The 72,089-nt window shown below is 42.8% G+C and overlaps 2 protein-coding genes across 6 annotated transcripts in view; both read left to right on the forward strand.

The window, feature by feature from the left end:
- Positions 1-41,015: 41,015 nt before the first annotated feature.
- Positions 41,016-47,925, forward strand: rnf152 (ring finger protein 152). Of its 3 annotated transcripts, none has more exons than XR_014553453.1 (3): positions 41,016-41,130; positions 45,800-47,569; positions 47,625-47,672. XR_014553453.1 is itself a non-coding variant. In XM_083653473.1 (3 exons), the coding sequence occupies exon 2, from the start codon at positions 46,484-46,486 to the stop codon at positions 47,507-47,509; it is 1,026 nt and encodes a 341-aa protein (XP_083509599.1). In that variant the 5' UTR covers positions 41,016-41,130; positions 45,800-46,483; the 3' UTR covers positions 47,510-47,517; positions 47,570-47,925. The 3 variants fall into 3 exon arrangements, 2 of the variants coding, with proteins under 2 accessions (XP_083509599.1, XP_083509598.1); XM_083653473.1 differs by having other exon boundaries at positions 45,800-47,517; positions 47,570-47,925; XM_083653472.1 differs by having other exon boundaries at positions 45,800-47,925.
- An 18,580-nt stretch (positions 47,926-66,505) lies between these two features.
- LOC310791772 (arf-GAP with Rho-GAP domain, ANK repeat and PH domain-containing protein 1) overlaps positions 66,506-72,089 on the forward strand; it is a 53,127-nt gene continuing 47,543 nt past the window's right edge. For all 3 annotated transcript variants that reach the window (XM_083653428.1, XM_083653430.1, XM_083653429.1), the window contains exons 1-3: positions 66,506-66,528; positions 69,795-69,865; positions 70,013-70,071. In XM_083653428.1, coding sequence (XP_083509554.1) covers positions 69,795-69,865; positions 70,013-70,071 — 130 coding nt within the window. In that variant the 5' untranslated portion in view covers positions 66,506-66,528. The remainder of the gene's footprint in view (positions 66,529-69,794; positions 69,866-70,012; positions 70,072-72,089) is intronic.

Here is a 72,089-nt window from a genome sequence, read left to right on the forward strand (position 1 = left end):
CGGGCTGAAGGATTTGCTCTGTGCAGCTTGACGCAGCTTCCAGGCGTCATCCATGAAAAATAGAACTGCCATGTATCTTTAGCGGAGTGAGGCGCCGAGACGCTTCTGGGACGCTTCTGATACGTGCCGTTGCGTGCCTGGTGGGATCACACGCATTGATTAAAATGCCCACGAGCAGCTGCAACGACCGCATCGGAGCCGGAACGCGTGGCGGTCTCACATACTGTGACGTTCCAGGTGGGATCCAGCCGTTAACCCAGGGTGCTCACATGAAACAAACTAAGCCCCCATTCACACCATACGCCGAAGCAACACTCAACCTAAGCTCAACACGCTGAACCCACAAGTTTCATTTATATTACGTGTCCTTGTTAACAGGTGAGATGCCCCCCCCCCCCCCACACACACACACACACTTTTTGTTTTTGCTCCCAACTGAAATATTTTATGGTCACATTCAGTAGGTCACGGGTTGGCTTGGTTCCAGCCTTAAAACTCATTATATAAGGATTTTTTGAATGAGGAACTCTCTTCCAGGGCTGGAAACGTCAGGGAAAGTGACATGACTGTTGAGCTCTATGGGGATCCTAATAAACTAAACTAAAGCCTTTCCCTCATTACCACCACTGAGGGGCCCTCCAGGCACGTGCAGAAGGGGGGCGGAGGGTGCTCAAGCACAAGTGTGATATTTCTGAAAATCAGCCCAACCCTACTCCTCAGGGTTAATGTGTATAATGTAAAAACTGTTAAGGCGGGACCACAGTTTAAAAATCAGTGTTAAACCATCCACCAAGCATCACGCCACTTGCTTGCTTACCTGGGACAGTTGATGGACAAATAAAGTATGCAGGAGAGTGATGGTTTCTGGCATTCTGTTACAGACATGAACAATCCTACTCACACTCTGGGATCAGGGCACCCCCATCACCATCAAGTTAACCACACCAGACCATTTTTCTATGTCCAGTCACCCAGCCAACCTTACATGTACCAATGGAATATGAACATGAATCCTTATGGCCACCCTGCATCTGGTAAGAGCAAGTCAGAATATTCATTTTACAAAATCTGATTAATTGAAATTCCCAAGTTCAAACTGGCTAATATCTCAATTTGATGATTGCCAATTTCATTGAGTTCCAAACTGTGTTGTTCCTTCAAAGCATGCACATTGCACAGTGTTCTGATATAAAGTGCTTTCACATTTGGGTAGAAAACCTACAAGTGAGTCTTGCGTCTTTTGCTCTGATGTGAAGTGTGACCAAGATGAGCTTGTAGTTGTATTCTTATATTGACCATTGCAGATTTTGCCACTGAGTTCTTGTACCTCTTGTGTCTCCACCCCAGCTTTGTCATATATGCGTCAGTATGTGGCTCCATACCCATATATGTCTGGGTATCCAGGATATGTGATGCCCCAAGCCCCGATTTACCCTGTGGACTACAGACATATGTTCAACCCTCATATGTCCTTACCGTCTGCATATGATGTCCACTTAAGGCCCCAATACGTATGTATGAAACATGTATAGACACCATAATTACCCTAAGACAACTTTGCTGTGCTCCTTAGAGCTATTACTGTGTCCATGTTTCTGTCAAATGAGAAACTAGTGTAGAAAATACTTTTGCATTGCTCTGGCTGATGGTATGTGATGTAAGAGAAGCTCTTAAGAACAGCTTTTCATACATGCTGTCTGGTCTGTCTCCACCAATAGTGTGACATGACAAGGGAGACGGCAAGCTCAGAGGTCCAAACGGAGCACAGCCATGCTCTCACTAAGCAAATGGGCAGTCTGGACGGGTTTCAAACCAATGAGAGTGCAGAGAAAGAAGAGGAGAAGCCAATCACAACGGAGTCTTCCTCCCACATGGGAAATATGAATGAGACGGGTGATGTGCCGAGGGTAGAGGTGGAAAGTAAATAAGTACAATTACTCTCATTACTGTAATTTAGTAGCTTTTCTGTGTACTTGTACTTTTTGAGTAATTTTTTAAATCAGTCATTTTACTTTTACAAATACATTTGTTTGAATTAATGTACTTTGTTACATTTTAAATCGCTTCTGTTACAGAGTAAAATAAATCAAAACTTTCCCAAGTTTTCTATGAACTGCGCACCAGAAACTGCATACCAGAACTGTCCAATCTATTGGCCCTTTTTAACTGCCAGTGTTGCCAAGGAAAGTAGTGGCTGTTCAAAACAGTTGCTAGTAGTTGCCAGATGAGACATATGCTTATTTGCATATCAATATATAACCTATAGACCCGCTGTGTGTAAGTAGATATTTAAAAAAAAAAAAAAAAAAACTAGAACATAAATGTAGGATAAACAGCATTCCTTAAATGGTAAATTATTCTATACGTTGGTGCATGGGGGATGAGTTGAGTTCTCTCCCCCTCCCTCCCCTGATATGTAAAGTGCTTTGAGTGTCTTGAAAGGCGCTATATAAATCCAATCAATCTTTATTATTATTTACTTCTCAAACTGAGTAATACAAATAATTACCCAAATATTGATTCAAAATTAACTGAAAAACCAAAACTGAAACTGAAAGATGAGGATGAACTTGAAGAAATGAAAGTACCTAGTTTGAGCTTTGTTTTTGTACTTTTATATTGCATGGGAGAGATGGTATATTGAGTATATGAATATAACGACGTGGACAAAAGTAAGTGTCCGGAATCATCCATTTGCAGGTACTAGAAGAAAACCGCTTACAACTTAAGGTAGAAACGATATTCAGCTTTTCAAAAGACACATGTAGGATTGTTAAATGATGAGAAACTTCAAAACGGCACAGGATGAAATACTACGTATATTGGTATATTGTGATTTTTTGGGGGTGATGGCTGTCCGGAATTGGATGCCCTGACGCTACATTTTTAGATTTTTAAACAAGTCATTTTAGTTCTACTCGACTAAACTTTCATCCAAGTAACAGTACTTCTACTTGAGTAGATATTTTGTTATACAGACAGTTGATATTCTGGAGAAAGATAACTAATTGAGCTTTGTGGTGTCTTCCAGTGTTGAAGTCTCTTGCCCAGAGACAGCGTCCTGTAAGCAGACGGGCAGAGGCCACGCCCAGCCACTCCACCACTCAAGATGTCAGCAATGCAGAGTCCATCCTCAGTGATTTGGTGGAGGCTTCCTGGCCCTTGAAACCAAGGGCTGACCTGTGTGACGAAGCCCAGTGTGACACCAAGTCCCTGGGCTTGGGAATTGACATTTTACCCCTCGACAGCTCCTCAGTCAATGGGGAAGATGAGGATGTGGACTGCTGCCTTGAGGCCACTTGTCTGGTGAGCAAAACATTCTGAGAAATCGGTGGCTCTACACCCAAAGCCTTAGAGGTCATATTTAATTTTTAAACATGGCAATTTCAGACATAAAATACGGGCTTGGCGAGTCTTCACAGCCTCGTGATATTGGCTTTTGTGGAAGCGTCTGCCGAGAATTGAAAAGGAGACTCTCCCAATATAGTCTGCAACCCAACTTCCTTCTGCACACTTTCACCCACTGACTTGGTGTGTCCAGAAATGTGTGCATGGACAGAGCAGCATCTGCTACTACCCTGAAACTGTCCAGGCGTAGCCTTATAAGAGGCAGCCTTATGAGCCATTCTTCTTTGATGTTTCCACCCCAATACAGCACCACAAAGAACACTGCACTGCCTCTACTCCATAGTGAGCACTGTACTGTAGTAGTAGTTGCATACATTGAATGACTTGAGCCCTCTCCAGACAATCTGTTTTCTCCAGCCTTTCTTGTTGGATGTTTCTTGTTGGGCCTCTGTTGTGGGCCCAATCCAGTGTGGTGGCTCCTTTAATTCAATTAGGATTGCAACAAATCAACCTGTCCAAAAATACCTTCATCAGTCCGAATTATTTGACTTCAAGGTGACTACAGACATGTTGCAACACGAGTCCCTGTGTTTCATCGACCCCTCTACCTCCAACACTCTACCCCTTCAGAACTACTTGTCCCTGGCCAGCAGTAGTTCAACCAGCTACTACCCCCATTCAACAATCCAGGTCAGGGCAAAGTGGCATTTCACGTTGAATAAATTGGCTTTCAGATTCTTTGCTGCTCCATCAATGGTACTCCAGGATGTCATGATATAAAGTGTCTCAGAAGACCTCTTGGTTCTAATCTAGTTCCTGTCCACAGGTAGGCACAGAGCGCCAGAGCATCCTGAGTCCATCAATAGATGAACGATCTTCCAGGGATGAGCTGTTCTCCACAGATGTTGACAAACTCGACAATGACCTTCTTGTTAGAGGTGGCAGCCTTTTGTCCAGCGAGCCAGTTTATATAGACGGAGGGAATATGGCAGCAGGAGGACGGACAGGAGATTCCGGGAAGGAGAACGGCATTCTATTGGCAGCTAAACTTTCCAAGATGTCTCTGCAAACTTGCATGTGCTGTGGTATAAGCCTGGCGGAAAACAGTGGGAGCGTGGCCTTCGGAGGAGGAGAAGGCGAGAGCATGGAGGGTGAATATCCAGAAAGAGCAGATGAGGTGGAAGTGGAGTACAGGGAACAGGAGGCAGCAGCTGAGGAGGTGACTGAAGGAGTGGACGAGCCTTGGAGTGCTTCCATGCCAGGACGTACCAGATCCTTGCCACATGCCTATCTCCCTCCCTTCCACCTATACCCCAGAAGCAGGTTCTGATTTTTATTTTTTACATTGTGTTTAGTTTTGAAAGCCAAAAATCTCAAAACCCATTCAAGTAATCATTGATTCAACTGCCCTTATCAACCCCTAGCGTGGTCAAACTGATCACGTGAACTCAGTGTTTCATTCTACGGATCAGTCTGGACTCCTGCTCGCCCCCGTGATTTCCAGAAATTACAAAGTCCACGGTCCAATCAGGTCAAACGGTATTGGCGGCTCCTGACGTAACGAGCGGTAACATTAACGTTAGTAGAGTAAATGGCCATAAGTGCCATTATTGCAGAAGTAGACTCAACAATTAAACAAGAACAAGAGTATGAGAGTTTCTCTGCAGAAAATGCATTTTGGCCTTTCTTTTGATTTGACAACACTGATTGGCTGAAGGAGTTGTCAGTCAAAGCAAGTAGTCCCACCCACCGAAATGGCTGTGGGGGGCTGGAAGTCCAGACCGATACAGAATGAAACCGAATGTGAGATCACATTATCAGGATGGTTTTAACCAGGCTAATCAACCCCCCACAGATATCACTATGGGATGGTAAAACTCTGACATATTCCCATTTAAGTAGACTGGGAGTGTGAGACTAGGGATTACTTCAGAGTATCAGAGTAGGGATTACTTCAATAGGCTTTTCAGTTGTATCAACCCTTGATTTTGTGCTGTGTAATTGTACATGAAACGGTGCAGTAGGCTACAGTTTAAAAAAAGACTTCCCTGATGTTTTCAAATGAAATATTAATTTCTTTGCCTGTATTTCTCCTCTTTTACTCTCAGTTGAAGCCCTAGCCTCTATATCTACTGTAAACAGCCATTATGTGGTGCCATTTTGCATCCTTCCTTTGTCAGCATGTAGAAGTTTCATTTGAGTACAAAGTTAAATGACAAACGTCCTCTGAACAGGTCCAGAAAGATGTGCGAGTGTGATGTGGAGGAGATGGCAGTACATGAGCAGCAGGGACAAGGCTATAGCCAAGACTACTGTCCCCCTGCCTCCACAACAAGCAAAGCTAACCAATATAAAGGGAGAGGACGAAGGATTCCCCCAGCCAGGACATACAGTGGTAAGAGATTTGTCCTAAAGTAGTAAAACGGTTCAGCTCCTATTTTCTCCACTCCTGTATATTGGTCCAACTTGCCACAGACACGGGGCAGACCCCTGCATTTTCAAACTGGTCACTTAGAAAAGAAACATCCCTTTTAATATTATTGTTATTGTATGTACCAATGCAGCAGGAATTGGTTATGATTTCACTGTTTATGGCTTTACTCTAGATCAACCCTGGATCAAACGAGCTGCAGTAACCGCTTCAGACAACTGGGGAAGCTGTGGAGCTAACTATACGCCCAGGTCATCGAGACCGCATAATGGGACGGATGAAGGTGAGACTGCTTACCTTGAAGACAAACTTATTTCTATCACCATTTTACTTTTCCACTTTATAATTTTTAATTTGAGATTGTTTCCTATTTGCTCTTCTGCTATTGCTGTGATCGCTGCACTGCATACTGCACTAAGACAAATTCCTCATTTGTAATATGATTACTCACTATTGCTATTCAAATGATCTTTTTTTTAATATTTTATTTTAAATTTTGTATACAACAATATACAAACAAGACAAACGGGCTCAGACACAGAAAAGAAAAGCTTATGTGATTCAAAAGATAATGTGCATGGGATCCCACGCAAGGGGTCCATGAGATACCAGCTGGACGAACCATCCGTCACCCCCAATCTTAGTCACTCGTCGTTCTTAACCTCGTCAAAGTCAGCTAAAAAAGGCTCCCAGATAGTTGAGAACCTTCCAAGCGAGTTGGTCGTCAGGGACCGGAGTCTCTCCATCTGTATAACCGAGATCATGTCCATCAGCCACACCTTAAAAGGTCTCTATCTGAACCTGTCTGTCTCTATCTGAACCGGTCTGTGTCTATCTGAACATGTCTGTCTCTAGCTGAACCTGTGTGGCTCTCCATCTGAACCTGTTTGTCTCCATCTGAACCTGTTTGTCTCCATCTGAACCTGTGTGTCTCTATCTGAACCAGTCTTTCTCTATCTGAACTTGTCTGTCTCCATCATCTGAACCTGTCTGTCTCTCTATCTTAACCTGTCTCTCTATCTGAACCTGTCTGTCTCCATCTGAACTTGTCTCTCTATCTGAACCCGTCTGTCTCCATCTGAACCTGGCTGTCTCTTCATCTCAACCGGTCTGTCTCTTCATCTCAACCGGTCTGTCTCTTCATCTCAACCTGTCTCTCTGTCTCCCCAGTTTGGCCCCAAGGCAAAAGGCCCGTCTCTCAAACGTTTGTCCCACAGAGGCCCAGGAAGACCGAACATGATCACAAGGAGAGCGAGGTCTCTCATGGTCACAGGAGCAGAGGTAAACAAACACAAACACAAACCTCATTTACACATTTGACCTGGGGAAATGGGTACATTTGGGGTCACCACACATTTGTTTTAGTTTTGTCAGATTTTTGCAGAATATAAATGTTCACAGGCTAAACTAACCGGTCTCTTCTACCCAACAGGGTCCACCAAGAGAAGAAACACAAGATATTGACTCTTTGCAATATCGAATATATTTATTCTAAATGTATTACTATTACTTTAATATAAATTCACAATGCACTATATAATGCACACAAAGCACACTCTAATAACTTGACAGACATTGGTGATGAAAGATGTGTGAATGAAGATTATGTGCTGCATTTCCACTGTTTCATGTTGGCCATTTTAACCCATATAATAATATAATGATAATGATATAATAATATATAATATCCCAACTATATAATATCCCAACAGGCTTAAATGACTCTTTTCCTGAGTTTGAGGTGTTGGACACTAAGTTGAATCAGGTTTCTGGGTAAATGTTCTCCATACTGATTTGACTTGGCCTGTGTCTTTAGATAAGCTCTAAATATCTATAATAATATATAATATATATTATAGGTAATAATAATAATATCTATAAATATAAAGATTCTATTTTGAACTAATTGTCATGAATGATTGGTGCTAAATGAGTATATGGTGCTGAATGAGTATAGTTTATTGTTTTTGTTATCTTAAGAATGTAGCATGTTATGGGCAACCTGAAGCAGTCTTATAAAATAGTGTCGCCATCTGCTTCTCCACATTGATTCCGTAATGCTAATCATATAGACACCAAACATCTGACAACTGGCTTCTTGCTCAATAAGGTTCCAGCCTGACTCGTTCAGTTAGCTTCAGTCTCACTGCCTCCTCTCCCAGTGTCTGTAGGTGAACCAGGTCCGGGAGGTGTGGACCCAGTTCATCTGAACAGAGCTCTCCTGGTTTTAACTGGCAGTGGGACCTGACTACATGTCAAGCTACAACCGCTAATCTTTCAAAAATGAATGGATCAGCGTAAAAATGTGTTTCAGTGCAACTAAGTTAAATTATTTTTAAAATGTATAGCCAGTGACCTAACATTTTGTCCTACTACAGATTGATCTAAATTGTATAGCTCCTAAATTGTTCCCCAAACAAATGCAAAGATTCCTGCATAATACAGTATAGCTAATATATACACAATAGTAAAAAAAAAAAAAAAAAAAAAAAAAAAAAGCTATCTTCAGTAAGGTCTACCTGCCTCCTCTCCCAGTGTCTGTAGACTAGACCAGGTCTGGGAGGTGTAGGCCCAGTCTATCTGAACAGAACACTCTTAGTTTAACAGGCAGAAGACTGAGCTCTATTTCTCAGTCGTTTCAACTTGTATTGATCTTATGTTATTTTATGTTACCTTCCGAGTACTTTCATAGTGAATTTGAATGAATTGAAGCTGGATTGAAGGTCACTTTTTAGCCACACAGGCCCTTAAACGGTGGAAATGCGGGTTGACTTTGATGAAGGCTGAGGTGAGTTTGTTTTGTCAGGCTTTTGAGTGGAGACGCCTTGTGCAACTCAAGCTCAGCTCAGGTTTCCCTTTAGCCATCTGATGTGAATTATTGGCAACCCGGTAAAAGAGTCCGTGGGTTTGAGTCCATGAATGCGTCTTGATTTTAGAGTTGTGCAGACATTTTAAACCATTGTCATCTTTCAATGGACGATGGATTTGTCAATACTTGTGCAATGTTGTGTGCTATTAACGTCCTTGTATTGAACCATTACACACTTGTGAATAAATTGGGGATTACTTGGCAAGAACAGTGTGTGGGACTTATTTTTCATGTTTCATATTAAGGGTAAGCTACTGTCTGGAAAAAAATATAAAGAGAAAAAACAAGCGCGAATTCGCAATAGCTGCGACCACATATACGAAACAGCCACACGCACGCTTGACCTCCATGCCAAATTTCAGCCTCCTGGGGGGGAAATGTGGCCACTAAAGGGCGGTGAACTTTTTGTTCAACTGACAGTGACTTATTCACCTTTATGCAGCCCCGCCCACTTGACCCATTGTTCCTTCCTGTTCAATTCGCCGGCTGTTTTACCTGCTCAAACTAGTCTGACTCACCTGGTCAAACCTAGTTTGACTCACATGAGTCAGACTAGGTTTAGAGTCACAGGAAGTGTAAATACAATCGGAACTTCAGATTGTATTTACACTTACTGTTAGACTCTGAAGCCAGACGGTCTCTTCTGCATAACGTGAATAGAGCTGCTGGTCGCAGCAAAAAAACAAAGATATAAAGCAATCTAGAATGTCTAAGACTCTCGCACAGTAGCCTACTGTACTTTAAAGTAATGATTGACATTTTCACATTAAAATGTAAATTTTTCTAATGGATCATGGAATGATGATTCAATCTAGCCAGTCTGCGAAAGCTTTTACCTAGAACACTAACGTCGGGTGATTTTCACCCGGACAATTTAATTCACGTGATTTTCATTGTCTTGCTGCTGTCTGAGGTGGACGGGTCCTTAGGTACCTTCAGGATGCTCACTGACGTCATTGAATGTAGGTTTGTTTCCCTGCTCCCATTCATGGTTTTTTCTACCGGCTACGTGTTGGGGTGATTTGGGGTGGTTAGGGTTAATGGTATTGTGGTGACTTTTTTTTTTCACCACACAAGTCCCATGAATGGGTGGACCGAAGGAGAAGTTGGGAGCTCCTGTTTTTTTTTTGGGGGGGGGGGGGGATTTTTTTATAACTATTACCTCATTTTTCCTGAATTTGACATATTTTTTATAGTGTCCCCCATAATTAACTTTTTTTGTGTTTTTTGTGATATTTCACATTTAAAAACAAGAGTACCTCAATTTGCCATGTATTGTTGTACTTTAAGATATTTTGATGAGAAGTATGTTTTATGGGGTATATTGCATCGGGTGAAATACACCCCACGTTAGTGATGGTGTGACTTTAAATCACGTTAGTGTTCTAGGGTAAACCTCCACTGTGGGAGGAAGTCTCTGGCGCACAGGAAGTGATATATAGTTTACATTTCCAGTGTGTTTGGAATGAATACTGTAGATGAACTGGGGAGTTTGCATGAGCAGCGATAGACACCATGGCTGAACAGAGAAACACAAACTTCTGAGGATAAAGGTGTCCCAATACTGGTTTGATTGACAAGTGATCTCTAGGAAATGCACTACAGCAGGTTGGTGCAAAAAAGAAGAATCCCTGAATTTCCCTGACATCACAAGTGTTAGTGATAACTTCTTAATCAGCATCTTTCCAATACAAGTTTTCTCTTGGTGGGATTGGTAAATGTTTTGGATATAAACTGAATGCATTCAATGCAACCACAAGCATAACAGTTGTGCATTATGCGATAAATCATGTAAGTTGGTACACTTCTAGCCAAAGGCATCAACAAGAATTTGATATGGAGGCATCATTTTGGGGTTGGTGGGTGGGGGGAGGGATGACAATTATTTGCAGCCACAGTAACTGCAATAAATAAAGTTGTGTAGACTAGATCATCCATATCAAACTAGTCAACATTATTGCAGTTATAATTTCCATAGGCTGCCAGTCTGTGGCCGCAAACAATGCCCAGATCAGTGCCAAGAGATGGGGACTTGGACTGGAGACTTGGACGTGAGTCACAGACAGTGACTTGAGACTTGTCCACAAACTAAGACTTGAGATTGACTTGGACTTGAGATTTGGGACTTGTGAACAATCTGTATTTTTGTGTGTATGAACATTAAGGAAAGGTCTACTAATAATAATGTCAACTAATCAATGCTGATACTGTATGCTAATAGATAAAGGAGTGAGGATAATACAGTACATGAGTAGTAGTGTAGGGCTAGTACTATAGAAAAAATAAAATAAAAAGCCATTTTTAGAACTTCCTCAAAAAGGGGCACTTCCCTTTTTTGAAAAAGGGGGAAGTGGTTTCTTTTTTTGGGTAAAAAATCAATTTCTCAGTACTTCTGCAAAGTGCACTTCTCCATTTTTTTTTTGTCTTGTGTTTAAAGCCATTTTGCGCAAAAAAGCTTTATTCCACTAACCCGCAAAAGGGGTACTTCTGTTTTTAAATCACTTTTCTTTTGAAAAAGTGATTATTTTCAAAAGCCCTCCAAAGGCCACTTCCCCATTTTACCCCATACCACAGCTCACGACAAATACCACCGTTTTTTTTTTAATCTCGGGGGGAAATACATTTGAGCAATCATTATGCAAACCCAGCTGGATCATTTCCACTGTCTACAGTTTTTTTGGTCTCGGCCAAATACATTTGGCCCATTTTAGAGCTACTAAACTAGCCTACAGATTCCTCTATCTCAGGCCCCTCACCAAGACAGACACCTCTCTTTTGCTCGCTGTTGTTATGGACGCGGCTTGTGAAACATCAACGACTTCCGCAGCACGCAGCACGTCTCTTTGTGACAAGAGGCGTGCAGCACGCAGCACGTCTCTTCGTGACAAGAGGCGTGCTGCGTGCTGCACGCCTCTATGACGCAACTCCGCGACAGGAAGCACCTCCATTTATAAGCAGGAGGGGTGTCAGCTGAGTACAATCACAAGCCATCGCTGTTAGTTTTTTGAGAGAAGCAGTGGAGGCAGAGCGCAGCAGCAGCAGCATTTTTTGATCTCAACTAACAACAAGAGTGTGTGCTTGTTTTATTTTTACTACCGACCCTCGCATCAACAAACGGCGGAGACCAACAGCGCGGCATTTTTTTGATCTCAATCAAATACAAAATTGATCATGGCTTCTCATGCAGGTAACGCAAACAATATTCTTACCTGTCCCAGTGCCCCTATGCGCAGGCGCACTGTTCAACTAGAGGCGTTATTTCAATTTGACGGCATTCGCGGGTATGAATACAAAATCGAGTACTTACATGAAAAGCTATTGCTAAGGGCTAGCCATGATATTGGCAGAAAGGACATTGTGTGTTTCAGTGCGTGTTCACAAATGACACCTGAAGCGTGGAATGAGCAGGCATCAAGGTATTTTGATGATGAAGCTATTCTATGCAGAACACCTTGTCCATTTGGATCTCAAGCCCATGGCAATATATCTATAACCGATTGGCGTACATTCATGTTTTTAATGGGAACAGAGGTGTGCCCAGCAATTAAAGCAGAGCACGGGAAAAAATCTAAGAATAGACCTGTCTGGCTGTGGCGCGCGTCGGATGGTTTTGGGGGGCTCAGAATTGAGGTGCGTAGCTGGTGTTCAGGACCCTGCGACATCCTGGACGGATTTGTTTATCTCGGTGTATGTCATAATTTTAAAGGCAACGATCTATGTGAAGGCCTGCCGAAAACAGGCTTTTTTAGGCCCGGGCCTAAGGAGATCCCAGCTGAGGATTTTGTAGAAACAATTTTTTTCATGCAGCTTGGCGACTGGAACAAAATGCATAGCATAGGTCATAAAATTAACGCAGTCATTACTAGAGACGCGAGACACGCCGCTCTGAGCTCTATTAGAAAGAGACTGGCTTTTAATATGGAGTGCAACAGCGACGCCAGTGACGAGGAGGACAACAACAACAAAACAGTCAACTGAACCCAAATGGTATGATACGGCTTGTGTGTGTGTGTGTGTGTGTGTGTGTGTGTGTGTGTGTGTGTGTGTGTGTGTGTGTGTGTGTGTGTGTGTGTGTGTGTGTGCGTGCGTGCGTGCGTGTGTTACAGTATATGTGTAGGAGGAGGAACAAACCACTAATTCATCTATTGTCTCTTTATGTTTTTACAGATCATAACACCGATGACCTCATCCAGTATCGACCTCTATACGCCCACAAGCCTCCTCCTCCCACATTCATCACAACCCAAGTACAGGTGCACGCCAATGAGGATTCAAACCATCACATCAGACTGTCCAGCCAGGAGACAACCCCCACAGGTGCAAAGCACATACCACCACCTCCAAAACGCATTGACATATCTGCGGTGCGCGGGATCAGGGCCCTTCTTGTACGGTGCATCCGTGCAGCAGCATGGACGAAGGCAAGACTTTTATGCAATGGCTGCATTATTGACCACCCCAGTCAACTTCAGCATTCATGTGTGTTCGCCTACGATGATGACATATTTGGACTTTACGGCAGCGAGATATTCGATCTAGTGTTTTCTCCTCAGCTTGTTTCAGCCATAGCTAGAGTCGTCTGGTTGATTACAGGGGACACTCATTCGAACGAACGATTAATGGGAGCAGCGGAGGTCATAATTGCAGACATGTGTGACCCCCCCACGGCACTCAGATGGAAATGTGATGAATTTGATCCAATTAATACATCCCTCCCACATGATAATTTTGTAGGTGAGGGTTTCGTAGTGTGGGCTCAGTCTAACCCCTGATTTTTTTTCTTCCCACTTATAGGCTATTATAGGCTATAATAGGCTATATCTTTTTTTTTAGACTAGCCATGTGGTGGTTAGTCAGTATGTTAACGGATATATTTTACCCTAATAATGTTTGTTTTGTTAGAAATAGATTAAAGGATATTTTCCATACATTTGATGATGATACTTTTAAAAATCATATGAATTTTGTACGTTCTAATGTTTGCTGGGATGAGATGCTTATACTGTGTAATAATACAAACATGTCTACAGATGTCATATTTGATTCGTTTTTCTCTGAGGAGGGTAAAGTGTTTGACATAGGTAATTTAGTTGTGATATTTGCATTCATGCACGATGTATGTATTAGACATAACATAGATTTAATTTTGGATTATTTGTGTGATAAACATTTACATGTATGTATGGCTTATTTGAGATTGATTGATAAGAAAAGAATGTTTACATTGTCTAGGGAATAAAAAAACATTTTTAGATAAAAAAACATTTGTTTGTTGGTGTTTTAGCTTCAGCGTGATATATAGGTGTATATTCATAGTCAACATTGCGGGGCTTCCGCTAGGAACGAATCTGATATATGTGTTTCACCCCGGGTTGTTTTTGAGTACGGACTGTGCGTCTGACCATGTAGCCCCCCAGTGACATCCGGTTTAGCTGGTTGACTATAGCCACACATGATACGTTCTAATATAAGATATATAACTGTTTGACATAATGTCAGATCATGATGGAGCAGCGATTAGACAAGATCTATTTAGATCCCGCTAACCCCGCGGGTTTCTCTAGCATTGCTAAACTATGTGATGCCGTTAGAAATGACGATAAGGGGCCGGTGAATGAAAGCATCGTTAAAGATTATCTATTAAAACAAGATGCATATACCCTACACACTCCGGTTTTTAGAAATTTCAAACGCAATAGAGTATTTGTATCGGGAATCGATAAACAGTTCCAGATAGACTTAGTAGATATGTCTGAATATTCGATGGAGAATGATGGCATTAAATTTTTATTAACGTGTATAGATGTATTCAGTAAATTTGCATGGGTTCAACCTCTGAAAAATAAAACGGGTCTAGCTGTTACAGAGGCCTTCAGATGTATCCTCATGGATGGGCGTATTCCCATCAAATTACAGACAGATAAAGGAACAGAATTCTTCAACCGTAATTTCAAAAAGTTAACCCAGGAATACAACATTAAACATTTTACGACATTTAATGAGACTAAGGCCAGCGTTGTCGAGAGGCTGAATAGATCGATAAAATCCCGGATGTGGCGATATTTGACAGCTGTCAACTCGAGAAGATACATTGATAACCTAAGTGATTTAGTTTACGCCTACAATAACGCCAAGCACCGATCGATAGGGATGACACCCAGCCAAGTAAATAAAGGAAATGAACGCATAGTTTTTAATAGACTGTACAAGAAACACCCAGAGCCAACCCCCTCGTTCAAGTTTAATATCGGAGATAACGTGCGGATCTCAAAACAAAGAGGGATATTCGATAAAGCTTACAGAGGTGGATATACCGAAGAATATTTCATAATATATGAGCGAGTCGCTAGACATCCGGTGGTCTATCGCATCAAGGATCTAGCTGACGAAGCGTTAAAAGGGTGTTTTTATGAATCAGAACTGCAGAGGGTTATTATTGATGAAACCAAACCGTTTAAAATAGAGAGAATAATTAAACGGAGGAAATCAAAAGGCGTAAGACAGGTCTATGTCAGCTGGCGTGGTTATCCACAATCTTTTAATTCCTGGATTAATGAACGTGATTTGATTAACATATAATATTTATAGTGGGTGGATGACAGCTAGGAGGCTACTCTCCCCGTGACAGGCAACGCGTTACGTCATCTACAACATGGCCACCCCGGAAGCGGCTGGCTTCTACGTTACGCTGCCCAGCAACGCCTCTATCGATATATATCCGAATAATAAAATTTGGAGTTATCGGACAAAGCTGGCGAAACCATTAGTGTTTAGAGAAGCCTTTGAAGTAGGTCTGGTAGAAATCCAATACCCAAAGTCTTGGCCTACCTTTCCATTAGAGGACGCAGACATAATGGTTTTTGATGTTAGGGGCAAAAAGAAGATTTTCAGAACCGTTTCTATGCAAATAGGAACTTATGGGTCAATCCCTAGTATTTTATCACGCTTCAACCACACATGCATGACTGTGTTCAATAACCCAAACCCACCTATAGTATTAACCTATAATGAGGTCACTAATTTTGTACAAATCGGAGGCGTCCCAGGATCAAAAATAATATGTACAGGAAGGCTGGCGACTATCCTAGGAATGAGCCCAAATGTAGAACACCTCTGCATTCCTAAACCAGCGACCGCTGATTATCAAGCTGATATTGACGCGGGTGTTTATAATATATTCGTGTACTCAGATGTATGCCAGCATCAACTCGTGGGTGATGAATATGTACAGCTGCTCAGAACGATTAATATATCAGACACGGACCGACGCGTGACCACTCTATCATTGGATCCCGTACATTACACACCTATCTCAAAGGACGTTATCGATGACATTGAACTGGTTCTGAAAAACGATCAAAACAAGCATATTCCATTTGCATACGGAAAAGTCCTTATCAAATTACATTTCAGACCAGTTGGTTATAAACGCTGACGCATAATGATGACGCCGTATGAGAGCGCCGGAAATGACGCGTTGGATTACTATTATGATTACTATGTTAAACAGGCGGGCGGGGATTTAGCGGGGTTTTCCGGGAGCGCTACACAGTATGGCGCGGGACTAGGTGGCCTGTTTAGAAGTCTTTTCAGGATGGCTGTCCCATTATTTAAACGCGGATTTTCTATTGCTAAACCGTATATTAAAACTGCTGCATCAGGCATCGCTGGAGACATAGTTCAGAATATCGTCAGAAAAGCAACAGGAAGACCTGACCCCCAAACCGGAAATGGTTTTATGGCATACCCCCATCGTAGACCACCATCTAGTGGTCGGAGGGGGTATCGCCCCGTTAAGAAAAGGAGTAGAATACATAAGCGAAGACGTTGCACAGCTCCTCGCAGACCAAAGACAGCAACCAAACCACGTAGACGTGCTAAAACTCACACCAGAGACATCTTCTAAATAATGTCACTCCTTCACAACCAATCGGTAGAGTGTATGAAGAGTGAGCTTGATATTTTTCGTCTACCACCAACTCAGACATGTATAGAACGTGCTGCGTGGATTGAAATTCCACCTGTTTCTCAAATCACCACTGGGGCACCAATCGAATTCGTAATTACTGGATCAAACGATCAATATATCGATTTTAATGACAGCTATTTATATATCCGACTGAAACTCACCAAGCCTGGCGGCGTAGCCCTGGCTGATGATGATATAGCTACCCTGATCAATTATCCAGGTGGTAGCCTATTCTCACAGCTAGACATTCAGCTTGGTGATAGGCTTATTACTCAAGCTAGTAACACATATCCATACAGAGCATTGCTCGAATGTCTTATTAATTATGGGCAAGAGACATTGGATACACAATTCAGCACAGCCCTTTTCATCAAAGATTCGGCTGCTGCTATGGATGGGACATCTCTTAACTCGGGTAATGCTGGTCTGGTGCGTAGGAATACCTACACTGCAGAAAGTAAAACTTTGGAGCTTATCTGTCCTATACACGCCGATTTATTTATGCAGGAAAAACTGATGATAAATGGCATTGATGTGGGGCTGAAATTTATCCGCTCTAAAGATGAATTCTGTCTCATGTCACCCACTCCTGATAAACACATCGGGGTGAATATACTAAGCGCAAGTCTCTATGTGAAGAAAGTTAGCATTTCCCCAGCTGTCAGGCTTGCCCACATGAGGGCGCTAACGCACGCCAATGCACGCTACGCCATGGATCGTGTTTCACTGAAGACAGTGACAGTCGGTAGAGGCCTCAGGATGACAAATCATGAAAACTTATACAATGGTCAGATACCCAAATTAATAATAATTGCTTTTGTTGATAATGAGGGGCATAGTGGGAATTATGCAAGAAACCCCTATAATTTCCTTAATCTCAACACTGAATTTATTGCATTATATTGTGATGGTCATTCATATCCTGCGAGGCCATTTACGCCTAATTTCACCACTGGCGAGTATGTCAGAGAATATCACGAGCTGTTCCAAGCCACCGGTCGTCATTTGAAAGACCGCCCTCTCGCTATTACACGCCAAGAATATGGGAGTGGCTATACCTTGTTTTGCTTTAACCTGGAAGCAGATGGTGCGAACACAGGAAACGTCAGCTTGATTAGAACAGGCAATGTGAAACTTGAGGTCCGGTTTAGACAGCCTCTGACTCGCACAATCAACATAATCTGCTACAGTGTCTTTGACAGCATCTTGGAAATTTCAGGGAAAAGACAGGTTTTATTGGACTATTACTAGACCTGGACACTATGAACACAATGGAGATTGATCGGATTCTCAGGAAGAAACTTGCAAAAGGCGTGCAACTGTTGGGTGTACTAGCAGCCGACGCACTTCCGCGACATGTACGCTCACTTCCGGCTATGGTTATTGTTAACACCGACTATAGTGACAAGCCAGGACAACACTGGCTCGGAATATATATAACTGTAACCCGAGAAGCTATGTTTTTTGACAGTTATGGTAATCGTCCTGATTTCACCGGGTTCCCAAAAGAAATAGCATGTTTTATAAACCGGAATAGCCGTCATGTCACATATTCAACTGTGCAGGTGCAGAACAGCGCCTCTGTCAGCTGTGGGCAACATTGCATATTCTTTTTAATCAACATCCAAAAAGGTCTATCGTATCAAAGTGTTATGAAAAAATATACTAGTGATACTCTGTGTAACGATAATATGGTATGTACCTTTGTAAGCAGAATACAGCCTGGATCATGTAAAAGCTATCATTTAAAATGTATACAATGTGCAACACCACAGACCTGTATGTGACATTTTCAATCAAATAAATCATATGAGACTGGAAACAATGCTGGTTGTGACTTTTTATTTTTTTTCAATATGTACATAGGATATTTTGAGCATTATGAAAAAAACAACAACAATATGACCATACATCATGATATGATAAAAATAGGATGAGAAACAATACATGATATGATAAAAATAGGATGAGAAGCAATAGCATGTAACAAAAATGCTGAGGTTGTAAAAGCTTCAACCTGAATGATAGGATAAAAAAAAAAAATAGAATTTGAATGCTCTGTTTTCAATTAGAATCATTTGAATAAAAAAAAAATATAGTAAAAATAAAAATAAAAATGGAAATAAAACATAATAAAGTAAATAGAATTTGAATGTTCTGTATTCGATTAGAATCATTTGAATAAAAATAGAGTAAAAATAAAGCATAATAAAGTAAATAGAATTTGAATGTTCTGTTTTCAATTAGAATCATTTGAATAAAAATAAAGTATAATAGAAAAAAAAAAAAAAAAAATTGAAATAAAACATAATAATAATAATAATAATAATAAAACATAATAATAATAATAAAGCATAATAATACTAATAATAGAAAATAATAGAAAATAATAGAAAATAATAGAGTAAAATAAAAGTATAATAATGTAGAGTATAAAAGAAAAATCTAATAGGGTCTCCAGGCGGTCCTGGCGGGGCTAAACATTTCACCATCAACAATAACACTATCATTATCATCATCTGCACCATGCATTGTCTTGCTATGTTCAAACAGACGACGGAGACTCCTATTTGTAACGGTAGAGGAGGGGACATTTATCTCTGCTAGTGTCTTAAGAAACTCTCGCCATCCTAATGGGCGAGCCGACTCTCTAACCAGCTGTGAACCTGTCATAAACTTGACTAAATCAAATATGTGTGTTCCCCTGAGGGGCTGATTGTCAATAACTAGCTGACCGTTAGCAGTCCATCTGATTCTATCCGATGCATTGGAGATAGCGTTCAGAACGTGTGAGGCCTTGTTTTTGCTGTGTGCTGGTATGTGTTGTAATACATCCGTTATGTCAGCAGGTGTCGCATTGTTATCATTCACAGGTGCTAATGTCTCAGCTGGTTCAGAATTTGGCATCAATAGTGTTAGCGTGTTCTTTTCGTTATCGGCCTGTTTCGCCAGAGTCAAATATCTGTGTAAAATGTTTGAATATTTCAACGCTTTACTATGTACATCAACGCTGGGATCATCTAGGACCTCTGCCATCAAACGATCTAGATCACACTGAGCCTTTGTTCTGATGTCAGGGGGGGCGATGGGAGTAGCAGGTGGGCGTGTCTGAAGAGCCTTGATTTGATTGTGTGGTACAAGAAACATTTTGGTGGTGTGTTCCATGATCAGCCTCGATTAAAAAGACCACTAATAATAGGAATAGCCGCAGCTAGCAAAGGGAATATAAAACCACCGCGTTGGTTAATCTTTTTCTTTTTTTTCAATAGTGTAACTTTTTTATTGGCGAACCATCTAAGTAACGCTTTGCTTTTCTTTAATTTCTTATGAAGTTTAGGAGAAAGTGGAATATTGCCTCTTAACAGATTCAATGCAAGCTCACATAATGCATTGATTAGGTCATTGCTGGCTGTAGCAAGAATGCTCTTGCGTCCTTTGGGGGTCGCCTTATAAAGATGGTGGAGAAGCTCGAAATTCCTACGTATACGAGCAGACATTTCTAAAAGAACCTAGCTTCTACCCCCTCTGGGTAGATAGACAACCTGTCGCTCGGGGGTTAACTCAGTTCTGAGTCTTAACACTTTCAGTGCCACGGCCCTTGGGCAAAAGGTTGCTTGCTGTGCCACATAGGCCGCAATGCATTTTAAAACAGTCATATAATTTTTTTAATAATTACTATGTAAACACTGAACACGCACAAATAACGATGAGACTCTCTTCTATCACCTGCAAAAAAAAGTTTATTGATCCCATTTTCCGTTCTTTAGTTATGAGCCGGAGAAGATAGCTTGATTGAACGAAAAAAATACCTTTTTTTCTACGAGCTGAGATAATGAGCCTTTTGTGAAATTAAACATTTCAAGCACATCTCTGACTCTGAAGCTAATTTTCTGATGTCTGGGTCTGTCTGGGTGAAGTGTATGCTGCTCTGCTGCTCTCCGTGCTCCCCCCCCCCCCCCCCTCAACTGCACACGCCTCCTGGGTGTGTCTTATGTGTCTGGTGGCTCTCAGTCTCTGCTGAGTTTGCTGCGCACACACAGTGAATGGGGCGCGACATTCAGCTTTTTGGTTCCGCGTGTGTTTGTCACGGGCTGGCATGCTTCCAGTTCGGAATAATAATGCTGATTATGTGAATGTGCTGTTTGCAGCGTACATGGAGGTGCTCAGTTGTGACAGCGGATGCTGCTGCTGGGGGCACAGCTGGCGTTGTGCTCGTTTATGGAGGCACGTCGATGCATACGGACGGATGCAATGCGATTTCCTCATTTTCACCAGTGACTATTTCTGTGTGTTTGGCTCCTTTTTCTCTGATCAGGAGAGTGCTGTCGCCACCTAATGGGTTTGTAAAATAGGTTATCGACCTCCAATAGCTACAATATTGTTAGAGGCGACGTAAGAAGCTTAGATCGACACCCCCCCGTCAAAAAAACAATTTGGAGTTATGACGCCATTTGGCGTCGCTGGCACTGTACGGTAAATTTCTAATGACGCCATATGGCGTCGCTGGCACTGAACGTGTTAACAGGTCAGGTGTCGTTGGTTTATAGTCTATGAGAATATATCCATAATTACTAGATGTCGCGTCTTGAAAAGCTTCCATGAAATGTTTTGAATTTTTGGAGTACATTTGACGTGCTATGATGCTTATTTGTTGTTTATCGCGAGGGTTTTTAAATAACACAAGATAATTAGTGTTGAGACTTATTGTGCGGCTTGCTTTGCCTTGGGCGAAAAGATTCTGGACCAGATAGATGCAGCTTAAATTTCTATGATGACAGTATTTTGTAAATACATTTTGAACCTCTGAATTATTAACGGCAGAAGACATCTGATCATCAATAATTAATAAGTTGCTCTTATCGGGGGGAAAAATACTATCATCTGCTAATGAGGGCGGAATACCCTCAATAAAAGTAATTGGTCTAATCAGTAATAAATCATCATATACTTTTTGCCAGCAGCCATATAAAAAGACGATATTATCTAACGTTTGTGTGATCAGTTGTGATGCGTTTTGAATAATGGATTTAACAAAAAAAGTTTTTCCACAACCAGACGGGCCAGAAATAATCATGGTAAACGGGTGGACCAAACGTGCATCAAACCCCCCCTGCGTGTTGATGACATTGTTAATATCCATGTGGTAACGTGGAGAAATCGTTCAGAACGCGGCGTTTATCATAGACGACCTGAAGACGTTTAACTAATGACTGGTTGCTTAGCTGTAGCGATAATTTATGCCGCCTGATTCGATCAGAGGTTGTTCTAATAACATTAACTTCAGCATCCAACACATACGTTTCCACCAGGTGTAAAAGGGAATCGTATGTGACAGCATTTTTATTTACACTAGTATTTAGTGTGACACCTTTACATTTCACTGACGAGCGACCTGTGTTGGTGATAAATGCATAGGATTTTGGACCCGTTGATACAAAATGGCTAATGTACTCGGCCGGTTCAAGCTCGCTTGTCAATTGTCCTAAATGCTTGCCGAGTTCCGGGGTCCACTCCCCCTCCCGCGCTGTGAAAATTATTGAATCGGTATCACTATATAATGTGCGCGAGCCAAGTTTATCCATAATTTCATATAGCTCCAGACGAGCATATGCGGTGGTCATAGCTCCCAGAAAGACATTAATATCTTTTCCCTTCGGGCCTTGACCGGTTACATGTCTCCATTGCACAATAGCGATCTCATCGGTGAGGAAGCGGAATTGACTCACGATGAATTGGTCACTGAACATTAGTTGTACAAAACGATCCGGGTTATTAATGATCTCACATGTACATTGTTCATCTTTTAGGGCAAAACGGCCCCATAAAGTATTTAAAAGTAATTTAGATGATGAGCGTAGTGCTGGATTGTGTACAATTTTTGCTTTGTCTAAAAAAACACCTTCGACTTTTTGGTAGTCGGCAATGTACGCGTCTTTCTCGGCATCCGTAGTGACGTCGGCTGGGAATCCACTCGCTTCCTGTTTACGTTTGAGAAAAGCTTTTACATACCCTTGGAATAATTCCTTTGTGCGATGTTCAAAATGCCAGACTTCAGAGATTGATATAATACGATAACCTTTCTCGATCGCTTTGTGTAACTCAAACGAAACCCATACGCCGCTGAGAGCTCTCTCGTTCTCGTTGTGGTCGCACTCATCTTTAGAGAGCCCTTCTGCGCATGTGCGACAAAGAGGGAACATCAGTTTCCCGTGTGCTCTGTGGGGGAGGACGGGGTGAAACAAAGACCTAGGCGGTGCTATTACGCACTTGATGAGTCCGAAGTAGGTTGAGATATCATCAAAATCCCTGGTAATAACTTTAGGATGTCCAAGAGGGTACTCTTTTGTGTTCTGTACATATGGATATAGAGAACAAAAGTCCACATAATGTATCTTTTCGCCGTTTTCAACCTTATGGTGTAATTTTAAGGCGTTTGTTCGTCCCCCATATAGGGCTTGGCGTGGGTTCAAACGCTCAGGTTGTGTGTAAGATCTCATGAATGCCATCACGGAGGCATCCGTGTGTTTCATACGGGTCCATTCACACTCCCATAAAACGACTACGTTCATACCATGGATAGATTCTAACGTATTTATTTTTTCAGCGAAAGCATGGTACAAGTCCCCAAACGTTGCGTTTTTGTAGGGGTGTGTGTCATTTGAAATATGACAGCGATCACACCCATGGAAAAAACAGCCGGCAAATTCATATGCAGTATTAGTCCCTGGGTTGAAACCATCTAGATAATAACCACCGACTCTATGTTCACCATGGTTGAGAGCATGTATAATGCTAATATTCTGGCTTTGTGCCAGATAAGATAACCACTGCATAGATGCGTCGCTGAATGTTCGGTTCTGACCTGTATAACAGCCGTTATAGGTGAGCGCGACGGTGTCTGGTTTTAGGAATGTGGTTTTAAATACACCCATGCAGGCGCCAGGAAGCGTGACATATCGGAGGGGGTCTACGTTGGTGGATTTGATGAACGCTTCCCTATAAAGAATACAGGCTTGACGTAACACTCGAACATCTTGTGCACAATACTTGGCCTGTTGCTTAGCAAAGTTATATATCAGGGGCTTATGACTATTATACCATTTTAAGAACTTGTGTTTATCTGATTCACGCATTGTAAAATAGCCAAACATCTCCTTTGAGGGGATGACTCCAATATAGTTTTCATTTTCTATTGTGTTAAATTTGTATGGGAAATAGCCTTTTGATTCAGCAAAACCTAAGGCTTTTGGGGTTTCGGCTAAACGCATGGGTAGAAAGCTGGCAGAGTCTATGAACCTCTGTTTTTTGTATGTGGAAAAGATGGCGGTCAGTCTGGATCCCTTAACAATGATAGAGGGGACTAGTCCTTGAGACACCATGTTTTTTAATATTAAATATCCATCAAAACCACTACCATTATGCGCTATAAACGTATGCTCTGCATAGCGGGGGCTGGTATAGAACTTTAGAAAATCACCGATGCAATCTTTTCCATCAGCGCCACTGAAGTTTCTAGGCTTGTCATTTTTAAGCGTCATAGATGATACAAAACTTGCTTCATGCATACCCTCTCCATTTATTCTTGTCTCGATGTCATAAAATATATAGTTTTCAGTGGGTTCTTTAAATGGAGTAGGTTGTATGAAGCAGGCATGGTCAGACTCTTGCGCCCCTAGTGGAACGCCACAATGATCGCATCTTGTTGAGCTGCATATGTGGGGTGTACTGGGTCTGTGCATGTGGATCGTTTTACATAGTGGGCAATATCTCTTTTTCTCGCAGGGGGAGATGGTATGTTTGCCCCTTCTCATGTGTGCTTCATAGCAAGTCTGAGATTTGCATATACGCCTACATACATTACATTTAACAGCGGTGTTCGCCTGGGGTGGATCTATGTGTAGAGGTCCGTAACAGGCATTACATATGTGCCTACATATATGTATATAAGGCTCCTGATACGGCTGGTAGCAGTAGTCGCAGACATAACTAGCCCCAATGAATGCTTTTTTATTCAGAATGAGATAATAATGTCCATCATATAAATAAACCCAAATTGTTTCTGGGTGGGGAACGTCTGTAGTCATAAATGGGTGTCTGCGTTTAGAACTCTCTTTGTGGTGGAAGATAATTATCTTGCTGTCAAAATGACGTTCAAAAGTTCCAATGTCGGCAAATGATACTTTATGCATATGGTCAAAACCCAACTCAGTGTATATTTCTCGAGCTCTCTCCAATAGACTAGCGTTGTTTAAATCAGGGTTAAAATGTCTGGCAATAACCATGCCGAAACAAAGATTATTTCCACAACCATTATCAGGATTATAAAGGTAATTAATCTTTCGATCAATAATATCTTTATATTGTATATCCATCAATCTAAGCCTACCGCCCCCTTGCTGATTCATTGCAACTGCGATGGTGAGAGATAGGTCACCAGAGATCATTGACTCATCATTGCTTTGAATTGCGTCTGAGACATAGTCCAGAAATTCTTGACCAGCATTGTCTCCGACTGTGGCGATAGTATGCACATCTGACGCTAGGCTATCACCCCCCAGCGTTACATCCATAATGCTACCCGTAGGGACCTCATTTGTAACTACATCAATTAACCCTGTTAATCTCTGTCTGACCATACCAGGCACCAATCCGAGATTATCAGTGTTAATATCGCGTAGATCTATATTTTGACTGTATATCCTAGCGTTGTACGTATCTATATGTCTAACGTTATAATCCCTGAGAGAGATGACAGGTGGGGGTTGACTAGAGTCTGCAGACGGTGTAGTGATGTCGTCATCGTCGCGGTCTGATGACGCGTCTATTTGTTGTGGTGGTGTAACGACTGTCGCGGGTGTGGGTAGCATGTCGGCATTTGATGACGCTGCTATTTGTTGTGGGGGCGTAAGCGTAACGATTGACGTGGGTGGGGGTAGCGTGTCGGCATTTGATGACGTCTCGTCGCAGTCTGATAACGCGTCTATTTGTAGGGGTGTCCCCCGGGGGTCGACTGACTCTAATGACGCAGCAGCTGCGTCATTTTGGGGTTCCGCGTGTTGTTGTGTTGGGGTAGGCAAAACGCCACCGGTCTGCTGTACAATGCAGCTTCTCCGGGGTGGTAAATCAGCTATGTAGCGTTTGATTATACGAGTCTGTGCGTTAGCCCAGGCTCTAATATCGTTATTATTATTCACCCCCGTAGGTAGGTCATTTGCTAAAGCATAAGCGACGCCTTGCTCACTCCAGTCTATTCTAAGGGGAGGGGGTTTATCGGAGTTGAAATATCTAGTCAATTTAGAGGGAGGTGTTCGATTGTCTTCATCTGCATGTCGCCTACGCTTAGCCATATTGGCTGTTTAATTGATCTCTATATACATGGACTTTTTTTTAAAATGATGGTGATGGTGATAGTGTCATTGTTCTACCTTACTGTACTTTTACAAAAAAAAATTACACATTCCTCAATTTTTCAAGCATGGAACATTGTATATTCTGATGTATCAAAATTGTGTTCAAATTGGCATCAGCCGATGCCATCCACCGTGTGTGTGTGCGTCTGAGTGTTCTCAATGTACGTTCAAATCTCCTTTGAGAGCGTTGCATTATCCTATAACCATTTCTTAAACGTCTATACACATTCTGCTTATCTGAGTCAGAGGTACCTGAGAGTTGTTGGGTCTTCTCGCGAGGTTGATGATCAGGCGAGGGTGGGGGTATCGCGTTCTCGTCGATACACTGTGGTCTGTTGATGGAGAGGGGCGTGGGCGTATCTGAAGCTTCCACCCGCTCGTACTCGGCAATCCACTCGTTCAGTGTCTGGTCGCTGAGCTGCACATCCGTTTCCAACCACGTGGGTTGGTTGTTGATGGTGTCTTCAGCTGTTGGGGCCGTGTGTTCGCTGAGCTGCACATCCGGGTCCACCCACGTGGGTTGGTTGTTGATGGTGTCTTCAGCTGTTGGGGCCGTGTGTTCGCTGAGCTGCACATCCGGGTCCACCCACGTGGGTTGGTTGTTGTTAATGGAGATGGGTGTGGGCGGGTCTGATGGTGAAGGTTGATCCCTGTACTGTGCAATCCACGCGTTCAGTGTCTGGTCGTTGGGCTGGATGGTGGCATTCAACGCTGATTCAGGTGATGTTGGTGATGAGGGTCGATACAAGTCTGCATCGGGGGTCAGCGCTGAGTTGTTGGGGGTTGTCTCCTGGCTGTAAAAAAAATAAAAATAAAAATAAAAAAATAAAAAAATAAATAAATAGCGATGGATATAAAGTCTATCTCAAAAATACATATAGCCTATATATATATATATATATATATATATATATATATATATATATATATATATTGATGGTTGTTATATCTGAATTATGTCCTTACATCTGGTCGATTAAATCTGCAAAATCATTTGGGCTCAGCCCGTTGTCCTCAGATGTGATGTTATCAGATGGATGTTGTATGGGGGCATCAGGGTTGCATCTATGGAAGTCACGTGGTTTGCCTCTATGGCGACGGTTGGCGAGCCCCTCCCAAAGATTGTGGATGAAATAACAATTCACCTGTGTGAGAACCCGTTCTATGGGGGGTAAAAAAAACAACATTTCAAAAAAAAAAAAAAAAACTGGTAGAAGTATGGTTACCACACCCATTTTTTTCTAAACAAACTATATGATAAATATGTAAACAAACAATGTTTCATTCTCACCCTGTAGGCCTATTGGTTATATCATCTAGCGCAGCTCCTCGTTTTAGAGAGATTCTGGTGTGATGATCATCATCTGGATATGTGACATATTCCTCTGAGCGCGTGGTATCCAATAATCTGGTCCCCGGGTTATATATGTAAAAAGCTGTATTGTTAATGTTTTTGTTAATATAACATTCCATAAAAAAAAACAAGGAAAAGGATCTTAATTATAAATATATATATTAAATGGATAGTCTAATTAAACAATATTAATAACAAAAAAAAAAAAAAATCTTACCATTGAAATCCATGGTTGTTGTTAGTTGAGATCAAAAAATGCTGCTGCTGCTGCGCTCTGCCTCCACTGCTTCTCTCAAAAAACTAACAGCGATGGCTTGTGATTGTACTCAGCTGACACCCCTCCTGCTTATAAAGGGAGGTGCTTCCTGTCGCGGAGTTGCGTCATAGAGGCGTGCAGCACGCAGCACGCCTCTTGTCACGAAGAGACGTGCTGCGTGCTGCACGCCTCTTGTCACGAAGAGACGTGCTGCGTGCTGCGGAAGTCGTTGATGTTTCACAAGCCGCGTCCATAACAACAGCGAGCAAAAGAGAGGTGTCTGTCTTGGTGAGGGGCCTGAGATAGAGGAATCTGTAGGCTAGTTTAGTAGCTCTAAAATGGGCCAAATGTATTTGGCCGAGACCAAAAAAACTGTAGACAGTGGAAATGATCCAGCTGGGTTTGCATAATGATTGCTCAAATGTATTTCCCCCCGAGATTAAAAAAAAAAACGGTGGTATTTGTCGTGAGCTGTGGTATGGGGTAAAATGGGGAAGTGGCCTTTGGAGGGCTTTTGAAAATAATCACTTTTTCAAAAGAAAAGTGATTTAAAAACAGAAGTACCCCTTTTGCGGGTTAGTGGAATAAAGCTTTTTTGCGCAAAATGGCTTTAAACACAAGACAAAAAAAAATGGAGAAGTGCACTTTGCAGAAGTACTGAGAAATTGATTTTTTACCCAAAAAAAGAAACCACTTCCCCCTTTTTCAAAAAGGGAAGTGCCCCTTTTTGAGGAAGTTCTAAAAATGGCTTTTTATTTTATTTTTTCTATAGTACTAGCCCTACACTACTACTTACATGCTTTGAATCCCTTAGTTTGAGCTATGCAGTGTTCTAAGCAGACTGGATTGCATGCAGCAGATGATAGAACACTCATCCATAAGAGACTTGAGACTTAACTTGGACTTGTGACCAAAGACTTGACTTGGACTATAGCTAAAAGACTTGAAACTTGACTTGGACTCTAGCACAAAGACTTGTGACTTGACTTGGACTTGCAAAAAATAACGTGAGCTCTGCTAGTGCCCGGCCACGACCCATTGCTGCACAGCAACTATAATTGTGTTATTGTGGTGGCAGACACATTATGTTATTGCTGTGGTGGCAGACACAATGCAATTTATTTTCCCAAGATTTCGTAGAATACTGTGCTGTGCTGATTTAAAATGAATCATGTTGTCAGATAGGATCAGATAGTATGAATTGTAACTTTGTAACTTGCCATGTGTGTGTCACTTGTGAACTGCCCGCACAAACATGTGGTCAATCACTAATATAGTATTGCAGTCTAAAAAGAGAGGTTGGTACCATTATTATAGCAGTGAATATCTATTTCTATAATGTCACATTTACACATAAGGATATTTGCAAAGACTACATATTTCATATTTAACTACGGTATATCAACCCCTTCTCACTCCGATGGCGTCACATACCGTCACTTTGTCACGCAGCTTGTGCGTCGGATGTTGACGAGCACGGTACCCTTGTGCAGCTGCGTCACCCTTGATTTCTTGGAAACCAGGCGGAGAGTTCTGAGAATAGTGTGCGGTTGTATCTAGTGTGGGGAAGGGAACCATGGGTTGGGGGAAGGGGTACCAAGCCTTCGCCTGGAGCCCTTATCTGGTTGTTAAAACTATCCGGATCCATAAAGTCACATTCTGTTTTGTTCTGTGGTTCCGTCTGGACTCCAAGCAGTACATAGAAATTTCAGTGGTTGGAAGTACTTGCCTTGACAGACAACTCCTTCAGCCAATCAGCATCGCCAAATCCAGTCCTTCAGCCAATCAGTGTCGGACCCAGTCAAAACCAAATCCATTCGAATGAACGGCGAAAACATATTTTTCGCATAGAAACTGCTGTTGCATACTTTGCAAACAATTGTTGTTCTTGAGTATTTCTGCAATAACTGCACTTACGGCTGCGTAAACTCAACAAACGTGGACGTTACTGTGCTCCTGCCGGACAGCCATGTCATTTACAACATTTCATCGCAAATTCCTGGAATGCACTGGACATCACTGACTGATCATTTCCTTTCGAAAATCAATAATTATAAGCTATAAATGCTTTGTGATGTTTTGAGAAAGTGAAGCATACTCACTGTGGGGATGGTCGACTAGGATCCAAATAAATGGCCAAAGAGGCAGTGCCGGACATCGTCATATACCCAGTGGGAAAGCTCAGTGTCTAGACTGCGTATTGAAGGCAAGAGTTGATGTGTGTTTGACAACAGCGCTGCCGCCATTTTGGCTTGAAAAAAGCCCCAATGGCCAATGGGACAACAGCATAGCCCATGACAGCCAATCAGAGGTGTCTCTTTCAGGCCAAAATGGCGGATTTGCTGTGCACCGATGTTGCAATGGAACAACCTATTACCTTCTGTTCCTATCAATGTATGTTTTTTGCAACCACTGACGTAACCCCGTGACGTCCACTCCAAATTGATCGATACATAGACGGCGGCACGCGTGGGCATTTGGTGGCAATGCCAGTCCAAATGTGTTTGGAGGAAGGGGGCATGGCCGTAACTAGCTATGAGGACGGGGAGGTCCGGACCTCCCCTAATATTTCAGAGATTTTTTTTTATTTTTTATTTTTTTTTGCCTTTATTTAACCAGGTTTGTCCCATTGAGATCAAAGATCTCTTTTACAAGAGAGACCTGGCCAAGAAACAGCAGCAACACAAAGTTACAACAAACAAACACATAAACACATACAATTGAAAAACATTAAAATGATCAAATAAAACATTTGCATACAGACAGCCTGTTCTCAAGAGATTTTACCATAGCCTTAAAACCATTTAAGGTTACTAAGCTATTAAGTTTAAGATCAGACTGCAGACTGTTCCATGCGGTGGGTGCAGAGAACCTAAAAGCTTTCTTCCCCAATTCAGTTCGGACTTTGGGAACAGAAAATTGTAGAGTGTCCTGAGAACGAAGATTGTAAAAAAATAAAACAATCTGCATGGAAAAGCATGAAAAACACGGGATCGCTTTTATTTTGAAACGAAAGGCAGGTCAGGCAGGAAGTCATCTGACGCCGCGTCCGCGGTAACTTGATTCCGAGAGAGCAGCAGCATGGTGGTGAGTGATGACTGTCTGTCTGCCTGGCGAGATAATTGAAGGTGAGCGAGCTGCGAGACAGTGAGCGAAGTGAACGACAGACAGTGAGTGACACTGACAGATTTTTTAGCAACAACCAAGAAAGTAAGTGTCTAGTCTGTCTCTTAAGTAATGTTACCTGTGTGACACGTTGGGATGCTACTGGCTAATCATGCATGATGCCAATTGCCAAGCTCCCGAAGTCAGGTATGCAGGTGGCTATATGCATGGTTTCAGTTTCATGACCCAATAAGTAACAAAAAGAGGTGGTGTAAAGTTAAAAACAACATAATATATTTTATTTTATTTTTCAATCGTTCCTATCAGGAATAAATAAATGTCCCTCTGTATGTTTTTTTTATTATCGATGATGACTTTGTATGTTGTGTACGGCTTGGGTTGTGTACCTGTGTTTGTAGGTGTCATTTTGATATGAATTTGGCTAAAACAGTTTGTGTTTGTTAGTTACAATTATGTTGACAGGAGAGCTGAGCAGGTGGTGACATGAAAGAGAATATACTGAATAATGACATCACAACAGTATAATCCTAATGTTGATTTAAAATGATATATTACTCTAAATATGGCTAAAAAAGGGGGAAAAAAACCCTCAAATTTTTTCCGGCGGCGCCCGAATCCGCCGGACCTGCTGGACCTCCCCTATTTCGGAACCCTGGTTACGGCCCTGGAAGGGGGGTGTTGTTGCGAACAACCGCGTATGTAAAAGTTTTTGTGACCGTGCGGTGGAAAACCAAAACAGGCGCTGAATTTGAAGAGAGGTGTTTTGCACCACGGTGGTGAGGTTACGTTGAATATTCAACAGACATTCACTGTGAATGGCTGTCGAATATCCAACCTAAAACTAGCTTTGTTGTTGCCGCTCTCAAACAGATTAATTTGGCTATATTCTTCATTGCAGTGCCTCTAGTGGCTAATTACCTGCATTACGTTGAAATCATGCCTCCTCCATCGGATGTAATGCCCACATACGAATTTGTCTCTGCCACTGGCTCTGTATCTGTATTTTTTACTATTATTATTATTATTATTATTATTACTCTTGCACCGCTTGGACTGTAAATTCCTATTTAATGCCTATTTAACACTCCTCCCATTTGTCTATACTGTATATTGTATATTGGACTGCACTTGCAATTTTTGTGATCTTGTCTTTTAGACATCTTCTTTTTATCTTCTGAATATTGATATGACTGCTATGCTGCATACTTACACTAAGACAAATTCATCATATGTAATCTTTACATATTGTGGCAATAAAAGTTATTCTGATTCTGAATAGCTGCTACATGTACCTAGTTTAGCTAAAGTCTCGCCCCTTCCGGTTTAGGCATAGGAACCAAGGGATTTCATCCACCATTTATTTCTTAAAATGCTTATAAAATAGTTTAGATTCAGCTATATTTAGAATCAGGGGAGTCCGTATCAAATTTCAACCATAGAAAAAAAAAGCTTTTGTTTCTTTCTTTTTTTGGTCCAAGTGAAATGTTATGGTCTCTCCTGATTCTAAGTATAGCTGAATTGTTTGATTTGACCAAGTGGAACTATTTTTATAAGCATTTTACAAAATGTCTTGGTTCGTCTGTTTAACCCTGAAGAGGGTCTGACTTTGGCACTCTATTCATATAGTATTCCCATGATGTCACAAGCATTGCCCTACCAATATGGCGCTACAACACACAGCTCATTGGCTGTTGTCATTTGATTACCATCACCTGTCCTCCCAAGATGGCTGTGTGGTGATGTAACAGAATACTATCAATACAGGCATAGTGTTAATCAGTACTGAAGGGGAGGGGTGAGAGGGGCGTGTCTGATGGGGGACACACCCCTCTCATCACCAGCTACTTGAAGTCAGGTGTGTCAGCTCCTCATTTTCATTCAGTCTGCCTCCTGCTCTGTCTCATATCCAAGTGAAAAAGGTAAACTAATTTCTCTTATTTATACAGTATGACAAATTCTAGGTGATGGTGATAGTTTCGAGCACTAGATTTATTTTCTGTTCTTCATGTGTTCCGTCCTTTATTTGGTGTCTACCGGTGGTATGTGCAGATTCTATGTGCATTGAACAACGGCCTCTAACAATGTGAAAGGTTCACATCCTTGTCCTTTTCTCTATCTTGCATCTTTGATCTCAAATAATCTACAGTATAGATGGTTTTCACTGAATTGTGTGAGGTTGTGGTCTACAGTGATTTTACAACAGCTAAGATGTGTCTGCTGTAAAATCACTGTAAACCATGGCCTCTTGGGGCTTATTGCTTAATTTGAAACTGAACTTATTTCCGGTCAGCTATTGTATTAGCAAACACTGCAACAGGAAGTAAGCTAGTGGCAATTTAGAACGTTTGTCAAGTTAAAACGGTCTGTACACAACAAATGATGAATAAAGACCACTGAGTGCGTCTCTTTGGTGTGTCTGGTATAAAGTGGTCGCAGACCGGTGGGGTTGACTAGTGTGAGTGTGCAGTTTACTGACCTACAGGATTTCCGCTTATTGAAGTTGTGAGTTACCTCAGTTTGGAGCCACCCACGTCCAAATGTGCCTACTCCAGCCCAAGGTAAATAACATTCCTCTTTCCTCCGGGCTATACTGTAGGTTGAATATGGCAACAGCACGGTGTGCTAACAGACACCCTCCCTCTCATCCCAAACAAAATGGAGGGAACCCGAACGCTCAAGCCCATACTGTGCCTGGTGTGCCAAACCCTGGGCAGCAGGGTCCAGGACTGCACCCCGCCAGCCAGGATCAAGGACCGTCCGCCTATGCACATCCCCAAACCCAAGCCCCTCCCCGGCCTTTCTTCTATGTCCAGGCGGCGCCTCCACCCCCCCTCCTCCACTACCAGTGGCCCATGCCCTTCCATTATAACCCGTTCTCTGGCTTCCCTGGCATGGGTGAGTATTCTTTGTTGTAGTTGGGGCAAAATAGCCTCAATATGCTGAGAATAATATAAACGCTTTCATTCAGTCATTGGTGTGTCACTATTTTGTAGTGTATGTATGTGTGTGTGTGTATATATATATATGTGTATGTGTATATATATATATAAATAATGCGTGTGTAAATATATCGATCGATCTGGGGTGTAAAGGTACTCGTACTGAACGGTGCAGCTCTACCGAATTTAGAAAAAATTAATAAATCCATAGCTGGTGCCTGTATCGGTTCCTTTGGTTTTGATGGCTGTACACTAAAATTTGTATTTTGTCCGATTGAGACTGATTTAAACTGATGTTTACAAAAGTTGATAAAAAAAAAATATATATATATATATATTATATCTTTTTTTTTTCTGCATTTGACAGATACACTGTTTTTTTCCTTACCTCTTAGGCTACGGCATGGTCATGCCCCCATTTCCCCCCAACCCCTACATGGAGGCTTCCGGCTACATGCTGCCCCACCCTCACCATCAACCAGTCGACTATCGACGCTTTCACCATCCACATGTCCCTGCTGCCAGCTACCAGAGCTACCAGAGCCACAACCGCAGATTCCGTCCTCAATACAATGGGTCTGTTGTCCGCGAGACCGTGAACTCTGAGGTCCAAACGGAACCGACACTGAGCAGAACCACAGCCTATGGTCGCGGCGAAAGCCCGCTGGCCAGCTCTGAGTCTGGGCATGGGACCAACTCCACGCCCCCGTCCTCTTCAAGTTCCAGCACAGGGAGACGGAGCTGCACCAATGTGGAGAAAGACAACTTACCCAGGAGCAATGCCAAAGAAGACTTCCTGGTTAACAGGACCAGCCCAGTTAGAAGCACAGCCAAAAATGGCAGTGAAACCTTGCAGACCACAACAAAGAATGTCCAGTCACATACCAGGACACCTTTAGAAGTAAAGAAGAAGCATAGAGGCAGCATTGGTCAGGAAAATGGTGGGCCTTGCATCCACGGAGGTTTTGGTCATTGTGACATGTGGTCAGTCTGTTCTACTGATAGTATGGTTCCTGTGTGTAGCTCTTCTGACCGAGAGGACGAGGCTGTTGCCAAAGAGAGACGGGTCTCTCATCCTGATGCCCTGACCAGGGGAGGCGGCACACCACCACTGGCCAGGCTCCAAAGGGCAGAAAAGGTGTTGCCTCAGAGAGAGGAGCAGCTGGCCTCCTTTGCAGAAAGCGAGGCAGAGCACGAGAAAGGGGCTAATCGGAGTCTGACTGAGGGAACGAGCAGTCAAGTGGCAGCTGATGTCAATCATGCTAAACATGACGCCGCTGGAAATGTTTTCCGTCCTAAGGAGAGTGAGGCCCTCTGCAAGATCCTCAAACTGCCTTTTACCCTCAAAGAGCTGCTGTCGGGGTCCATGAAAGAGTCTGAGCCTGTGGGCCTCGTTGGTTCCATTGGGCCTCGTGTCTCCTCCTGTGACTCTATCAGTTCACGTTTATTCCTCCACTCCTTGGACGAATCCCAGAGGGTCCCTGATCCTGAGCAAGAGAGTGTCACCGAGTCGACAATCGCACACGAAGAGACCATCGATATCGTTCCGCATCAAATGTCCTTCAGTTATGTTCAGGTCAAGAGAAAACTGAATGAGTCTGTGTGGTCTGTGGAGTCATTAGCCCCGTACATCCCGTCTGAAGAGTGGCTGAAACAGAATGGCATCATGGAGCCTGATGTGATCATTGAAGAGGTTCTAGAGGATGTACAAAATGGTGGCATGCCCGCCCAAAAGGTGCCTGACCTAATTGTGAAAGCGAATCGAGAGAGAAGGCGCAGTCGCAGGTTCTCCATGTCGTCTGTTGACGCTCTCCCGGTATACGTGCATCCAGCCAGTTGGCTTGGTGAGCAGTGTAAAATGAATTGCCACAACGGGTTCCCCTCGTCTCCTCAGCAGAATGTCGAGGGCATGTGTAGCACCCCGGTTGAGAAGGTAAGCCCACAAAAGAGGCCAGAAATGCAGCGTCAAATTCACCCCTCTGAAACGAAGGAGGGAGAAGTGAAGCAAGGCCCAAGTATGGACCCTTCAGCTGAGGATTCCTCAGCTTTCCCAACTCTCCTCCCGCAGCAGAAAGAGCGTTCGGCTACTCCCAGTGTGGAAAACGTGGAGGAGAAGGATGCCAATGAAAATGGGTCTTCTGAACCTGAGGCTTATCGAAGCCCGAACCAGGAAGCTCCTAATGGAGTTGAGCAGCAGGAGAAAAGTCCTTGTTCTCCTGAACAAGTAGAACCCTCTCTTGCTAAACCTGTGGCAGGGGAGAAAAGGCCAAGTATTGGTCCATTGTGTCTACATGACAAGGAAGTGGAAATGGATCAGGAAGCTGCGATATGTGGGCATGAAGCCAATCGTTTAGGAATTGAGCATCAGGATGCCAATATGGCTGCTGTATCTCCGTCGAAGGGACACCTTGTGGACTGCGGCATCCAGTGTTCTGAATTACAGGAGTCCAATTGCTCATGCAAGGGGTTGAAGGGCAAGACGGGGGTGAACAGAAAGAGCCCGTTTAAAAATTCAGGTAAGTTTTGACTCCACAATATCCAAAATCAGCAGTTATTAATTTTAAGAAAGGTTTGTATAATACTTTGATTCCCGGTTGTCTCATACAGAATGGAAGAACGCCAACAAGGCCAAGACTGCTGAGGAAGCAGGAAGTGAAAATGGACACATGTATAGAAACCAAAAGAGGCATGGGCAATGGAAGAACAGGCCACAAGGTATAGTCACTATACATCCTATACATTTATACATTTATACACTATACTATAGTGTACTGCAGGGGTTCTCAACATGGGGTCCAGGGACCACTACGGATGCTTGAGGAGATTCCAGTGTGTCCCCATCAAATTGGTAAATTGTTAAACTTCAGCATTATTTTATTTACAACCCAATCAGACAATGAAGAATTATTTTGATTTGTAGTTTCACTTTTATCTATCTACAATACAGATAGTTGTGGGATTCTGGACAAAATAATATCTAGCAATACAAATATTCTGTTTGTGTTAAAGAGACAAAATCTCACTAAATGGGGGTTCAAGGCTCTAATATGAACTAAATTAGGGGTCCTTGATATGAAAACCGAATCACTATACTGCATCACTTAATAAACATGCTGCTGGTAGAGTACAATCCATCCCTCTGTCATCCCAATACCAAATCATAAACAATGATGCAGCAATGACTTTTACACAGTAGAAAGATAAGAGATCTTGTTTAACGTGCCATTTTATAGACATAATTCACACATCATTGAACCTATAGTGCTATGTAAAGTAAATCCTCACCAAAAGAAAATGGATAACATTGAATAAAAAGGCAAAATACTAAGATGTTTCAAATGCATAGAATTATGCTTATAATAGTCTTGTCTTTATTCTTCAGTCTGTTGATTGCCTTTTCACTTTTCAAATCAATTCCAAGTAGGGCTGTGAATCTTCACTGGCCACTCGATTACGATTCATCGGCCTTTGATTCCGTGTTGCATCATGATGCATCTCGATACAGCTCAAAGTATTGCAGCTCCATGTATCACATGCTCAATTTTCTGTATTATTACTGCACATGGCTACTTTTTCATCAATTAATACAAGCAGTCAGATACACATCAAGTCCCTTTTTTACTTAGAAGTGATTTCAAATCTGACTGTCAACAGAAATTTAAACGATTCAACGATTCATCGGTCATTCACACGTCCGCATCGCGATGCATCGATTAAACGATTCATTTTGACACCCCTAATTCCAAGGCATTAACTGCATCTACAGAGTCCTGCTTGAAAAGGGCTTCGAAGTTTCAGTCCATGTAAAGCCTGAAAACTCTGAAAACAGTCTGAACTCAAAACGAAGACTGAACTGAAGAGTAATGGGTTTTTTATAAACCTAACTTGACAAAAACCTAAAGCTTTTTTGAAAATGTGTAGTTTTATTGAGGGGGCATAAAGGCTTTTAAAAAAGGTCATTTTATAATGAATATAGAAATGGAGTTGTAGTTATGAAAATGCACTAATGACGTCTATTTTCATTGATCATTTCATACAGAAAGAGAGGCTCATCTTAGCTTGAGATTTTCATAATATTATTTTTGTTTTTTTAGACAGACAGCAGACTCAGACCAACCCGTCCAACAAAGCCTTCACTCAGTGTACCGGCCAGGAGGAGCCCGTTATGTACGGATACAACAAACATGGGAGAACAAGAGGTGAGCATCACAGTATCTATCCATGTGCCGTAGACCCATTTCACAGCAATCATGGTTTGGGTTCAGTTAGGTGTTCCAGTGCCAGGGGGGCCCTCATTAATGTTAGTTACACCTGCTTTGCTTCCTGCTTTACCATCTTTAAACCGTTGCTGTAAAAAGGGTGCATGGAATGTTTTCATTGTGACGATCATGTGCTCAGCCAGATGGGAGTAACGAATGTAGTCTTTGGTTGGAATGAAAACCTTGGACTCGGCACCATATCAATGGGTCAATTATCTCCCTGTGTCTATACTGCATACTCAGTCATGTGTAGTCAGTGATATTTTCTTGCCAAGGTGTCCAATTACACATTGACCACACAGTGGATTTAAAGGCATTACACATTGACCACACAGTGAATTTAAAGGCATTTCACATTGATCACACACATGGACAACGTGTCTAGATTAGTCACTGGCGTCCTTGGTAAAGACAAGGAACCTAAAAAAGAACAAGGAGACACGTCACAATATTCGAATTTTGCATTGGGGCCAGACTTCGGGGCCAGTTCTATACCACGCCAAAGTCATGCCCTCTTCCACGTTCAGCTAACGAACCAAGGGATTTCAGTCTTCCATCTCAATTTTGTCAAATGCTTATAAAAATAGTTTTACTTGGTCCAGCCAAGCTTCAGCTTTATGTAGAATCAGGAGAGATGTACTCAGAAAATAAAAACCCCATGCAGTTTTGGACAACAGCTTATCACAGCAGTAACTTTTGCCCCTAAACAGTTGTCATTTTCCTGGCCCAAAAACATTTAACCTTTGCAAAACCCTCTGTCGATTTATAGGATCCTGATTTTTTTTTTAAATGCAATACAGGGTCATAGTAATGCTAGATGAGGAATAGAGGGTTAAACACACACACTATCAGTTGTGGAACTTGTCAGCAGTTTTCAGTCTGTTGTAAATGCCTTGACATGCAGTTTGAAGCGGTTAACTTCCAGCATCAGGAATATACCACATCATTTACTTATCAGCGAGTGACACTGCAAGAGATGAAACAGGCTTTGCTTTTGTCTGGGCTTTATCAGATTTGAACCCACTTCTGTGTGCTTCTTGCAGGTGGAAATGGAAGGAACCAAAGATACTGATGACTGACCAAACCTCTACATGCAAGACAGCACTTGATTTTAAAGTATGAACTGTAAATTTAAATGTAATAAACTTGTTTTCAATAAATGTATTGTGTGCATGTGATCATTTTGTGGCCTCAGCTTTTGTTTGGTTAGTAGTTTTTTCTGAGATCTGGTACTATAAAAAAAAAAAAAAGCCCAAGGCTCTGCCTCACTTTACTATATCTACCATTATGACAGAGGAGGCCTGAAAATGCTAAACCTATTATGGTCCTACTGATCTGCCCAATTAAGAGCTGTCCCTTTGTGGTTCTCTATTCTATTTTTATTTGACCTTTTATACAGGGGGAGTCTCACTGAGAGCAATCCTCTCTTTTTCAGCGGTGTCCTGTTCACATTCACACACTCATACCTGGAAGCTGCTCTCAGCAACCACAGTTACCGTGGGTAAACATTTTGACATTAGCCACAAAGGGGCTGGGCTTAGATGCATAGTTGTACTCACTCTTGTAAGAACTTGAAGGCAGCCACACGCAATCCATTTAGAAATACTCTGTTATGGCATGAGGTGCAGAATGTTCTATAGGCAAAATCACACCTATCGCACTTCTCCCCCATCTGGGGTAATGCTGACTTCAAACCTGAGAAAAATTATTTAGGTTTCAAACTGGTCATTAAAAGGCATCACTCAGATTCTGGACATTTATAATGGTAATATGTTGATGTCTTTTGATGAGCTCAAAGCCAAATTCAATATTCCAAAGTCCCACTAAGTATTTTCAGTTGCGCAGTTTTATTAGCTCCAAACAAAAGCGCTAATTAAATTTCCCCCCTTGAACAGATCAGGACCCAACACCAACATAGTCGAGGCCTGATCTCTCTACTCTACAACACATTTACATCTTATTCTAAAGAGTCATGTGACTCAAAGAATATGGAGTGAAGATCTACTTGATATTTTGGAGGGTGAATGGAGCCTGATTTGCAACAAGGCCCAGAGCCTCTCAATTAATTCTAGACTCAAACTGATCCAATATAACTGGAGAATGAGGACGTACATTACGCCACTTAAGATCAGTGTTGGGCAAGTTACTTTCAAAATGTAATATACTACATATTACTAGTTACTTCCATTTGAAAGTAATAAGTTACTTTACAATATTACTTTCTGTGTAGAGTAACTCGTTACTTATTACACTACTTTTGCATTACTTTTACCAAAACAACAGCAGCAGCAGAATGACAACGCCGCCACGGAACCATCCCGAAAAATAATTTCAACCGCCTTGAAGTCAGTGTAAACAATCCAAAATTCTAAATGTTATTATTTTCCTTTTGTTATGTGCTAAATATGTGCTTTGATTTTTTTTTTTTTTACTCAATTTGTAACTTGAGTTACCTGACAAAGTAACTGGTATAATATTACTGAAATCCTATAAGTAATAAGTTATATTACTGAGTTACTGGTAAAAGTAATATATTACATGTAATATGTTACTTTTGTAATGCGTTACCCCCAACACTGCTTAAGATGCATACATTTAATGCAGACACCCCTGACACTTGACTACAAAGAGCAGCGGGAGATAAAGCGGGAGGTGCTATCTATGTGACGAACAGCAAACAGAGCAGGCTGTCAGCAGCACAGAGGTACATTACATCGCTAATTCATGTTCTCTATATTATATAATAAGCATAATGAGCTGCTGTGTCGGAAAATAAGCTTTTGACTAGACATAAATACAATAATTTCAGATGCCCCGTTTTCCTCGTTTTCAGGTCGCAGTTCAAACTGATTATCGTTTCTGCTGATGCTAATCAAACCCAAGTTGTCAGGGTGACTTAAACATATTTCAAGGTGGAAATAAGGTCCAGGGTGTAAACAAACAGAATTCTCCTTTAAGATTGCGCCAGTCAGTTATGCTTATCATACCTACAGTACCTTTGGAATGGGAACTCCGCCAAGTGCTTATTATTTAGGGTTGGGCAGAGCTGACAGGCTGGGACAAAACCTGTTTGCTGCCTCTGCCTCTTGATGTTCTCCAACTCCGGGTTAAAATAAAGCTTTGGAAGGTTTTGGCGGTTACAGCTAGAGGACACATGCCATATAGAGAGGTAAGAATGCTTTCTTATATTCTCTGACTGGGAATCCAATAGACTGCTTGTTGTATTCAAGCCAATAGAGCAGGTTATTTGTCTCTGCACCAACATGCAATGCCATTTCTAGAGTAAAAGTCCGTATACATAACAGACTTAACTTTATAGGTTCAAAGCATTTCAGATTGTGCCCAGCTTAGTCTTAAGCACTTTATTCTTGTTCTTACTGTTTACTTGGTTCACATTTATTTTACACTTATTTTCAGTGAACCCTGAGCTCACATCTCAGGCAACTAGTGTATACTGTTTCATTTGAGGGGCTAAAACTGCAGTGGTTATTGCAGGCATGTTTTTGCAGTTTTTAATGGAAACCAGAGTTTTGTTTTGAAAATTGTAGTTGCAGAAATGCACCCTTAAACTGTTTTACAACTGTAATACCTACTCAATCAATACATTTTATATATAGAGTCAAATCACAACTTATCTCAAGGCACTTTACAAATAGAGCAGGTAGAAGACCTAACAATTGAAACAATTCTCACATGCACTGGCGATTGTCTTTTGGAAATACATAATTTCCAAATGTAACATTTTGTAAGAATCATTTCACACTTAATCTTTTATTTTCTTTTTAAAACAGCTGAGCTCTGTGATTTCAACTTGTCAAATCTAGCTGCATCTCAGGTGTGTGTGTGTGTGTGTGTGTGTGTGTGTGTGTGTGTGTGTGTGTGTGTGTGTGTGTGTGTGTGTGTGTGTGTGGGCATATGGATGAAAATCATTTGAGAACTTGTTGATCTGAAATGGCACCATCTGTTTTCAGTAGAAAGCACTGAACATGGTCCATGCAGTCAAGATAGCAACTTTCTAACAGGTTGGGTTGGCTTTAGTTGTATTTCTATGAGTACCACGTGTTAAATAAAGACTATGTGACAACTGACATGGTGGAATTGAAGTTGTTTATATGCTTTTTCTACATTTCAGTTACCAGCATTTATATACTGTATGATGTCAGATAATGTGCTAAATATGGTCAAAGTTCCAAAATGTGAGGTTAACATATGTAGTAGAAATGCTGCCTGTAAGTCAAAGGCCCTCACAGAAGGTGATTAACAGCTGAACTGAGGGATAATTAGTTGTGATGCATACAGGTCATGTGGTTCAGTAAAAAGGGCTCCTTGCACATTTCACCTCCTCAGATCAGTACCCTCAATGGAGCGACCCTAGAGCAGGTCTCTGAATATAAATACCTGGGCATATGGCTGGACAACACTGTCATTTTCTCATCATATTAACAAGTTGCAAGCCAAGGTCAAATCAAAAATTGGCTTTCTCTATCAAATGCGCTCTTCATTTACTCTCTCTGCTAGACTGACCCTGGTCTTCCCATGTTAGACTATGGTGACACCTTTTTTCGATCTGCCTGCAAAACTACTCTGCAGAAGCTAGATGTTATCTATCACTCTGCCATCCGTTTCGCTACTAATGCCCCTTTGAGAACTCACCACTGCACTTTATATTCCTCTGTAAACTGGCCATCCTTACACACCCATCGTGAAATACACTGGTTCATGCTAATCTGCAAAACTCTCCTTGGTCTGTCACCCCCCTACCTGTGTAGTTTGTTGCAAATTGCACCTGCTGCCTATAACATCCGTTCTGCTAACCTCATCCTGCTGAAAATCCCCAAAACACATTCTGTAATCGGTCATTCGTCATTTCATTCTGCCGTGCCCACAGACTGGAATGGTTTACAAAAAAGACTAAAACTGATAAATCTCATCTCCAAGTCAGCTTTCAAGGACTCTATCATGGACATTTTCACTGACCTGCAACTGCTTCCTGAACTAGTTTTATCCCCTGCCTGTCTGCTCCAGGTGTTTGTTGTTGTTGTTGTTTTTTGCTTTTTTTGCTCTGTCTGTCTTGCTATGTTTTAACTGTCTTTTAACTGTGTTTTAACTTGTCCGAACTTTGTATTTATTTTACCCCCCAATCCCTCAAAAGGCTGTGCCTTCTGCCATTGTAAATAAGAATTTGTTCTTAATGACTTACCTGGTTAAATAAAGCTAAAAAAAAAAAAGACAGGGTTTATTGTCAGAAGACTACAGAAACCAGACATTTTCACATTTGCGAAGTTGGAATCAGACAATTAGGACACATTTTTCTTAAAGAAATGGCTCAAAATGATTAATAGATTATCAAAATAGGCAATTAATTTAATATTTGGGAATGAATCGATAAATTGACTAATTGTTGCAGCTCTTTATGAGTTTTTATAAAACTTTTTTTGTAATTTCAAAATACAAAATACGTAGGCTATTTGTAATTTATTATTTTTCAGACCAGTATTTTGTATTTGTTTTTTGTTTTTCATTTAGCAATTTTCAGAACATGAAAAACAAAAACAAGCTCAGATGCAAAAGAAGAGAAAAAATAAAAAGCATACATATATCATCAACATTCTTAATGTTACGGTATGGTGCTATCAGCCGCGTAAGGTGCTCATGTGCGTGTAGTTTGGTTGAAAATAGAAAATAGTTCCTACTGTACATGAAGCCGCTCACAAGGTTTGTGGATTATCTTGAGTAACTGGGTCATGAATTACAAACATGGCAAGTAAAAGTATTGGGAGAGAACAAGAACAACTTGGATGTATTTATAAAACACGGGTGGCACGAAAAGCCAGACAAATTGTGTGTGACCCTGTACATCCCCTTTTTAATGAGTTCACAAAACTGCCCTCGGGACGACGCTATAGAGTTCCTGCAGCAACCAAGAACATCTACAAAAAATCTTTCATACCAAACGCAATAAATCTGCTAAATTCATAAACGTCAGACTCATCCACATCAGAACCATGTCCGTTATCGCTGTCTGTAATGTGCTGTTGTCCTGTTGTCTTGTTATATGTTGTAATATGTACCCTATCATTTCCTGTGCTGTGTACAGTGTCTGTGTACTGTACCTTTCCTGTGTGCAAGCAAACCTGTGAAGCCAAAGACACATTTCCACATTGTGGACAACAATAAATTCAATTGAATTTAATTTTTGGAAAGAAACATTCCTGTCGAGTTTTTCAAGGGCCTTCAAGAGTTTTTCTATAGGGCCGATATCTCCAAAACCAGTCAACTAACATGAAACGATCTTTCTAGATGGATAAGCACTACATGTAGAGGAAAAATATCTATTTTGGATTTTAGGTTGAGCTGTCCCTTTAAAAGTATTTACAAGTATTTAACATTTTCCAAGCGTGCAGCATGCGAGCAGCCAGGCATTATGAAGTCAATGCAAGTTGTGAGCGAGGTCAGGACAGCGCCGGGCGAAACAGTGTTATTCTGGTGTGAATGACAAGGCTCCTGCTGGAAGCTTCCGTGAAGCGTTGCTTCTGAGATGCCTATGAACCAAGCGTAAGGAGCAGAACATAGCATATGTTAGCATAAACATGCAGAATCTGCAAGGCGTTTCGAGCCCAGTGCTCTTACTCAGAGTTGAACACGATTACACATTTAACCATAATAAAAAACAAAAACAAAACAATGGATGTTATGAATAGTCAAAAGCAATTAACATATATATGAATAGTCTTTCAACTAACAATATTTATTCAAAAACAAAAAGTCACAGTTTTACTGTACTTGAATCAGAAGCTCAGTCAATCAATTTGAGAGGGATAAGAAAATAAATCCAATGAAATTAAACAGTTGCTCAATAGGGGCAAAATACCACTGCTGTGCTTTGGGCATTGTTCTTAAACTTTTTCATGTCAAGGACCCCTAAACGGACACAAATTAGACCACATTTCACAAGATTTTGTCCCAGGGTCCCCCATCAGGTTTTTTGCTTTTAGATGTTTTATTACAGAAAGTGTATGAAACCCAAATGACCAAAATAGTCATACATTCTGACATTGTGTTACTTATGGATGGAATTATAGTGAAAATAAATTATTCTCCTTTTTGCTGGGGACCCCCTGTAACCCCCTCAACCCCACATTGCAACCCGTTCTCACTCTGAGCGCGTCGCATATTGACGCTTTGTCCTGTCCCTTGTGCGTCGCTTGTTACTAACATGGTACCCTTGAGCGACACATGAAACGACTTGGGCTTTCCGACTAAACTCAATGCAAACCCATGGAAGTCATCTTTGACGCTTATGGCAACTGCTCCCCTATTAGCCTAACTGCTCCACCATTAGTCAACTGCTCGCCCATTAGCGTCTGGAGGAGCTAACCTCTCCCAGACCCTAACCCTAAACCTAACCTCTCCCACCCCATGCCTAAACCTAACCTCTCCCAGACCCTAACCCTAACCCTAACCTCTCCCACCCCATGCCTAAACCTAACCTCCCCCAGACCCTAAACCTAACCTCTCCCACCTCCCACGCCTAAACCTAACCTCCCCCCAGACGCTAATGGTGAGCAGTTGACTAATGGGCGAGCAGTTAGGCTGATGGGGGAGCAGTTGCCATAAGCGTCAAAGTTGACTTCTATGGGTTTGCATTGAGTTTAGTCGGAAAGCCCAAGTCGTTTCATGGGTCGCTCAAGGGTACCATGTTAGTAACAAGTGGCGCATAAGGGACGGGACAAAGCGTCAATATGCTACGTGGTCGGAGTGAGAACGTGTTGCACATTGAGAACCACTAAACTACATGTTCAGTTGGTCTTGACTAATAGCTTTCTTCTCTCTTGCAGGGTCATCAGAGCCTGCAATGGATTACAATACATCTGTATGATGCAACTGTGTGATGCAAACGAAGAGGAAGATATCACTCCAATTAATCTCTGGACAGCTTCTACCTCTGAGTCCAAACTACAACAGCCTTTCAGATGACATCAATCACTCTTTGGTGGCCATATTTGGAGCTTCTTTGGCAACACTGGCTGAGAACAGTTGACTGCCTTTCCAAACTTACAACGTGCTAACTTATTTGACGCAAGCTAATTATCTAGTAGAAGCTAGCATTACTAATGGCTAGTAGTTGCATGCTAATAAACCAACCGTTTGTTCAGGTTAACTGAGTTGACTCTTCAAGCTCCAACTCAGAGACTTTGCTAAAGATAAGACTGTTTAATGTGTCACGGTAACCTATTAGGAAACAAATCCATCTTATCAGACATATTCACCTTGACTTACATTAGGCTATGGAATTGACCTACAACCAGACCACAACAAGCTTTTGAGGTGTACTCTTTTTCTAAGGCATGTCTCTACTGGAGATTCTAATATTCACCATCACTGAAAGACAGCACAACTGAGAAAGACTGCATAGAAGGCAAAAGGACACATGTCATAGATTAAAGAAGATAATAAGATAAGATAAGATAAGATAAGATAAGATAAGAAGATGATGATGTCATAGATTGATCTACTTTACAATGGAGGGGATTAACAGTAACATGGAATGTGGGATCTGTGTGAATGAGTACAGCTGGAGGCGCAGGGCCAAGAGGCTGGCCTGCCAACATGTCTGCTGCTCTGTCTGCCTGATTCACCTGCTCAGAGACGAGAAGAACCCACCCAGCATCGACCATGACCCCCACATCCAGATCCAACATGTGACAGCCACTGGAGGAGAGAGCACAGAACTAAACCGCAGTTACGCAAATAACAGTCTGGAAAACGCACTTGGACATAGGGGACGCAGTGAGGCTGAGTTTGGCTATCACCAGAGAGAAGCTCCAATCAGAAATAACTCTGTGGAGATGAGTATGAACATTATGGAGATAGAGGAAACAGCACAGATGACCAGGGGACATGTTCAAATCTTGACCAATCAAAGAGAAATAGATCAAAATGAGCTCACCGTCAACCAAGTGGACATATCCATGAACTTTAGCGGACCAAGCATGGGCCAGAGCGACATGACCGAGATCAGCACCAATCAAATTGAGGGGCGGACTAGTTGGCATCAGATTTGGGTGGGTCCAAACTGTAATGTAACCAATCAGAGGATTATCCTCTGCCCCTGGTGTCGATGCGTCACTGCACTTGATGCTGGCATGTCCGTGAACAATCTCCCCGATGATGACAAAATGGCCACTGTTGCTCCGACGACAACAGACTCCATGCCTGTATTCATCAGACTGGTACCCAGCGCTAACGTTAGCTCCCACTATGCGCCGCCATTGTACATGGATGTAAATGGACGCAGTCATGGGGACAGAGTGAGGGGAGCTGAAACCATCTCTAACGTACCTTCTCTGGACAGAGACTCCAGGCTGTGGGCAGTACAGGGTGAGGAAGGAGGACGGGAAGAGGAGGAGAACTACAGGTCTACCAAAATGCGGAGCAGAGTTTGTGCCATGATCGTTTTGGGTCTCGGTCTTTTCTTTCTGACATGCATCGTTCTGCATAGCCTGACCTGTCCATCCACACATTTTACCATCATCACCTGTGGCTGATGGGGGAGGTTCTGTCTCTTTGGCTGATGGGGGAGGTTCTGTCTCTAGCTGATGGGGGAGGTTCTGTCTCTTTAGGCTGATTGGGGAGGTTCTGTCTCTGTAGCTGATGGGGGAGGTTCTGTATCTTTGGCTGATGGGGGAGGTTCTGTCTCTAGCTGATGGGGGAGGTTCTGTCTCTTTAGGCTGATTGGGGAGGTTCTGTATCTTTGGCTGATGGGGGAGGTTCTGTCTCTGGCTGATTCTGTCTCTTTGGCTGATGGGGGAGTTTCTGTCTTTGTAGCTGATGGGGGAGGCTCTGTCTCTTTGGCTGATGGGGGAGGTTCTGTCTCTGTAGCTGATGGGGGAGGTTCTGTCTCTGTAGCTGATGGGGGAGGTTCTGTCTCTGTAGCTGATGAGGGAGGTTCTGTCTCTGTAGCTGATGGGGGAGGTTCTGTCTCTTTGGCTGATGGGGGAAGTTTCTGTCTCTGTAGCTGATGGGGGAGGCTATGTCTCTGTAGCTGATGGGGGAGGTTCTGTCTCTGTAGCTGATGGGGGAGGTTCTGTCTCTGTAGCTGATGGGGGAGGTTCTGTCTCTGTAGCTGATGGGGGGAGGTTCTGTCTCTGTAGCTGATGGGGGAGGTTCTGTCTCTGTAGCTGATGGAGGAGGTTCTGTCTCTGTAGCTGATGGGGGAGGTTCTGTCTCTGTAGCTGATGGGGGAGCTCCTGTCTCTTTGGCTGATCTCTGGAAAGTCAGACATCAGAAAGAGATTGAAGCAGGAGAAAGTATCAATATTATTAGTCCTGCATTCTCTTCCTTTCCAGTCCCCACTTAACTTACAGTAACTACTGTATGATCAATGCACATTAGGTCATCACTGTATGGGGGGGAAGTTGACTGCACTTGCAATTTTGTCTTTATATGTCTTTATATATCTTTTTATCTTTTTTTATCTGAATATTGATATGACCACTACGCTGCATACTTGCAGTAAGACAAATTCCTTGTGTATTATCTTTACATATTGTGGCAATAAAAGTGATTCTGATTTTGCCTATTATAAATGTTTTTAATGGAAGTTGATTCATAAAGGTCGTTATAAGACACCATAGATCAGGGGGTGGGCAAGATGATTTCCAGAGGGCCATCAATTAGACCTGACTTCCGGGGCGCTGCACTGTGGCGACCTGCAGCACAGTTTGTCTGAGTTTGTTTTTTGTCTTTTTTGTCTCTAAATAATAATCATCGGTAGTGTGTCATAAGTCATAGTCGATGTGTTGGTTTATGCACCGTGCAACATGACGAACGCGTGGGGCTTACTTTTACTACTAGTTATTTCGTTTCCAATCTACATTGCAAGTGAACCAGATGGCGAAATGGATTAACACATACGTAACAGCAGAGACTTCCTCCTGCAACACAGCGCAAGCGAGTGGCAACAACCCGACGCAAGCTTCCCCGTGGAGATTATAAGGAAACCATCCTCTAATGGGCACAAGATGAAAAGAGCAAAGAAAGGAGGAGCGCGACAAAAACTCAGAGGGAGGAAAACCAAAGTCCCGCTCCCGACTATTATTCTGTCAAACGTTCAATCGATCAGAGGAAAAGTGGACGAGCTGCGAGCAAACACTCGCTACTTGTATGAATACAGGGAGGCTTGTGTTCTCGCCTTTTCTGAAACCTGGCTAAACGATTTTTTTTGCCCCGGTTTGCCCAGATGGATTCACTATCACACGCATGGACCGATGCAGAGAGGCTACAGGCAAGGAGCAAGGAGGGGGCGTGTGCATCATGATAAACGACAGGTGGTGCAAAACAATGGTAGTGAGGAAGAAGATCTGCACCCCTGATATTGAACTATTATCCGTGTCCCTGCGCCCCTCATATCTGCCCCGTGAATTCCCCCAAATATTTATCACTGTTGTTTATATCCACCCCAAAGCAAATACAGACAAGGCAGCAGATATTATTTTTAGTATTACCCAAGAATTTGATCAAATCTCCCCAGATGCACCCAAGTTAATAATGGGTGATTTTAATAACTGTACCCTGAAACGTACACTCTTTCTGCTCCCTCTTCTAACACTCAGTGGACACCCAGGTGGTCCCGCAATCAAGGGCGCAGGAAGCTGGGTGCGGTGGGTGCTGCAGCACCCCCTGGTGGCAAGAGATGTAATTTCTTTTTTTTTTACAGTGCACCTGAACGCAACATGCAAAATACCCGCTGAATAAGTGTCCAAATGTTCATGTAATTCTGGCCAATAGTCCACTTCAGTCTGGAAGATATAATCTTTATGACTAAAAGGCTAAATGAATAGCTTAGAAAATGAATAGCCCCGGGGGCCCATGGTACTATTAATCCGGCCCTGGATATAAAAAAAATTGGTCGCCGCCAAATTTTCGCAGCCGTCCCCCCCAATGTTGAATCAGTGGCTACGGCCTTGCAGCACCCCCTACCTAAAAGTACTTCCAGCGCCACTGCCCGCAATTGTGGAAAACATCTACAGTGGTCCCTCTTCCCAAAGTCCCACGTCCATCCTCTCCTAATGACTACAGGCCCATTTCCCTTACCTCTCTGATAATTAAATCCCTGGAGAAGATTATTAAAACCCACATTTACGACGACTGTAAACAGGTTCTGGACACACTACAATTCGCTTATTGTCCTGCAAGAGGTACAGATAATGCCATTACAACGCTTTTAAACTTTCTGTACATGCATCTGGAGGGCTGTAAAACACATGCACGAGTCATTTTTGCACATTTCTCCTCTGCATTCAGTACCATCCACCCATTGATACTGGCTGACAGATTGAAGGAACGTTTCCACATGGACGCAAAATGAATTGCATGGATTCTGAGTGTCCTTATAGGCAGATCGCAGAGGGTAAGAGTGGGAAGTACCAGGTCGGAGGTGCGTAATACGGTACCTCTATTGGCACACCACAGGGCAGCGTGCTGTCAACCTTTTTATATATTTTATACGCAGATTGTTGTCGTAGCAGTTACCCTGAACAGTACATAATTGAATGTGCGGATGATACCGCCGTGGTCAGCCTACTGGGACACGATGAAGTTGAACACGGCCCAGTTCTAAATGACTTTGTCAAATGGTGTGAGGCCTCACATTTGACTCTGAACATAGCCAAGACTAAAGAGGTTCTCTTTGACTTTAGACAAGACCCTCCACTATCCACCCCATCCATGATCAAAGGAGAGGAGATTGAGGTGGTGACAGAATATTTTTTTATTTTTTATTTTACCTTTATTTATACAGGGAGAGTCCCTTGAGAGCAAGCTCTCATTTACAAGGGAGCCCTGGTGTACAAAGAACATATACAGCAGTTACAAAATTACAGGTTAACACAACAGACAATAACAAGCATCAAGAGCATAATTAAATAATTTCAAATAAAACATGAACACACCCTGCGAGGAATGCTTTCTAAAAGTGCTTTAAAAGAAGCAAGCGGGATCAAATTATCCATTTTTAGGTTTTCCTGGAGCACATTCCATCTGTTGGGGGCGAACCAAGAAAAAGCGGTCTTTCCTTGTTCGGTTCGCACCCGTGGGACAGACAGTCTGATATAGGACCGCGATCGTGTTTGATAACCTCCACTGTTACAAGAAAGGAGTGTGGATAAGTAAGGTGGAAGTTTCCCAATTAATGCTTTATAAATAAATATCAGACAGTGCTGATCTCTACGCTCCGACAGGGAGGACCAACCCACATTTTCGTACAGAATACAATGATGTGTACTGAAAGCATCACCTGTAACAAAACGCAGAGCGCTATGATATACAGCATCAAGAGGCTTTAAGACGGATGGAGAGGCATACATGTAAATCACATCACCATAATCAAAAACTGACATTATCAAAGATTGGACAACAGTTTTTCTGGCCAATAATGAAAAACAAGACTTGTTTCTATACAAAAAGCCGATTTTTCTCCTCAAATTCTTTGTGAGATGTTCTACATGTACATGAAAAGAAAGTTTGGTGTCCAACCAAATACCAAGATACTTATAAGAATGAACTAATTGAATTTGGTCACCTTGAAGCGTACGGATACACAAATTATCATTTCTGTTTAAAGATCTTGAAAACAACATCCACTTTGTCTTAGTGGAGTTCAAAACTAATTTAAGATCGAACAGGGACCGTTGCAACGAATCAAAAGCGGCCTGCAAAGCTAAGACGGCCTGTGCCGGGGTGGATCCAAAACAATATAAGATTGTGTCGTCCGCGTAATAATGGACATTGCAGAGATCAGAAGGAAGAAAAATGTTATTTATATAAAGAGTGAACAGGATAGGCCCGGAGATGGAACCTTGGGGCACGCCCTTCCCGACGTCCAATGAAATGGATTTGATATTTTCCGCCGTTACAGACTGTTTCCTTCCAGTCAGATAGTTAGTAAACCATCTGACTGAGGGGTTGTCTAATCCGATGGCGGACAACTGAGCAATCAGGATATTGTGATCTACTGTATCGAAGGCCTTGGAGAGGTCTATAAAGAGAGCCGCACAATGCTGGCGGCTATCCAGGCCATTCAGAATGTTATTCAAAACAAGGGATGTGGCAGTGACCGTGCTATGGCCGGGTCTAAAACCAGATTGATGAGGCTGAAGAATGTTGTAAGTATCTAGAAATGCACGGAGCTGTACGTTCGCCAAGGTTTCAAGCACCTTGGCAAGGCAGCACAATTTAGAAATCGGACGGTAATTATTTAGATCGCTCAAGTCACCACCTTTAAAGAGGGGTGTAACTTGAGCAGTTTTCCATATGGCCGGGATCTCGCCCGTGACAAATGTTAAATTAAATATATGGGCAATTGAGGGGGCGACCAGGTCAGCGCCAAGGCGTAAAAGGAACGGTGGAATGTCGTCCTCACCCTTGGATTTCCTGGTATTCAATTTGGAGAGAGCCTCATAGACTTCATGACTACTTACTGGTCTGAAGGAAAAACGGTCGTCTGAGGAGGCGGGAATCGCCATCGGAGGCAGGCGGTCGGCTACGAAGGCAGAAGTCGCCAACAGAGGCGGGCGGTCGCTGATGGAAGCGGGGGTCACCGGCGGAGGCGGAGAGTCGTAAACGGAGGCGAGGGTCGCCAACGGAGGCGGGCAATCGCCAGCAGGGGTTGCTAACGAGGGCGGACGGTCGCCAGTGGAGGCGGGGGTTGCCAACGGAGGCGGTCGCTCGTTTACAGGGGCGGGGGTCGCCAGCGAGGGCGGTCGGTCGCCAACTGGGGCGGGGATCGCCAGTGGGGGCGGGCGATCTCCAGCAGGGGTCGCTAACGAGGGCGGACGGTCGCCAATGGAGGCGGGGGTTGCCAATGGAGGCGGTCGCTCGTTTACAGTGGTGGGGGTCGCCAGAGAGGGCGGTCGGTCGCCAACTGGGGCGGGGATCGTCAGCGGAGGCGGGCGATCACCAATGGGGGCGGGGGTCGAGGGGGCCGTGTTATCAGTGAGCCTCTCAAACAAATAGCTCGCGGATATAAAGTGCTGGTTAAAAGTATTGCACATATTAAGTTTGTCTGAGATTATTTTACCATCAACGTTTATCTGGGGGGGGAGAGTAGAGGTAGGTGTGGCTTTGAGAGTTTTAACTGTTTTCCAGAAGTTGGAAGTGTTACAGCTAGCAGCTAGATAATAATCCGCTTTGGCTTTTCTGATTATACAAATCGATTTATTTCTCATTTTCCTAAAGTGAAGCCAATCTGCAGGATCACCAGTGGAGTTAGCATTTGCCCAAGCGGAGTCTTTAAGTCGCAATGCTGATTTGATGACCCCTGAGAACCAAGGACTGGAGCGATTTTTTACTCTCAGTTTTTTGTAATATAAATATCTTGGTCTGATTATAGATCACAAATTATCTTGGGACCAATGTGTGGATGCTATCTTTAAGAAGGGCCAACAGTGCTTGTATTTCCTTTGGAAATTTAGCTTTTTTAACGTTGATAACAAAATCCTTACTCTTTTTTATGTCTTTTATTGAGAGTATTCTTTGTTATTATATTGTATGCTGGTACGGACATTCCAAAGTTACTCACAAAAATAAATTGGGAAAGATTGTTAAGATCTGTGGAAAAATCATGGGGCAACAGCAGGCTGACCTGTACCACCTGTACTTGACTAGGCTGACCGTGAAGGCAGACAAGGTCTGCTCAGACAAAACCCATCCACTGTCAGCAGAGTTTCAGCTCTTCTGGTCGGAGGTACACATACCCCAAGATCAGAACCAACACAGCAAAACATTCATTTATCCCTATGTCAATCATCCAGCTAAATAAGATGTGAGATTCAGGGAATCTGAAGTTTTTATTTGTTGTTTTATTAGATTCAGGGAATCTGAAGTTTTTATTTGTTTTTTTTATTATTATCAGTACGGTTATTGATTTGTTTAATTATGATTATGAGATTGAGAAAGTTTTATTATGATTATGAGATTGAGAATGGAGCTGATCATCAGCAATGGGCAGTATGCAATATGCAATATCATAGATACGCACTTTAAATATGGCGGGCTGCTATAACACGTGCACTTTAATGCACAGTATTATTGCGTATTTTTTACCACTACAGATGATTTTATGATTTTTATGAGTTGTGTATGTTATTTTAATGTGTCTGTGTCCTCATGTACTGTGCTGTACAACAAATTGCCGCCTTGGAGGACATTAACGTTTTCTACTACTAATACTGACTTAGATAAAGTAAGTGAAGGGCCACACAATTTGGACAATAATTTAAACATGAAACCCCTGTTTGGGGGGAGGGGAAGTGGGGGGAATATCATTATCCTTCCACGCGCTACGTAAATCCTGCCTGTGAAACTCCTTGCTGTCAGGTGAAAAGAAGCTGCCAACTGCACATCTCCTTAATCCTGCTTATTTCCAAACTGAGTCTTTTCTCTGTGACCTGCTTGGTTGACGTATCAAACAGAGAGTGATTAGCCGTTTTCACACATGCCTACAGGAACATTGCCTGTAAATCAATAACGGCTATTTCCCGGAATTTCCCCGGAAAACGGCTATTGTCCGTCACACAGAACAACGGAGGAACATTCAGTCCAGCATGTCTGGTGAGTTCAGAAAAGAGAGTGGCCAGAAAAATGGCATTGTCTATTTTTTTTTTATTTTTTTTTTATTCAAACATACAAGTGTACTGTGGCGACCCAGAGTTTGACATGTCGGTGGCGATTACGACGTTACGTGAAGGCAGCGGACCAGCCAGTGTATAGGGGATTTCCGGTCTCGGGTGGGGAGGGAGTCTGGGAATACGAGGAAGCGGACAGGACGTGTGTGGAGCTAGGAGCTGTGTGTGTAGCTAGAAGCTATGAGTGTGAACCAGGAATAAAGACTGTACCAAGTATTGCCTCTTCTCCTCCTCACTTAATGATCCCGGGAGCGGATTATCACATTGGTGCCAGAAGTGTAACTACGAACTTTGGTCGCTCGCCTCGCACGAGGTTCCAGCTAGCTGCAAGCTAACTGAGCTGGATTCGCCTCGGGTAGTTAGCTGAGGTGCTAACGTTGAACACGGACTGTTGCTGCTCGTCGCGGAGGTTCCAGCCAGCTGCAAGCTAATCGGGCTGGATTTCCCTCAAGTAGGCCGGCTTGAGTGCTACAGTTGGCGTGTGAGAAGGGGCAAGGAGGAGCGGAGAAGAAGTGAAAATTAACGCCTTGGAGGATCGGCCAGGCGTGGGCGGCTAGCTGTGTCTGCTAGCTGCTGAAAGGTTAGCTGTGTCTGCTAAACTGCTGCAAGGCTAGCTGTGCGTGCTAGCTGGAGGCTAGCTGGGGTGCTAGCTGGGGGTTAGCTGGTGTGCTAACTGCTACAAACACCACGTGGAATGGCACACGTTGGTGGACCCTCGTCGTTGGACGGGGGGGGAGGAGCTACCGACTCCGGAGTTCAGCGCGGTACTGGCTGGCATGGAGACACGCCTGAAGCAGGAGTTCAGCGCGGTGCTTGCCGGCGTGGAGGACCGCTTGATGCGGGAGATCAGACGGCTGTTGGAAGCGACGCCTGTCTGGGCAGAGGAGCTTATGAAACGGCTGCAGGAGGTCACGCAGCACGGAGAAAAGCGGACGGAGGAGCCGCAGAGACTGTGTTGGACTTGTGGAGCACAGGGTCATCTGGCGAGGTGGTGTCACAGCATTAATTCGGGGCAAACCAGGTACGTGGAGCAACGGTACTGGGGGCGCCCGGGTGTCTGTTGGTCGTGCGGGACGTCTGGACATCTGGCCAGGGAGTGTCCGGAGGCTGGCAGAGGACAGAGGACAGCGGGAGAGGAGAGATGCGCAGGCGGCTGGCAGGTGAGACTCTGTTGGTCGTGTAAGAAGCCTGGACATTTGGCCAGGAACTGCACTGAGTCTGTGGAGGACGAAGGAGGGACACAGGCTGAAGAGAACATTATTCGAGTCGGGGGACTGACGATTGTGTCTCCAGAGGAGAATGTGTGCAGCCGGGGGGAAGAGGTCATTCAGGTCAGGAGAGTGTGGACTGCGTGTCCAGATGGACGGGTGTTGCTAACGCCGGAGGAGCCTAGCTGCTCTGCAACCCCCACGGTAGAGGACATCATCTGCAACGCTGTTACAGTAGGGAGAGCAACGCTCCTGTCTCCGGGTGAGCGAGAGGGGTCAACGCCGGAGGAACCAGCCCAACCTGACTGCTCCACACCCCCCACGGTTGCTGTGAAGGAGGCCGGGGTGGAGATCGCGGCCGGTTGTGGTACCCCCACTGACCTCAACACGCCGCCCCCTGGGGGAGCGGGACGGGAGGACGACCGAGTGAAAGAGGTGGTCCTGGAGGACGACGTCAGGGACTTCCGGGAGGCCGACGGGTGTGAAAAGAGACGCCTACAGATGGAGGATGCGGATATCGGTCCGGTGTATGCGTGGGTGGCGGCCGGACGCCGGCCCCCTGTGGAGGAGATTCACACGTGTTCGGGTGCCACGAAGGGACTGTGGAACCTGTTTTCGGACCTGCACCTGGGTGAATATGGGGTTTTGGAGAGAAAGGGGCACGGGAAAAGCGGGACCCAGTGGGTTGTACCTGGTTGCCTGCGAGAAGCGTTACTGAAGATGATGCACGAGGGCCTATGCGGTGATCGTGGGCCCGAAGAGATGCTCAGCCTCATCCGTGGACGTTACTACTGGGGCAAACAAAAGGAGGACGTGCGGAGGTACTGCAGGGCGTGTGATGACTGTAGAGCACAGAAGAGGGGCTGAAAAAGAGTCACCCTGCAGAGGACTAACCCCACTGGGGGTTGAGAGGGAGTAATGTGCTTCAGGTGGGACAGAAGCTGTAAAAGGGGGGATGGAAATGGTGGTGGTTTAAATGAATGGAAATGTGTGTAGAATTTAAATGAATGGGAAAAGAGAAACGAAATAATTGAAATGTGAGTGAAAATGAGTGTAAAAGGAAAGGGGGAAAATGTCAATGATGTAGATGATCGTGTGTGGAAAAAAAGAAAAGAAAAGACTGTTGTGGGGAATTAGAAATTTAATGTCGGTGGGGGTTATTGGGAAAATGTGTTGATGTGTTGGTGTGTTTTGGTACAGGGGGATATGTGTGGGTTGTGGGTGCCCGCGTGGGAGCGGGCCTAAGAAGGGAGGGGGTAATGTGGCGACCCAGAGTTTGACATGTCGGTGGCGATTACAACGTTACGTGAAGGCAGCGGACCAGCCAGTGTATAGGGGACTTCCGGTCTCGGGTGGGGAGGGAGTCTGGGAATACGAGGAAGCGGACAGGACGTGTGTGTAGCTAGGAGCTGTGTGTGTAGCTAGAAGCTATGAGTGTGAACCAGGAATAAAGACTGTACCAAGTATTGCCTCTTCTCCTCCTCACTTAATGATCCCGGGAGCGGATTATTACAGTACATTAGAATTAGAACAGACATGTGCTCATAACAGAAAATAAATAAAAATGGACAAGTATGATGGTACAAATTACAGTCGAGAATCAAGTAGCAATGACAAGAGAGAAAACAAAAACAAATTATTCCTCTTTAAATAGTTCACAATATAAATTGACAGTTTTATTACTTTTATTACTATCTATACGTTTAAGAGTCCTAATGTAATCATTAAACTCACAAAGAAATGGCATTGTCTATTCCATCTGAGAGACACTGCAAAACACGTCATCATTCAGAAGCCACGCCCAAGACGGGGGAAAACACAAGGAAGCACTGCCTGATGACTGCAGCTAGCAAAACAAACCGCGGCTAACCGAGGAACTCTTGTCAGATAGAAATAGTTTTGCGTGGTTTTACAGGGACAGTTTTCTTTTTAGATAATGCCAAAAGATTATTTCAGTACACTTCCTCCAACAGAGAGGGAAAGGTACATAGAGAAAATCAACTCAGTTGGCCTGGAGAAGTGTCCCTTTTCATTGCCCAAACAAAGCTGGATAAACGATCCCAAACAGTGGCCGATGTGAAGCCATCCTGGAGGGTCACACACACAAGCCACATCACACATGGGTTGCTGTGAGGAGCAATGGGAGAGTTATTGCTGCTCACTGTGACTGTATGGCCGGGTAAGTTACTCAATTGCAAACATGTTTCAGAGGACTGTACAGAGAAATAATCTAACTAGGTCTAACAGTAACAGTTAACCACAAGCAAACACCGTCAGATCAGCCTTACTGATCGATTCGGGAGAAGTCTTGGATGTACGTCAGTAGCTGAGGAATCCCGCTAGTTTAAAGAGCTCGCACTTGGTTGTACTTTTACAAGGAAGCAATAAATGACTGTTTTGGCTCAAATTAAAATATTCTTCTTCCAGAAATAACATGACCAAAATAAAACCATAAACACAATTACATCAAAAATGTGACCATACATTTTGTGTGCGTCACACCACAATATCACAATCAATAATAGGCTACGTTATCATTCCCAGAAGTGAAGTCAAATCTAGGCACTTTCTGCATAACGGATCGGCAGATTAACGCTAATAAACACTCACCCAACTCAGCAGCGATAAAGTTAGTTGTTCTCCCCTCCTGTTAGTCCTTATTATTTTATTATGATTTTACTCATCTATGTAAGCCCTTTGTAGAAAAGGGCCTGCATTTTGTACACCTTAATGTAAGGAGTCTGTGGCCGAAGATTGACGAAATCAGAGCCTTGGTAACATCAGTTAAAGTTGGCGTCTTTTGCCTCACTGAAACCTGGCTTGATGCTAGTATCAGTGACCCAGAACTTAAGATTGATAATTACTCCCTTGTACGGAAAGACCGTAACCGTGGCGGCGGGGGTGTATGTGCCTACATCAGAGCCGACCTTGACTTCTCCATTAGAACAGACCTCGAGACTAATCTGGCAGAAATTCTAATGATTGACATCTGTCTCCCCAAAACAAAGCCCATACTCCTGGGTGTATGCTATCGTCCTCCACAGCAATACTCCTTTTATGACCTTTTTGATGATGTCTTGTCAAAGTGTCCTAATTTGCTGAGCAGAGAATGCATATATGTTGGTGATTTCAACACAGATGTCACAAATAAATCCTGTGCCACTTTCAATGGGCTAGACAGGTTTAGCAGGGCCTTCGGACTTACTCAAATGATAAATGAACCCACACGAATTGATGACTCTTCTTCCAGCACCATTGATTTAATTCTAGTTTCAGACACTGATTTTATTTCTCAAAGTGGTGTTTTGACATATGGCATTAGTGATCACTTTCTTACCTACTGCTCCAGGAGAGCTCAACGAGTAATATTCAACTCTCACAAATCTATCACTGCCAGATCCTTTAAGCGCTACTCTGTGGCTCAACTTTGCGAAGCTGTACAAAAGCTAGACTGGTCCCCAGTTCTTAATTCTGATGACATGAATCAGGCATGGGGCAGTTTCAAAGGGCTTTTTCTTTCTGTAATTGACACTGTAGCTCCAACCAGAACTATCAGAATCAAGCAGATATCTAATGTATGGTTCACACAAGCAATTCATGAAGCTATCAGCGCCAGGGACAAAGCCCTGTCACGTTTCAAGCGATCAGGTAACCGAGCTGACCTCCTTCACTTTAGAAGGCTCAGAAACCAGGTTCAGCGCAAAGTGAAGAAGGCCAAGTCCAGTTATTTCTCTGAACAAATCAGGGAAAACAAGGACAACTCCAAATCCTTATGGAAAACCCTGTCTAACCTGGGCTGCACCACCAAAGTTAAAGCTCAGAGTCCTTGTATCTCCTTAGATATTGATGGTAATAGGGTGTACAACAAAAACCTGATTGCAAATCATTTTAATTCCTTTTTTACCTCTATAGCCAAGAAACTTGTTGCATGTCTGCCTGTAGTCCCTGTCACCTATGGGCAGAATGTACTTCAAGCTTTCTACGACCGCCTCGGTGTTAGTCCAAGCAGCTTTTCCTTCAAGCCAGTTTCAGTTGACAACATAACTAAAATGTTAAAGAGCCTTGACACCAACAAGGCCACTGGGCTTGACAACATATCGGCAAGGTTTTTAAAAGATGCAGCCGAACTGATTGCACCATGTGTCACACACATGGTCAATCTGTCGCTTGAGCAAGGTACTGTCCCCTTAGATATGAAACATGCTAAGACAATCCCTCTTTTTAAGAAGGGTAACAGATCTGACCCAGGAAACTACAGACCCATCTCCATACTTAGTGTCACTTCCAAGGTACTAGAGAAAGTAATCCATGAACAACTTTATGGGTACATCAGTGACTCCAAGCTACTATATACTTTCCAGTCGGGCTTCAGGAAGTCCCACTCAACTGACTCATGTCTTCTATACCTGACTGATTTAATCAGATCCGAAATGGAAGTTGGCAAACTTAGTGGAATGATCCTAATTGACGTTCAAAAGGCATTCGACACAGTTCATCACCGCCTACTCTTTAATAAACTTTCAGCCTTAGGCCTAAGCCCCTCTAGCTTAAACTGGTTTAGGTCCTATCTGTCAGATAGGGACCAAATTACAGACTTTCAAGGCCATCTCTCAAAGGCTCTGCCTGTGACTTGCGGCGTCCCGCAAGGAAGTGTCTTAGGCCCTCTGTTGTTTTTAATCTTTATAAACGACCTCCAAGCTGCTTGTTCTGTAAATCTGTTCTTGTACGCAGACGATTCAGCCATCCTAGCCTCAGATGAGGATGTGGTCAAGTTGAATGCCACTCTCATCAGAGAATTCAACAACGTTAAGACCTGGCTCTCTAATAACAAGCTATCCCTTCATACGGCCAAAACTGAATATATCTTGTTTGGTTCCCAGCCCAGATTACACAAACTTGGCTCACCCAGTATTTCTCTTGGGGGCCAGACCTTTACTGCTAAACCCTCAGTCAGCTACCTTGGCTGTCTGCTAGATCGCAGTCTGGGCGGCGAATCCATGGCTCTTAAGACGATAAGCAAGGTGAATGGCAGAACCAAGTTCTTGGCCAGAAAAGCGCAGTTTCTGGACCCGGATAGTCTTCACCTACTAGCAAATTCATTGGTCTTATGTTGTTTTGATTATGCGATTGGCTCATGGTACGGTGGCCTAACCATAGCCCTAAAAAAGAAGCTGCAGGTTTCTCAGAATAGGCTAGTCAGGCTTGTCTTGGGGCTGTCTGCGATGGACCATGTTGGTAAGCTGCATTTCCGGCAGTTGGGTTGGCTCCCTCTGGCAGCCAGGTCAGTTCAACTACAGCTGAACCAGGTGCACAGCATCTATATCAACAGAGCCCCTGCGTACCTTTGTAAGCTCTTCCAGAAACGTAGTGAAGCCCACACACACCTCACCAGAGCCAGTATTGCAGACCTGACCGTGCCCACGTTCACCACCGAAATGGGTAAACGCTCTTTCAAGTTTGGGGGAGCAGTTAATTGGAACTCTCTACCCCTAGCTATAAAAAGCATCTCCAGCCATCTCATTTTTAAGATAAAGGTCAAAGCATGGCTTTTAGATAATGTTTCAGAATAGAATGGTCACCTTTTTTTAGTATTAACTCTTGGTGTGTTTATGCTGTAGGTAGTGTAGCTTAGGATGCTTTATTTATTTTATTTATTGGTGTTAATTGGTGTATTGTATGTATTTGTTACTATGTTGTTTGTCCCAGTCCAGGGACCACAGTGGAAATAAGTCGAAAGACTTTCATGTGTCTGTATCCCTGACGCTCTGATTCACTTGTTGTAACTTGTTTTTTCCATGATTGACGTCTAATAAAATCAAATAAAATCAAATCAAATTATAATTAATCCCAAAAGTCAAAATCTTCCTTGAAAACCCCAAATAAAACTAGATTAGGCCATGTGTCCGTGTTTACAAACACCATGATCCATGAACTGCGCAATACGAAAGTAGGGGAGAGCGGGGACAGTTATACAGGGATCAGCCGAGCAGAATTTTGGCAAACATACCGCGTCACTGGGTGGCAACGGCAATGGAACCCGGAGCCCAAGTGGCACGAGGCTGGAGTGTCTGACTCTAGCCAGTTAACTCTGTTTACATTTTAAAAACTGCGACAGTTCACACAACTTTAACATGACATGCATATATTATACATCAAACTCTTGAGCTACTTCTGCTCTCACTCAGAATGTCAAAATATAAGCGATGTGATGTATAGTTTTTGAGATATTAACGTTTGTTTGGCACAACTCATACTATTAACTGCAGCGAGGTTCCGCATTTCTGGGTGGCAAGTGACGTCACGCTGATTCGTCCTATAACAAGGACGCATGTGTGTGTGCGCGCGCGCATCTGAAGGCTTAAAAAGAAGCAGCAGCATTAGTGCATTACTGAGTCTATGTTCTGGGCTATAGCCTTTCATTTAAGGAATAAATATTGTTCCACAGATTGAACATGCTGTTTAGATGGCTGGGTTAAGCAAAGTGCATTGGTAAATAAATGTATTATTAACAGCTTAGTTGTATAAGCGAGCAGGGTGGGAATTACACGGAGGCCATCAGGCCATGGCCTGTGTTGCCCCTCCTTCTGGCCGTGATGCCCTGAGATCCCTAAGGCCACCTTGGCAGTGCCCTGCTACCAGCCTGCTACTGTCAGTTGCTTTAAAAGCATCAGTGGTCTCAGTTTAATGTAGCCTGCTCTCAGGGACCTATCCATCTGGGGGCCCTAAGCAGGATATAGATTAGGGGCCCCCTCCCAGGGGCGGGGGTTTGGGGGCATCCGCGCTGGAGGTACTTTTAAGTAGGGGGTGCTGTAAGGAGGGGACTCCCGGGCAGCGCCGAAGAAAAGTTTTTTGGACTTTTAGCCATATTTAGAGGAATATTTAAAACAAACAAACGTGACGATGATGACGCTCGTTTGTAGCCCTATCAGTGTCAAGCAAGCGTGTAGAACCCAGCAGCCATAGGGGTTTCCAGGTCAGTTAAACCAGGGGTTCCCAACCTTTTTTGTGCCAAGGACCGGTAGATACATGCAGGACCGGTTGTCAATTTTAATGGTTTTAGTTACATATATATTTACTCACCAGGTGGCGACAAAGGGTAAATAACAGCCTTTTGTGTTATACTGTATGTAGCCTACAGTATTTATGTTTTTGTTTAAACTACAAACATAAATAAACGTCAACCTATGTTTTAACTACCACACACAGCCTATAATATTATAGCCTATGTTTATAAAAAAAAAAAAAAAAAAAAAATTAGGGGGCCCCTGGCAACTCCTGGGGCTCTAGGTAGCCGCTTAGTTCGCATATAGGGCGGGCCGGCCCTGCCTGCTCTATGCAAAGGATGTGTAATTGAACCATTTTAACACACATTTCATAAAATAAATCGCTCTTCATGATGTCAAAGGAGCAATGGCCTTTGTGCCCTGGCATGTGGCCTTGTGCCCTAAAAAATATTGTGATGCCGAAGGCCAGATGGCCACGCCCCTAAAATGATGAAATTCCCACCCTGTAAGTGAGGGAAAAAGATTGGATCGGATTGATATCGGTATCGGCAGATACTCATGATTGTGGATCGGATATCGGATCGGATATGGAAAAAGTGGTATCGTGCCATCCCTAATGTGGAATGCATGTTTTTCTTTTTGTGCGTTGTGGTCTTCCTGTGTTTATGTATCACACAAAAAACACAATAAAAAATGTATCACAAAAATTGCTATCTGTGGTAAATCTGTGGTAAATGTGTGGTAAATGTGGACATAATTTGTGGACATAAATCGTCATGGGTCGTTGAAAGTGCTTGAATTTATATATTCTGTGCAAGAATATAAATCAACTTTCTTTCGATGTTACAGTAACAGCACAGTTGAGAAGTGTTAACACATTCAAGCGTCTCTTTTTTAATTGTCTGAGCTGTAAAAGCCTGCTAGTTCTCATAAAATTCCTGGTTGTAAACTTGTAAAGTTAATTGACCTTGATCTGTGTCTCAAACTATGCTGTGTTGGGTGCTTGAATTTGAGGGACTTGGGCCTAGAAAGTCATTGAAATTTATGTTTAAGAACTGCTTTTCATTAAAGGAACACCACCGATTTTCAACCAGCTTTGTATCATGACAAATTAAATCAGTATTATATAAGTTGTGGACCAGTGATGTCATGTGTGCACTGGTCCACAACTTCACTCAAATCAACTCTCACTAATGGTCAACACTAAATGAATGCCTGCAAAACTGCTTACAATTTTTGGTATCGGCCCATTCGGGGCGGGCTCACCGCACGCAGCTTGGATGCTGTGTGACTTCGCCTGCTTTATTGGCATGCGCAGCGAACACTGATGACATCACTGTCACTGATGGTGTCACAATGCCATCACTGCATGATCTCACAATGCCTATGACATCATCAGCACCTATGACATAATCAGTGATGTCATAAGGTGATTTTGGTCAATAATAATGATGGACAAAAATTGAAACCGACAGACAAAGGCCACCACCTCCCTTTTATATAATACAAAAGGATACTGCTGATTTGAATGGCACACCAGCTGCAGGTTTGACTGATCAGCACCTTCAACCAGAGAGGAGGCACTAAGCCGGATGTCTTCCATTGTGTTGACCTTTGGTACATGGCTGCCTCTACTTACTGCAGAGGCTCAGTCTGTCCACCAGGTGGCACTTTAACATCAATCTTCTTCGAGTTCCTCACAACCCCCAGTCTCCTGACAAGGAGGCATGTCTGGCCTGCTAGATGCTCTCCAAGCCAGCATGCACAGCCACAGGTGTGTGATGAGAATCACTACAAATAACTCATCGTGCTCCTTTAGTCCTTTTATAGCCCCAAGTGGACATTTGGGGCAATTCCTTCAGATCCCAATATTAATGTAATGTAATGTAATGTTATGTTATGTTATGAATGAATGGGAGAAATCTTGTTGGCTGAATATGTAAACGTTTAGGTTAGAGGAACATGATTTTGCAGAGAGCTTTCACAAGTAAGTAATAATTAGTGCTCCTCATTATACAGTGATAGTGTTGTTTTCTTCATCTTATGCAGTTGGGCTTCTGCTCTAGCCAGCGTTAAAGGGATAGTTAAAAAAGTAAAGTACAGCTTGATATGTATTTGCTACTTACCAATGTTGATGTTGATTGGTAGAGTTCTTTCTCAGCACATTCCATGCTGTACCTCATAGTATCTCTGGAAAGTTGGGTAAAAACAAATGCAAGGTCAATGAGGTCACGCTCCTGTCTGTACAAGCTGACCGAGGCTCACTAAAATGTCATCCACAGTGCAGACAAAGTACATTTCAGTGAGCTTCCATCAGCTTGTACAGCTTGGTACAGCTTGGTACAGCTTGGTACAGCTTGGTACAGCTTGGTACAGCTTACAGCTTGGTACCGCTTGTACAGCTTGGTACAGCTTGGTACAGCTTGGTACAGCTTACAGCTTGTACAGCTTGTACAGCTTGGTACAGCTTGTACAGCTTGTACAGCTTGTACAGCTTACAGCTTGGTACCGCTTGTACAGCTTGGTACAGCTTGTACAGCTTGGTACAGCTTGGTACAGCTTGTACAGCTTGTACAGCTTGGTACAGCTTGTACAGCTTGGTACAGCTTGTACAGCTTGGTACAGCTTGGTACAGCTTGTACAGCTTGTACAGCTTGGTACAGCTTGTACAGCTTGTACAGCTTGGTACATCTCCGTTTGGATCTTTTATAATTTTATTTTATATATTGATGTATTTATACTGTAAATTTTATTATCAATCATAACTCAAATGTATTCATCTGATAATTTTCACATAAATCACCTCAATAATGTTTTCTATGTGCACTCCAGGGAGTATCAAACAGATGTTGTTTGTTCATTTTAACAATGGCGTTTACCTGTTTTTGCAAATTAACTCTTCATTATATATATATATATAGGTCGTTCAAAGTCCTCAGAGCGTCACATTCAACTAACACCTGTGTGTCTGTGCAGCTGCCTGCTTTGAGTGGCTGCACTGTTAAAAAATAATTCAGAATTGCACTAACTCACTGTTGATAGTAAGCAAACCTGTGTGTGTGTGTGTGTGTGTGTGTGTGTGTGTGTGTGTGTGTGTGTGTGTGTGTGTGTGTGAGTGTGTGTGTGTGTGTGTCTGTGTGCGCATGTGTGAGTGTGTACACATGTGTGTGTGTGTGTGTGTGTGTGTGTGTGTGTGTGTGTACAATGGTTAATCATGTGTGTGTGTGTGTGTGTGTGTGTGTGTGTGTGTGTGTGCACAATGGTTAATCTTCAGCGTGTTGAAGTTAACTGTAATGTTTTGTCTCCAGTCCACTAGATGGCATCAACTTCAACACGCTGAAGATTAACCATTGTGCCTTTTATCACACTTATTACTCAACACACGCACACACACCCATGCACACACACACACACACACACACACACACACACACACACACACACACACACACACACACACACACACACACACACACACACACACACACACACACACACACACACACACACACACACACACACACACACACACACACACACACACACACACACATTCCTCCAGCAGGTAGAACCGGTGAGACTTCACTGTTAAAACTTCACAGTAAATTCACATGCATGCACCCACGCCAGGTGTTAGTTGAACGTGGCGTTCGGAGGACTTCACAGCACGGTAAGGACTTTGAACCCTTCTCTCTAACCTGATAGATGTTCCCGCACTTTAACTCTGATATCGTCTGTGATTTGTGTCTGTGGTCATGTGTGTATATGGTCTGTTCTGTCATGTGTCTGTGAAGCTGATATCTGTCTGTTTAATGTCACTGACATGTCTGTTTAATGTCACTGACACTGTTGTAGTGAGCTCACTATGGTATAAACCAAAGATAAGAAACTACCGTCTCAGTTACTGTGTAGAGCGAGCCTTATGTAAAGTTGGGTTTGGACAGATGAAAAAGGTCCCTGTGTGACTGTGCACAGTTACGATCTGGAACTTTGCCCCTGGCACTGGAGACTGGTAGGTTTAATGCTACCCCTGAAGAAGACAGACTCTGTTTGCTTTGTGACCTGTGTGAAATTCAGAACGAGATTGATTTTCTATTCTATACAGCTTATGATGCAAGGGAGATACTTTTCAGTCAAATGTCTTCTAATTATGCAGATTTTTTTTTTAGATGGATGATTATGAAAAACTTGAGTTGTGTTTCAAGAAAGGGACCTTCTTTGTAGGAAATTGTATTTCCCAGGTCTGGGAGCAAATGCAGAATGTTCTGTTCAAAAAGTAATGATCTGTTTTGTTGTTTAAGGAGTATATTGTACTGTGATTGTATTGTTGTATTATTATAGTGCTTATATATATATATATATGTATGTAGAGAGAGAGAGAGAGAGAGAGAGAGAGAGAGAGAGAGAGAGAGAGAGATCTGTGTGTGGTTTCAAGAATAGAGAAGAAATTAGTGTCAATATTGATACAAATCAGAAGAAGGCAGATCACTGCAGTACTATCAAGAAAATGACACCTTAATTCTACAAAATTTTGTATTTCTTTTAACTTTCATTCAAAACAAGTGACATCGTCTAATTCAGTCCTGGGTATTATGCATGGGACGCTGTGGACACTGATGGTGTGTTCAGTGCCTACGGCCCAGGTGGACTATCTCACCAAAGGGCCTTTTTCTCTGTGGAGTTTGCATGTTCTCATGGGGTTCCTCCATACAACATCAGCATGCATGGACCCCCACTAAAAACATGCAGAAGATCGTCATCTGACCAGTGACGTCAACATTTTAAGATGGTCCCCGGGCACTGTACACAAGAAAGCTGCCCACTGCTCCTGGCCTGCCCACCAGAGGAAGGATATCCTCCTTATAGACCAAATCAGCGGGATGTTTACATTTACTTCCGGGTACCCCTGAGGTCCACACATTATAATGGCGGTGGACGGCACAAACTGATGTGTTGAAGACAAAAACAGACAAAGAAGACAAAAATGGTTCGTCCGTGTTGTGTTGTTGTTTAATATCATTCATAACAACACTTTCACTAACGTTAGTGGAGACCAGACTAGCTAATTTACCTGTTGGACCAGACTAGAGTAGACTTGAAGCTAAATTAAATTGACGTGGCGTCAGTATCTCTGTCTGTACCAGGCTTTCTCGCCGAGAAGAGCCTGGTGACGCGAGGTTACTCTGTAACGTTAACGACTGCAAAAAAACAGCGAGTTTGACAGACAAACAAACGTTATTAGCTAGCTAACACTACATAAAACAAACACAGAAGAAAGGCTAGATACGTCGGACAAGCATGTTTACCAACCGTTTAACCATTTAAATTGAAAGTAGTCGGCTGAAAACAACGAGAGGGTTTGACAGCATTTATTTGACAACACGCACATTTAAACCTGCCGCCTTCCCCAAGTGGTACCCGGAAGTAAATTTGTTTACATGGTGACGTCACGGTGATTTGGTCTATATAAAGGGGACAAGTGGGCTTTGTCTGTTTGTTTCAATTTTTACCCACTGATGATGTCACAATGTCTATGACATCATCAGTGATGTCATCAGTGACATTTTTATTGACCAAAATCACCGTATGACATCACTGATGATATCATAGGCACTGATGCTGTCATAGGCATTGTGACATCATCAGCGAGAGTGATGTCATCAGTGATGCGAAGTTGTGCCGCAGGCGATTGTGCATGCCAACTGCGCAGCGGGCGAGCCTAGGTATACTTATCACATCATATCATCATCATCATATCATAGCCTAGGGATACTTATAATAGGTATTATTATCAAAGAAAGATAAGAGGCCGATAGGGTGATGTCACTCGAGCAATTGTGATGTCATCAGTGATGTCACTCGAGTGACATCATCAATGACATCATCGGTGACATCATCAGCGGGAAGCAGGGAAGGGATGCTGATGATATGGCAATGGATCTGTGTGAGTGTGAAGGCCTAAAATGTAGAATATCGCTGTAGTGTCCCCGTGGGTGGATTCTTTTCAGGTTTTTTGCACCAGATTCATTCCAGACACCTGAAAAGTGTTTTGGCAAATTTTTTAGGCGATCGGAGCAACGGTGCGCCTTGCAAGTCTGGGCAGACAAACAGACAGGGAGACAGCTCTCCAATTATAGTAGTAAGGGCATTTTCACACAAGCTAGTCTGGTTCCTTGATTTGCACCAAATGCAAAAATGATAACTTAGCCCTGTATGAAACAGTCCCTGTTACAGAAAAAGTGGACTATATTGTGTCATTTTGTACTAGTCTCTGAATTCTCAAATGTTAGTTTGATTCACTATATAGTCCACTATAAAATACCCACAATGCACAGCAATTTCTAGTGAACAGAGAATGTACCCTACCTTTTCTCACATGCAATGCAGTCGTATTTACCAAAGGAGAAGAGTGTCCGAATTTGAAACTTCTTTGATCATTCCCCAAATAGTTCACCACCGTATATGATAAACACTACATGGGGAATAGTGAGTGAGTGAATCAGTGAACCACCCCGAACACGTTTCAGCTGGTTCAGTTTCACACCAGATAGCACTGCCAACCCTCCTGGATTGGCCAGGAGACTCTGGTCGTCTCCCAGGATAGAAAATCTAAATTTGCAGATTTTTTTGACAGTTGAACTTATATAATAATACTGTAACGGCACAGGCGAGGCGAGTATCGAACCCGGGTCTGTCATTTACAAGTGCAACACGTTAACCATCCTCCCCCCTCTCGTCTCTCCTCCTCTCCCCTCTCCTCCTCTCCACCCCTCTCCTCTTCCTCTCCCCTCTGCTCTCCTCCTCTCCCCGGTCCTCTCTCCTCTGCTCTCCTCCTTTCCTCTTCTCTCCTCTGCTTTCTCCTCTCACCTCCCCTCTCTCCTCTCCTCCTCTCCTCTTTCCTCTCCTCCTGCTCTCTCCTCTCCTCTCCTCCTCTAGATGTCTTCTCCTCCGGTACCGAAGCCCAGAGCTCGTTACAGGCGAGAAGGCCTCAGCGTGTCTTTAGACCGGTCAGTTCACCTCAACCTCTACATCCTCACACTCATTAACAGTGAATCAAATTAAATTGATTACTCAATCAAACAAAGTCACAGAAACCCAGCTGGTTCTGAAAGTACTTCCTGTTCAGTGGAAACGACTTCCTGTCTGTTTCACAGAGATCTGGTTGGTGAGGATCTGCAGCCGGCTGCAGCCAACGGCATCCAGAGGAGCACAGGTACACAAACAACTCTATTCTATTCTATTCTATTCTATTCTATTCTATTCTATTCTATTCTATTCTATTCTATTCAGAATAAGGAATAAGGGTTACTAAATGAATGTTAATTAACATGAAAGCCTTAGTAAATGATTACTACACACGTTAGTTAAGATTCAAGATTCAAGATTCAAGATTTTTATTGTCACTCCATGGTACAAGTATCACGTGTGAAATTCTTGTGCTGTGGACTCCGTTTACAACATAGTGCAAATAGTACAAATATAACAGGGCATATGGGTGCAAAAACAACAAGAGACACAACAAGCATAAGGCAGTATAGTGATAAGACAAGTCAGAGACAGTGGCATATTCACTGCACATAGGTGCACGTGTCGGGTGCATACTTTAGACGTGCTTAAACATTTTAAATTCTGCGTATTTGACATACAGGTGCAAATAACATATTCCTTATTAAACATACAATTAAACTCGGCATTTTAAATTCGGCGTATTTGACATACAGGTGCAAATAGCATATTCCTTATTAAACATACAATTAAACGTTAGACATACGTAATGGTAGCAGCTACTGTTGATTAAGGGTTAACTAACCCTTAATTTAGTGACCCTTATTGTAAAGTGATTTTTTTTCTAATTGTTGTGTTGTTTTTGTCATTGTTTTATCGCTATTTTTTGTTGTTTTGTTGTCTGTAGTTTGAACCTGCTGTGAAGCTGCTGATCCACATTCCAGCTGTCAGATAAACATAAAGCAGCTGATGACACAACACGACTTTAGCTGAGGTCTATTTTTAGATTCAACATTAACTAACCGGTTCAATAAGTGAGTGACTCGTCTGTTTGAAGCAGTGCTGGAAATGGCCAGGTGTTACTGTGGGAACCCTGGCAGTGTGGGGCCTCCCAGACGAGGTCCAGGAGGCATAGGGTATTATTATATATATTATATATATTATATATTATTATATTATATATATATTATTATTAGTATTATTATTTATTATTATTATTATATACATTACATTACATTACATTACGTTATTTGGCAGACGCTTTTATCCAAAGCGACTTACAATAACACATTTTTTGTCCGCAATAGAGCAATCAACTATGGAGCACAGTCTATGACAACTACAACTTCTGAAGGAACAGTGGTACAAGTTTAGGTTAGTGGTACAAGTTTAGGTTAGTATATATATATATATATATATATATATATATATATATATATATATATATATATATATATATATATATATATATATTTTTTTTTAATATATATATATATTTTTTTAATAAAGATATAGGGTATTATTTCTGTTAGAATCAAGAGCTGAATGCGTGACTGATTGATTTTACTCATTGCCATTAGAGCTACAAATCACAGCCAGGTGTTGAAGTAGCCTAAGGCGGCGTTCACACACAATGCGCTCATTTGAGCTGCCAGCATCTTTCTGGAATAGAGAGCCGCAGGGATGACGTATTTTTGTAGGCAGAATGCGGAAGTCCCAAACTTCCTGGTTCTACACTGTTTCTGTCTATGGGATTTTTGAATGGGTTTTTGCCGCGATGCTTCAAATAAGGTCTCTGGGCAACGCGAACCAGAGTTCCGTCGGATAATCTTCACACATGAGGACCACTTTCATGAGTTTTGTAGCGTAAATGCGAGCCCTAGAAGTAAAATGCTCGAGCTAAGCTAATCCAGAACTACACACTGTCGCATAGGCTTCCACGTCACGTCAGCACTCAATCTGGACTGTTGTTGATGTGTGCACTGATTACCCCGGGCTGAACAGGCTGAACCAGGTGAGGGAAAGATAATTTCCGTGTTCGCCCTTTGAAGTGGTGACATTATTGACGTATAATATCCCCATCGACTCAACAGTGTAGTCTCATTTAGCCGTTTGCTAGCTAGCCACCCTTTTAACGGCACATAAAAGCTTCAAAACTCATAAAAGTAGTCTCCATGTGTGAAGATGATGTTACTAAACACTGGTTCGCGTTTGATTAAGCCAGCG

The sequence above is a fragment of the Poromitra crassiceps genome (assembly GCF_964638095.1).
Source record: "Poromitra crassiceps genome assembly, chromosome: 17".
In the NCBI taxonomy this organism is placed as follows: Eukaryota; Metazoa; Chordata; class Actinopteri; order Beryciformes; family Melamphaidae; genus Poromitra; species Poromitra crassiceps.

What these genes read in the sequence shown, in the direction of transcription:
- rnf152 (XM_083653472.1), top strand. Translation starts at nt 46,484, where the DNA reads ATGGAGGGGATTAACAGTAACATGGAATGTGGGATCTGTGTGAATGAG.